Raw genomic sequence first — 72089 nt, forward strand, 5'->3', positions numbered from 1 at the left:
GAGTCTTTAACTGGCATCCTGTTCAGTTTCTGTGTTTGAAACTGAGTGCCTATGCAGTCAGGATTCATGGACTCGGGGAATTAACTCACAGCCCTTTGTGAATTTGAGTATTAAACAATATATTTGCTTTTTTTTGGTCAAAGCAAAATTTCTTTCATTCCATAATGCTGGCTGTAGAAATTTGTGAGCAGATAATCAGGTCTCTTTAACAAGTGAAGGTGAATATCTGAAAATCTAGGCTCAAAATTAATAATTTCAACATCATATTCTTATTTTTTTTTCATATTAATGTTTTGCAAATACAATGACAAGGTCCAGACATGTGAGTTATACTTTTAACAGCCAAGAATATCAGCATATAACTGAGGTCCTTGTACTTAGCTAGGACTTCTTAATACTGTCCATCTCCAATACACTAATCTCATATAGGATGGATTATATCTTTTACTCAGTAGTCCTCAAAATTTTCAGAAATTGAGGAAAATTCTTCACCTTTACAAATTTTACCCTGGGGTTATTTATGGTTTTGTTTTGGGGTTTTTTTTTGTTTTTTTGGGGGTAAAACTTGTAACTAGTCTRAGAGTTTAAAATGAAATTGCTCTTTAACATATCAATTTACAACTGAACTTTACTGCTTGGACCATTTGGAAAATTTGCATCAAACATCCGTCAATGTTATTTGCACTCACTGGTAAAACCAGAAGTTAGAAAGGAAAGAGTGTATCCATGTAAAATTAATTAAGTTCAGCCCTGTCCTCATTACATTGATGGAGTGTAGTGCAGCTACCAGAAACAAAAACAAATTTATTTTTATTAATTTATTAATATATAATAAATTTAATTTTAATTAATTAAATTATAATAATTTATTAATATAATTTGGTTTATGAAAACAACATATCTCACCCAGCTCATAGCATTTCAGGAATATATAGCTTTCATTCTAAAGTTCATCTTGCACTTACAACATTACAAAATGGAGTTTCTTCTTTCTCTTGGCTTTTTTTGAGCCCATGACACAAATAGCTGATTTACAACAAACACTGCATTCATTTCTTTGGCAGAAGTTTTGCTTAATCAATTCAATTTTTAAATTTATATATGTTTTAAAATAAGTATTAAAACTATCAGAATACCATCTACTGTCACCTTTAATCCTGTAGGAAAATTTACTTTCATGCCTCACAGGGAGAACTGGGCAGAAAATATAATTTTTCCAATTCAGTAAAGCATTTGGACTTTCAGGAAAATTCCTAGTCATAAGGGTACTGGGCACAGTGACTCCAAACTCTGAATAACTAAATGGTAAGGGCACATGAAGTATGAAGGTATTAAATCTCTCTTTGAAGGGATTTAATCCAGGTCTCCTATATCCCAACTGAATAACCAGGTCATTTATTATTCTGGGGTCTCACTTGTTTTCTTTGCCTTGCCAGAAATTCTATCCAAGACCCAGGAAACCTTTCCAAAAACATTTCATTGAACCCAACGCATAGAAGCAAAAAGGTTTCATTTGAACAAAGTGGCATTTTCTGAGAACAAAATCATCTAATTGAAACATTCCTAATTGGCTGTTGCTCAACAGCTCTGAGACTTATTTTGATTATTTTGTGTGTAGCTTTTTATTAGCTTAACACACACACACACACACAACAAAAAAAGTAAAAAAGAAAAAGACAGAGTGAAGGAAAAATCCATAGGGAAGTCAGTGGTACCAGCAGTACACTTCGCTCTTGAGCACAGATTGCTGAAATGAATGTTGCCTCTGGTTTACAATGTATGCCTTAGTGTTTTTATCATTTTAAAAACATTAAATTTGATATTCTGAGTTGTATGCTGATCACGATATGCACATAAATTCAGGTTAATGTTAGGTTTCTAACTAGGTCTTCTGAAGAATGAGAATAAAAAGCATAGCCTAATCCTTAAAACAGAGATTGAGGAAAGATTTAATTGTGATCCTTGGTCTGCCAAGAATTTATTGTGATGCCCTGGATAAATTACTTGTATCTCACCTTCCCCATCTCAGGGAATAAGATGATAATACTAAACACAGAAAGGTATTGAGGTGTTTCATTCACTGATAAGTCTCAGAGCATTAAAATATTCACCTGGACAGCTCTGCAGAAGTATAGTGTGTTATTCTAAAATAATTATACCAATTATCAAATAATGTTAATATGACATTTCTTCTGGCTTTTAAAGGATCTTTAAGGAACAAAGTGTGAATGCAGGCACCACTGACCTCCAAAATCTCATGGATGTGAAACTAAGACTTAGCCCTTAGATTTAGATGGAAGCCAAATTAATTATGGAAGTTATTGTATCATACAAAAAATGCCATCTTGTCCCTTATCACATAGAGACATTAAAGTCATAATTAGTGTGTTATATAACTAGTTACATAGTGCTGAAGAGCATGGCGAGAAAGACGCTTTTCAAATCAAGTGATCATTATCATTTACATTAGTGTACTTCCAATAATCATGGTATATACTCATAGATAGTGATGAAAAAGAATACAGAGTCATTGCTACTCCCCCCCCACTGTGAGTTTCATGAAAATCCATCAGAAACTTTCACAACCGTAGTGACAAGAACATTGCATTTATATCACTACGAGAAAATAAGATATAAAACTTGAAACTGATAAATGTAACCTACTATATTTTACAGTGTAATTCTAGCGTTCAGCAGCCCTTCAGTTTCTCTGTTAACACTTGCAGATTATGCCAGGACCAAACTGTGTGCATGTCTAATTTGTTGCACATTTGTGGGATGTGTAAAAGCCAGGGAGCTTTTTATAAGAAATGCCACCATTACTTCTAGAGCAAGCATAATACGTTTGACAGTTTACAATGTTTTTTGGTAAAGATGCAGCAAGTGAAAAAAAAAAAGAATTAAAGCATACTTGACTACTATCGCTCCAACATGGAAAAGAAATTTCCTTTCCTTCTCCTGATTTTACACAGTAGTTAATATTGTCTTACCTCTCACCAAAGCGTTCTGGAAACTAGAGTATCTGAAATTACATTGAATTATTTAATTGTGTGGACAGCAAGTAGTTAGTATCACTTCTAGACTGATCACATTTCTAGATAGACGTTATTGTTCTATCTATGGCATCAACAGAAACAATTACCAGGCCAATAAAGCAAGAGGTAGTGTTACATGGGATGGCAATCATGAATAGTACAGTGACCTGGTTATGATACAAATTAACTTTCTTTCTTGCTTCTCTTCTCTTTAATAATGCAGGCCCACCTTTCTCTGCATTTGCTTGTGTATGATTTTGTGGTCTTCATATTCCTAATGAAGTAGAATTGTTAATATGCTCTTTCTGACACTCTTAACCAGCTCTGTTAAAAGCAGCTTGCAAACATTTACTCAAATATACCTCTTTCTTAAGGAAAGTGCTCTAGGCAAATTTACTTTAAACTTGAAAAAGAGTTTACTTCTTTATTTTTCTACTGACCACCCTGGTGGCTTTAATAACATGCATATTTACATAACGGGCAAATGCACTTAACTGAACTGCTTATTTTTTCTAATGGGAAAGTACTGGAATTCAAAAGAGTTCATAAAAATATATTCCACATTGACAGCCAATGCTGTTAAGACAAGCAAAATTGCAGAAAACAATCATAATGGCAAAAAAGAGAACAAGGGGAGAAGAAAGGGAGGAAGGAAAGGGAAAAAAGAGGGAGAAGGAAGGGAAGAAGAGGTGAAGGGAGTATTCCTTTGAGTAGAAAGTTCTTTCTTCTCGTATTGTAACTGTCATCTTAGAAACGTTATGGAACTTTGCAGTAAAGACACACTTTAGGCTTATGTGTTGCAAACAATATCATATTATATAAGAGTTATTACATTCATTAACATAGAGCATGTTTCATTCAAATACTTTTATTTGTACTTCTCTTTGACATTAAACTTCTTTTTAGTTTCCATCTGTCTTGTATATAAGTATATTTCTTGTCATATTTAAAGTCTTGGTGGAATTTGCTCCCATCTTCACTTTGATTCTGCTCTGAGCAGAGTTTACACAGTTCCATTCTGTAAAAACTTCTTAGTTCCCTTTTTCTTCTAATCTTCAGAAGGTCTAGCCTGGTTAGTTAATTCTAACCCATATTAACCTATTCTCTGTAATCCTTATTTTCCTCAGTTTATTACCAGTTTCTAAACCTCATGTTCACATTGAAAGCTTCATACTGTCTTACTGCTGTAATTCATGAGAGAATAATCCTAAAGGTCCTACCAAGATCAGACTTCATTCTTCTCCATACTCATTCACAGACCTGAATGATCATAAATTAAATAGACCAGGCAGACAAAGAGAGTGCTGTAATCTTCATTTCATAGAGAGGGAGCTTATGAAACCAATGATTAGATCTAGGTAGTCTGGATAAATGTAACTGCTAAAAGAAAAAGAGGGTCATGGAGCAAGTGTAATCACAGGACTGAATAACCACACTGTTTAACGGTAGCCTCCCCCCTCCTTGGATCTTTTTTGAACTGTTCCAGCTAACTCTCCCCAAAACAACTGTACTTTAACTCTAGGCAGTTTGACTGGACACAACCTGTCGGTGTTACCTACCCTTCAGGCTACACATAACCCCTTTTTACTCATCAGTATCACCATAGTGTCTCTTCCCACCAAGTGCCTTAAACCCCAAATTTGGACACAGTAGACTTGCAGTTTCTATAACCAAATAAATTTTTTTTTCATAAACAATCATAAAGAAATCTGTCAGAGATGGGAACAGATCCAGATCTAAATTACTGGGTAACCACAACTCCTGCTTACTTCCTGAGCTGGTATTTATTATAATTCATAGCCCACGCTTCCTAGTTCTCCACTGTCTTCCTTTTTTTCAGAACTTCTGTCATTTTTAAATGACATATCTTGGCATTGTACTTCCTCATCTGCTTTTCTGATAGGCATTTTTATGTCCTCCATTAACACTGTGTTAGATACCTCACAATATAAGTAATTTTCTCCATGCAAAAGAAAGGTGCTATTTATCCTTGACTTAGAGATGGGCACCTGGGGGTGAGAGAAGCTGAGATACAGATACTATATTCACAAAAGGGGAAAGTCACTTCTTGAAATTCTCTCCTCCATGTTGGGTACCTAAGTAGTTTATACAGTGCGTAAGGAGGTCTTAAAAAGAAATATTGAGAAGCCTATGTGATAACCCACATTAAAAAGAAGAAAAGAAACAAGAACAAGGAAGAATACAGTTTCTGCGGCCTCTAATCAATCTTCTCCCAGTTATTAATCATGCATGGCTCGGGTTCACAGAAGAAACAAGTTCTGAGCAATATAATCCCAGAGGTGCTCTGTCCCAGTTGTGGGTGTAGTAGTAGGGAAGCACCACTTTGCCAAGAACTCAGTGGGACAGAATCACTCTTGGCCCCATCAATTCAGGTGGATGTGCATTTATACATGTGGAAACAGGTAAGAAACAGAGACATCATCAACACATGCTAATGAGCAAACAAGGAAAACATCCAACAACTCCACCAAAGAGAAGGTCCTCACCAATCAGCTTGAGGAAGCCTAAACTTTTATTGAAATCACTTGTATTTGTTTCGTTTCTTCTATCCAGCATTTATATTATAAACACTACAGTTCATTCTGCTCTTCACATAATCAGTAGCAGTTTGGAGACCAAAGGGCATGTGAGCTTTCACATGGGTAGAATGTTTGCAAATATATTTCATGATCACAGACAGCAATCTGCTTGTTCAGGGAGAGGGCGTTAGCTTTGCTCCCAGCCAGCTTCTCATATTGTTCTGAGAGCAGGAGTCACATAGAAAGATCAAAGAATATTTAAATGTGGTTAATAAAAAATGCCTATTTAGACGGCTTGCATTATTTATCTCATCCTTTATTCAGTCTGACAAAGCTCCTGGGTCAGAACAAAGTGTTTTTATTTTCATCTTCGCAGAAAAGTGAGACTAAATTCTTTCTTACCCATTGTCAACAAATGCTGCCATTTATCCCAGCTAATGTGGGGGGGGGGGGCGGGAGGGGAGCAAAGTGATAATTAGTTACTTGAAGATAAGAAACAATAAAGGATTCTTCCTCATTTTCACTTCTCAATGTCTGTTGTTTCAGTTTTGATCTAGATTTTTTACACTCCTTCCCTTCTTTATTCAGAATGTGAACAATGTAGACATGACAATGGATATGGCAAGAGGCAAAAATAAATACCAGGCAGTTACATTAATAGTACCAGAAAGAATTTACAAGAAGACAGGATACATGAAAAATACTGTCAACCTGAATAAAAATGTCTATAAATACAGCTCTGTACAGCTCTGACATTTTATTCCAGTGTATGACTCAATATAACCCGGCAACAATGAATGCTCTTCCTTTTCAAAAATGATCAAAACAATTAGAGCTGAATTCTGATATACGTATTCTGACTTAGTAAAAGTCTACTTTGAAAAGAAATCCATTGACTTAGAACAACTTGTGGAGCTACTAACTTCAAAATAAACAAAAACATCAAAATCTGCCAGTTAATTACAAAGAAACCTCAGTCTTATTCCTTTATTTTTTCTCTGTTTTTAAAACCTGATTTCTATCTACTCCAGAATAGAAAAGTTAGTATGTTGATATGTCACTGCATATCAACTAGAATAGCTACAACTTTTTTGGAAAAAGATACAGTTTCTATTGGGTATCTCAGAAACGAAAATGTTCCATTTACAACAGTAAGAAAAGACTGTCCAGACCTTGCATAGCAACATTTTTTAAGGTGTGGTTTTGTAGAAGGAAAAGACCTTTATTGTACACATTCTCCTTAAAATCTGGATGTTTTTAAAGTAACATTTCCAAGAGATTCTAAACTTGATTGAGTATGACAGAGCAGGTGGAGCACAGGGTGAGTCACAGCAGAACAGATGAATGGTCTATCAAAACCAGGATACTTTCTCCAACAACTTTTTACACCAGATATTTCAGAGGATTAAAAAATAAATAACTCACTAGCCAAATGTGAGAAATTAGAGCCGGAGACATGAAGCAGAGAGTGCTCTTTCTGGAGCTAGGTTGAGTTGTGTTAAATTTGGAACATGATGGATTGACCTTTGCCAAGATCATCCCAAGTAAGTTATTCACAGATGCTATTCTTCAGAGGACCGCTTAGTCCTTTCCTAATTTATCTGCTTTGAAAGACCTTGGAAACCATTAGTTCAAGTGGTAAAACTAAAGTAAATTCTCTTAGCCATCTACTCTTTCATAAAGGGTAATTCCTTCCACTATAATTTTTCTATTTTGAGCTCCAGGCACAGAGTCAACAACACTGAATTAATTCCACAGTTCAGTTAGTAAATTCACTGAAAAAAACAGATATTTACCAAAAATAAAATCAGGAAAAAAAAAAAGGAATTACACATGCTTGTAAAAAAAGAAAAAAACAGCAGGAAATCAATATTTAGAGATTTATGTATATGCACGTAACAGAATTAGAAATATATTTACATATATTTGTCCATCTATTTATTTGTAAACCACAGAGCAACAATACTAACAGATTTCTCATATTTTATAGTAAAATGACCTATATTTCAGCTTATTATTTCAGTGCTGTGTTTAATGTCCCGAAATACAGGGATGCAGTATTTGGAACAATAGATAACCATCAGATAAATAGAAGGCTGTAAGGAACAGAACTGTTCTGCCTACTCAGCAGATTTCATAAACTAGAAGTCAACAGCTTGAATCATTTCTGAGCTGAGACTGAAATATAGCTGAGCATCTAATGGAAGGCCATTTATTCCTATTTATAATATACTGAAAATGTTTAGCGGATACTGCAAGGATTTTCCAAAATGAAACATCCTCATATCCCACCTTTGCCAAGCAGAATAGTACAGCATAGACAAGCAATTTCACTGACAACTTCTCCTGTGTAATTCCTTTAATGTGCAGGAATACTGGCACGGTGAGTGAGTAAATGCATATGATGGTTTCTATGCTTACTCAGTACTTGGTCTCTTTGCAGATATCAACAGAGGGTAAGGCAGGGATAGCTGTAGTGGAAGCTAGATTGAAGTTGTCACACTTGAGGAAAGCACTGAATGGTAATCACTTTGGAACATTATTCTGTATGGGTTCCAGTCAAAATGCCCAGTTAAGCCACTTTCACACTGTGGTGATTAGAATCCGAACGCTCATCTTTGGTGAACTACTGCCTGTAGCTGAGCAACAGCCAAAGACATTGGCTTCTGCAAAATATAGCTAATGTCACTGAAAACGTTTTTTATTCATTTTGGTTATGGAATATTCTCTTTCTTCAAGCTGTATTTCAAGCTTTTTTTCTTACTGTCTTACTGTTTTCAGCTTCACAGGCCAGATTCGGAATTCAACAGCTAAGTCAGACTTTTGCTTATATAGCAGAAATCATATCAAGGTCCAAGGCTTCTGTGATATCTTTACTACATCCAGAAAAGGAGTTTGCTGAAGTTAAGTTAAAAAGGTTTGAAGTACAAGTATTTCAGGTATATGGTATACCTACTCCACCTGCTAGGTAGAAGAGACACAATTTGACCAAGAGTCTTGAAGAATCTGCAGTTTTCAAAATGTGCAGAACTGATCTGTCTCAGCTGCCCCTGAAGTTAGAGAAGCTAGCCATGCTTCAGAAAATTGCTTTGGATTTTAGATCTGAGAGAAAACAGATCAAGTACTAGCTTTCTGATATTTTGTACAAATAAATGTCATTCTGACTAACTGATCAGCTTGCTCCTCCAGCTTAAGGAATGTTGCTGTACTGATGAAGTGCCAAAAGAAATAATCAGGGAGAAAGGAAAGCTTGATCCTAACCCACATCCCCTCAAGGATGGCAGAAGCTGCCTCTATTTGTAATGTTTCAATATGATTAATAATATGAATAAAAAGTAGGTCATACAGTCTTTTGAGACAAGTTTTTCGGAACATTTCCACAGACATCTGAACTTTTGGAAAGTTATTCAGAATAACTCCCAAACAGTGAAATGTTTTAATTTGCTTCTCAAAATTAAAGGGAATCATAGTTTTGTCTCTTCATCTATCTTTCCGTTAATGCTTCCTTTTACTAGCATTTTCCACCTGCTGTGCTTACTTTAAAAGGGTGTTTGTTGACTGTTTCTGAAACAAAATGTGCTTATTATCAAGAGATACATGAAAATTAGTAGTGTTTCTTCTTCTAGAAGATTAGGATTACAGAATAATCTATTTCTACAAACAAAAAAAAAGACTTGTCTTATTAGGCTTATTATTAGGCTTATTTTATAAGCCTATTACGCATAGCATGTATGGTATTGAATGATATATTCTTTAAAACAGTGGGAGGACTAAATATAGAGGTGAGAAGCTTAGTGAAATGGTATCTGCATGAAAAAGTGTTAAATAAATATCCTGCTTTTTAAAAATTCTGATGCATAGCAAATTAATGATGTTTACTCTTCACATTTCAAAAGAAATGGGCATTAATTATCCATGCATGGTTTAGTGATTTGCAGTTCACAAGGCAATACTTATAAATAATCATCAGAAAATGCTTGGGGAGATTCATTCATTTGACAGAAGCAGCAAAAACTCTGTTCTCAGCTGATATGTGAGGCAAGAAGCACATTTGGGGAAAAAAGATGTCAAAGGCTGGAAAGAAGGAAGAAATGAACAGTAAAAATGATTCATGAGTTGGAGAACTATCCTATGCAGCAAAAGACAGAACTCTGTTTAGCTGATCAAAAAAAAAAAAAAAAAAAGAGTGAGACATGTCTTGATTATACTGAGTAGAATATCTCTAGAGAGAGAGAATAGTTTTCTGAAGGGCTCTTTAATCTGGTAGAAAAATATCATAAAAAGATCCAAGAGTTAGGTGTTGAAGCTGTGCATACAGAAAAGAGATTAGGTCAAGTTCTTTAATAATAAGATTGATTAACAGTTGGAAGAAAGTAAAATAGTGGATTTGTCATCTCTTGATGACACTGAACCACGACTAAGTGCATTTCTGGAGGATACATTTTAGTTAAACTTCGCTAAGAAGGATCTAACTGAAGTGCAAAGTCCTGTGGTATACAGGGGTCAGACTGGGTAATCTTATGATCATCTCTGATCTTAACCTTTACATTAACCTTTATGCGTCTTCTAAATAAATTGCTCAGTCAGTTCTGTGAGTATCTTGAGTGTGATAGGCACTTCATCAGAAGTATCTCTTTACTCTGCAGAAAGCTATGCTTATTTAAAAATCTTTCTGTTTTACTGTTGTCTTTCATAATCATAAGTATTACATCTCCAGGCCTTTCTGTTATACCAGATATTACATTTTCAACTATGTCAACAGAAATRTCTGACTGCTTATCACCACAAGCAGTAATATCTAAGTGAATATTCAACTGAATGTTTCCAATTAATAATTCTACACAGTTACAGTCAGGCTAAGATTTAGTTTGCCAGACTTCACCTATATCAAAGATTATAACATGGACAGAAGTTCAGAATGCAAATTAAGTTGTTTCTGAAAGACTAAGCAATATAAACTTAATACATAAACACAAAGACGTGAAAATCAGAGAGTCTGAAGGAATAATGAAAAGACATTCATCTCACTTAAATTTAACTGTGTAAAGGCTAGGAAATTTTTATATTCTAGTTAGGTTCTTTAAGTACTGCAAGCAGGCAATTCCAGAAAACTTCATTTCCTCTTTGCCAATACCTGCCTTTGGATGGGATGACTCAGCCTCTGGAGTGACCTGCTTCCCCTTATTGACTCTTGAGCCATTTGATCAGACTAGATATGCTGCTTTTAGGCTGCTCAAGTCAGGTGAGATGAGTGCCATCCTCAGCACTCTCTCTTACTCACTTCTTCCCCAGTATTCTACGTTGTTTTGACAGTGCACATTTTCCTTCTCGCTTAGAAATCCACACATCATCAGCTGCAAGGACAGAAACCTTGAAGGCTGCCTAATTGCTTTTCTCTCCTCTTAGGGAGTGGAGAAGCCCCGACTTCAGCACACCCTTTCTCTCAGGCCACCCATCTACTTCTCTGCTGAGCTGCTGTGGACTAGTGGCATCTTTGGACAAGACTGCAAGTGTTTGATATGTTCCTGTGAGTTCCCAGCTGCAAGAAAATGAGAGCATTGTGCAACTCTTTCTTATATAAAAGTTGGCTAAACACCCTTTTTTTCCTGCCTGATTCTTGTACTACACTCCATTTACGGATTTGTGGTTGAATTGTTATCTGACACCGCTTATGTTGAACTATCGTCTTCTCTGTGACCAAACACATCTCAATAGCATATCCACTGCAATCAGTGAGGGTGGTTGTGTTAGTGAAGTGAGGGAGACCAGACTTGCAGCTGGCAGTGTGACCATGTGTATCCGACAGAAATATTTCTGAAGTGCTGCAGCACTGAGTGTAGCTGTTTATTGAAAAGGCTGCTACTCCATCTGGGATATAAATGTCTGTATCGAGAGAAGGACAAAACAGCCTCTTTGAAAAGATTACTTAAAGCACTTTTCATAGGAAAATGTTATCTCCTAACCTGGTACTAAAATAATAATAAAATATTTTGTACTCTTAAAAAATTGGTTTTAAGTTGAGGTAGGATTCACCTACACTAACAAAGATACATGAAAGGTAGGTATTAAAATCTCACCTGGAAAATCCATTTTTCCTTTACAGTCAGTGGAGAGGTATGTTCAGAAAATGATTTGTTTCATCTTTAAATATTTTATATTGGCCAAATTGTATGTTAACCCTGGGTTTACACCCTACCCTGACGCTCATTCAGATCTCTCACCCTAAACTACAACTGATTTGTAATACAAATCTTGAAACTCTTGCATGCCTCATAAGTTCTGGGCTTGATTAGGTGATCTTCTTTGCCTCTATTTTACAGCTTAAAAATAGAAGCGGTATATTTAAGAGACTATTAGGAATTTTATTCTAATCATTTTTAACTGATATTCTATTTTTTTGCCTGCCTCTCCTTTCCACATCAACCATCAGGGAAAAGGGGGAATGGGGAAGGGGGAGAAGAAAGCTGTACATCTCTTTTTCCCTCTGATCATCTTTCTTCTCCACATTCTTTACTCCCTGTAGGGGAGTATGAGAGAGGAGTTTACTCCCTACAGGGAGTAAAGAATAGGCTTTTATCAGGGATAAAAGAAAGAGGGTGCAAGAAAACTTTTTGTTTGTTTGTTTCTCCCCATCTTTCTGCCTAGGAAAATTCTATCTGTGCTTGGCAGAGCAGGCCAAGAGGGTCGGTAGGACCATGCTCACGCCTGCAAAGACTTACCCTGCATTGGCCTGTATTCTGTGAGCTTTGGAATCTGAAAGTAAACTCCCTCCAACAGTACACACTTGCTACATTTAAATGACTTCCCTTGGAGAAGCCAAGAGAAGCTATACGAAGTTTGTTTTAGCAGATAGCTTTATCATTGTTCTTAATACTGATGGAAGTCTCAATAATAGGGGATATTCGAACTTATGCAAGTGAAGAGAATGGTGGGGAACTGGGTATGTCCAGAAAAGATGGCAAGAAAAATAAAGAATAAAAATAATAGTAAGTGAAAATAATCTTACTTGTGTAATACAAAAGCACAAGCAAATATGGTACTATCTTGCTTCATGTGGGGAATACATAAAAAGGAACAATGAATTTATATTTTATGTCAATATCACATTTATCATGAAAAAAACACATAACCATGGCAAATCTTTCCCCTCCTTATTTCTTCCCCTTTGAAGGATATAGAGGCATGGATTTCCTAAGATGTGAAAAAACTCCTCTCTCATAAGCCCCAGCTAACAGCAGGTCTTCTTTTGATCACAGATGTGTCTGTCCTTCTTTAAATAACTTTAATTTCTAAAAGGTGCAGTCTGTTTGTTCATGCAGGTTTGTATGTTGTCTAACAGAACAGGTAGCCACACCAAATATTCTGGTTCATCTTTTGATCCGTAACTGCCTGCAGTGACTAGCTCCCGGTGCTTAATGCAAAATCTTCTTTTTTTCCTGTGAGGAGTAAAGATCAGCTTTTCAGGTAATCCACAGGACACCCTAGTGATTGACAGCATCCATGTGAGGATACTGTGGGTAGCTGCAACCAAGCTTGCTGCACTGCAGTTTATTAGACAAGTCCGTACCTTACGCAGGACTGACACACAAAGAACTGAAGGATCATTTGGACAGGCAGTATTCATGCCAGCAATTACAAGAATGTTTTGACTCACATAAAGCAGCAGTTGAAGCTGGGATAGCTAAAGCACTTATCAGCCTAGCCTGTCCATGCTGACCCTCTCCAGGCCGCTTACAAGCTTTCTGTGGGAGACAGCCGAACCAGGTATGTAACAGCTCCTGAACTGCTGCAGTTTACAGCTTAGTCTATTAAAGCAAACAAGAGCCAATTTCAGCTTCTTCTAATACACTTGGCTAGGAAGCAGTGGCCATTCAGAAGCTACCTGTTAACCCGTCTGTGTTTCTGAGAAAGAAGCTCAGGGGAGAGGACAGGCGGGAGGTGGCAGCTGCTTCAGCCATGCACATCTAACCTCCAGTGTAAAATGATTCAATATAATTAGGGATTCATCTCCCCCAACTTAGACATCAAAAAATTTAGATTTTTAGGTGTGAGCAATTCTTATGAGAGAGAAATAGGCATTTTCAAAGAGTGATTGAAATCATCCTGTGTTGCCAAAGTCATTAATGGCTGGAGTTACAGAGCAATTCAGAGCACCCAAGTTAAATGAAACTCCCTACTTAAACTCCACTGAGGTTCATTTATACATAAGATTCTCTCACATGCAGGAGGAGGAAGAAAACAGAGAGATCTGTATTGTCTCCACAAGCATCCTTTCCCAGGAACACTTAATAAGAATGTCCAGAAACTACCAGGGTTTTTTTCAGAAGTGTGCATGTAACAGGAAGAGTTAGTATGAAGGTATCAAAGGAATATTGTTACATAACTTAATTTTTTATTATATTTTGTTAAAACTTATATTTTAAACTTGAAAAAAAAATTTCAGTGTCAGAGATCATTTTATTCTTGTTCAAGTATTTCCCAGGTGTGTGCTACATTTAATAGAATATGTTTAAGAAGAAACCTTCCTAAAATAGTGCAACATTGCATTTTTCGAATCACTGAAGTGCAAAAATAAAATAAGTATTTTTATTCATGAGAAGTATATTTATTTTTTGAGTGTTTTTTTCTTAAAATAATCTAAATTGTTTCATCTGATACAGATTTGGAACACTTCAATATTATTTTAGGTTGACTTAGTGTTATAAGGGCAATTCTTGATATTAAAAAAAAATTAATCCTTATTTTCTCGTTTTGTCTGATGACCAAGTAGAGCCACTTAAAAAGTCTAGACCTTAGGTATTAAGAATGAGGGTAGTATACCCTTGATTTACCCTTCTGTGATTTACCCTTCAGACTCGTAATAGTCACATTCAGTAGGACTTAAATAGATTTGCCAATTATTCCTTTTATCAATATTCTGTAGTAGGATACAAAATACCTTCAGTTTATTCTCTCTTTCTTGTTTTATTATTTGAGGTTAAGTGCCTAGTTTTCATGAGAAAGCAGCATGTTTGTTCTGCTTGTCAAACTCTTAAAAAAAAAAAAGTTGCAGATCAGCACACAACTACATGTTTGAAAGAAAATTCCACTATTTCAAGAGTAACTTTGATGGAAGATGAGCGTATAAAAATTACTTCATGGAAAAGTCATTGCTAAAGCTAAGATGAGGCATTTTTGAGTATTTCATTGTCAGTTACTGTGCTGATTCCAGCACAGGTCACTGATGACCAAATCTCCATCCTATATGTGAAATGTGTAATAATAGTTCATTTTTACCTTTCATCATGAAGAATATCAATAAATAACAATATATTACCTATATGGAAATACTCCCCTATTTTCCTAAAATACAGGCTCATCCAAGGTAAAACTTTGCAACTGTTTTATGGATTACAACAATAATACAGAACAAAAAGCCAAAATTGGCTTATATAAACTAAAAAGACTTTGAGCAGAGGGTTAGTAATTATCCTGATTAGATTTTACCAGTGTAACCTGCTGAATAATCTTCAACTACTGCAAATGCTCATGACCCCTCTTTTATGTACATCTCTTGTCATCAAGATTAAGAGAGGTATCTAAGCAGATGTGCAGAGATTTAGAGGAAATTTACTCCTTTCGTTGTCTACATTATCACAGCTGTTACTTTACTAAAAAGATTGTAAATGAGAAATGTTTGAGTTCCTTTACCTCCCTGAAGGTGAACAGCCAGATTCACTTCAGCCCTCCCGTGTTGTTCCAGTGCTGGCAGATGTAAACATAATTTAACAGGACAGTAACACCAGCTTTGTACAGTATCACCATAACTTCAAGTAAACAAGAGGAAAAGCTGTTTAATGGCCATTGTGTTGGCCTGGGAATTAGCAGGTATGTACTGTACCTCACAGATTTTCCATGTGACCTCTAAACAAGTCATTCATTTTTCTGCTCTTCAGACTGCTGTCTATAAAGTGGGATGAATAGTTTTTTGATACCTTAGAGGAATATTGAGAACATAAGTACATTTTCTATACAGGTAAAAGTTGGATGCTTTCGATCAGGTACAGCATCTCACCAATTAAGTTAGATGGCTCCTGAGCTGGAGCTGTCTCATGCCTGGGCAGCTCAAAGTGTTGGCAAAGCCAGTATGCAACTGCCTATATCCGCTTACAGAGACACCTTTAAGTAGATAGGATATCCTTAGCCTATGTCAAATATTCCCAAAGTCACAYACAGTCAACCAACTTCTGTTTTCCTGGTGCAGCTTATCTGCCAGAGATCTAGAAGGCAAAGGAAAGTATCATGAGAAGTCACCATCTTCCAACACGTAACACAAACTTAAATTTCCTTAGATATAGGTATAGCAGCTGCAAGTAACCTTGGTAAGAGTTTAACCTATGCTTTGCTACGTCTGACCTTGCCTCTTCAGTTTCAGAAGTAGTGGTTCAGTAATCACTCTGAAGGAAAAATGTTGTCTGCATAATCTCCTACAGAATCCACTCATCACATGGGGTTCTCAGACCCTTATCCTCTGAAAGCCACAGCTGATGTCATCATGAGACAATATGAAGGCTTAACCAATGGTGGCCTTATCTAACTGGTTATAACAGCTGAGAACAACCACCCTTCAGGGCAGATCCAAAATAGGGAATTTGGTTCTCTCTGTCTCTCATTTTGTTTGTTTGAAAAGCAGTGCAGCCATAAAAGGAAGGATTTCCAGAATTGCTGTCCCTACCTCAGCATCTTGGGGCTTTAAGGGAAGAGATTCCATTCTTCAGGGATGTCACTGGACAGCTTTCCTGAGCACAAAAGCCACATCTTCTAAGAATAAAAATCTCTATATTAAAAGACACAATTTAAATTGACCCTTTGTTATGGGCTGATTTCACACAAGCTTTGCAAAGGAAAGCTCCGGGAATATGTTTTAATAAATTCAACATTACACAACATTAGCATCTGTTTTTAGCAATTACACAAAAGCAATTTACTTATGTGTTATTTCAGAATCATAAAAAGGTGATATTGAGGGGAGGGCAGGATTATGAAAATCTAGGACCATGTATGTCATGGATGCCTCAGGCTTACTAGGGCAGTAATCCCTTGAAAAAAAAATATCATGCAATAAAAGTGAAAGATAAGTCAGAGGAGATTTGAAATAAAGAAACAAAAACAGTCATAATGGACAAATAGGATTGGCACAAGAGTGTACTAGAATACCTCAGAATGAAGAAGACAATCCTTAAAGGCAGCAGGAAGCAAATTACACCATCTGTTCGAAAAAACTGAGCCTTATCAAAGTACTTTAGGGCTGCACATAAACAGTGTCTCAAGTGCCTTTTGCAGGGTCTCTATTACTGGCCAAAAATACTTCAGAAGGACAATGCACAGAGACCTATAATCTCTAATCAAAAGCAATTATTATAAATGCATCTGAAAATATAGCTGAGCTGTCAAAATTTCACCACATATGTTCTGCAGTATCTCAGAGGTGTAATTCTGATATCACAATCTACTAAATTTCAGACATGGAAATCCAAGTAAATTTAAGGTATCTGAGTATTTTTCAAATTACATACAAAAGAACACAGTAATGTCAAGACAGATTCTGTAGTATCTTTGCTAGAGTTTTTGCAAGAAATATAGCTATTAACAATATGAGAGATTTCATACGAAGTAAAAGCTAAGTACTACTATTAAGTAACCAACAGAAAACCTCTAGTTAACTAAAATGTTAATACTCAACCTGGCAGCTTTAATATGCCTTCAGTAAATCATTCATTTGATAACCAGTATCAGCAACTGGGCAGTGAACTAATGAAATGAAATGTTAGACTAAAAAGTTATCCTGATAAAATACAGCCTAAGGAGTTTTGTGGTGTATGTGTGATTTTAAGAAGGATTTATTTCAAGATTCAGACCAACAGTCGAATTATCTGTATATCAATATCTAATCTGTGTACAGAGTATAGATGAAAAGCAGCCTAAAATTTGGGTAGTCTGTCTAGATAAAGATATACTGAGGAGAAACAAATATGGAAGAGGATCTTTTCACCAGTTCCCATAAGAAAATATCTGATGARAAGCTGAGTAGAAAAAAGTGTTCTGAATTTTTTCTCATAAAAGCTTAAAAGAAGGAATATGACTAAAGGAGCTTTCCATTCAGGCAGAAATGCAACTACTTTATCCTTGGCCTGTATCACAACAAGGTCAAATTCTGCAAACAGTGCTTGGCAGACAGTGTATAGGAAAAAATAAATAAATAAACACACTAAGACAATCAATACAACTATATTAAGATATTGGAATCACAGCATCCTCCCTCTGCATGGACATTTGGTCTTCATCCTTCGAATTGCTAAACATCCTAACCTTCAAGAGCAAACGTATAACATTGTAGCCCTGTAGTACAGCATCATAAGGCTGGTAACAGGCCACATGCTTTGTACTGAGTTTGCAAGGCCTCAGGCCTGAGGCTTGTCAGGCTTGCTCTGTCTGAACTTGTCTTGACCTGCCTGCAGCTTGTTTTTTCTTGGTTTAGTTGTGACAGCAATTTCTCTATTTGACCAGGTGTCTATGCCTGATTTGTTTCACTTGTAATTATCTTTTTATGGTACAACCATAGTTTTGTGTAGTTARAAGTAACAAGCAGTTATTCTGTGTAGAATGAGATATTTATGACTCTAACACAATGACGTAGCATAGAGAAACCCAGGCCTGGTGTGACAGCAGAGGCCTTGAGAAGTGGGAACACAGGATGCAACGTAGAGGAGTGCAGGCGTGGGATGATAAGAGACGGGGCGCAGGCTGGCRCTGGCGACCCCACGGCTATAAACAGCTCTCCCATAGTCAGTTAAAGAAATGCAGGCCTGGAGCTGAGCAAAACTGGTTTTAGGGATAACAAAGAGAACAGAGAAGTAGGATCTAATATACCTAAAACATAAATAGTAACATATATAGAAAATTCATATGTAATGTGGAGCTGCAGACTAATGAAGAACAATGGTGTAAAAGCACATTAAAAAAAAAAAAAAGTAAAAAGGACCACCAGTGGGTCTTAGGAGTGAGGAAGGAGAAACCATCAACATAGACACCGTATTCCTCCCGGTGAAGGACTCAGAAGCTGACAACTCACCTTAGCAACCACCGCCATCACCAGGATGAAACCACTGACCTCCGGACCCCGAGGAACAGTGGAAGGGTGAGCATAAAGCCAGAAAAAGGAGTAAAAAATGTGTGAGTGAAATAATATTAACTATTACTACTATTTAAATCTTTTCTGCATAATATTCTTTCTTTTGCTCTAATAATTATATCAGGACTTAAAATGATTCTTGAATTAGACCGTTACAATTTCAATTATACCAATAAATTCTTGGCTTTATATATAAAGTGTGTTTCTTTTTTGCCCATAAACACAATTTTGAGTGTAACATATGACAGCTTACAGAATGCAGACGTTGTTAAGAAATTAATGTTTGAGTGCTGAGTGCCACTTCATCCACTTTATTAAGGAAACTGTGAACTATATATGCATAAAATCAGGAAGAAAAAAAAAGCAAAACAGTAACTGCCACTGCATTAACATCAATTTTGAATTTCTGAAAGGGGACCAGAGATTTCTTTCTCTATTTTATGTTGGAAATTTCTATAGGAAATTCTCACCATTTAAAATTACGGTCTTATTTCTTTCGCTGTCCCAAACTCAGACTAGTCTTTCTAACTATGGAATCTCCTCTTGTAAAGAAGCAGTTTGGCAGCAGTACTTCAGCTTATCATGGAGTTCTATGAACTTGCAAGTGTGTAAGTGACTGGAATTTAGAGAAAAACTTCCCTTGGTGGTACACAAATTGCAATGTGCACCTGCACTCATGCCATTAAAGACAATGAGATTCCCATCCTTCCTTCATTTTGTTGAGGCTTCGATACTAATAACCTATGAATGCTGCACACCTCCAATAACAAAAAATTCTGATCACTTCTTTCTGTCTAAATTGGATAGTTACAGCTCTGAAATCATACAGTACTTTGCACAAAATTACATTTTTGAGAAAGAGGGAGATGATGACATAGCAATTTTTTAAAAATGTATAAACACTTTAACCTCAAATGACCTCTGATATTTATAATAATATTTTTCTAGATTATATTCACAGTAATTTAAAGCAATTTTAAAGAAGTTTCAAAGTGGTGTTAATTTTATTAGTGGTAAAATTTTATTAGTAGTAAAATATTACAGGATAGACAAACTAATAGTTTGTTTGAATTGAGGTCACACATCTCTTCAGAAAGGCAATATTAGTGCAATTATACCATTGCCCAATAATAAGACGTTAGCATGAAAATTTTGGTTTCTATACTTCCTTTAAGTTGTTCCTATGTTTCTTCCTATATCAGAAGAAACAACATCACCATCTGAAAAAGGTAAATGATGTTTCCCTGTCCCAGGAGAAAAATATGTTTTAGAGAAATATATGTGAAGTCTACCAATAAGATTCAATAATAATAAGGCTATAAATATGAGAATAACTTGTTCTAAGGATTTCTTTAATTATTTGTAATTCAATAAAAAGTCTGAGATCTTTGATATTTCACCTTGTCATTTTGATTGATTTTTGCCAAATGTGTTAAGTATTAGAGTATTTTGTAGTGTGTTTGGACTCCTAGATTTCAAGGATTTTTTTCACTCAAAGACTTTGTATTTTCCTTCTACTTTACCTCTCACGATAGAGAGGTGTTGGAAGCACAGCAACATACCTGCTTGAATATTTGTTTGGGTTCCAATAAAAAATATCATAAAGTCWTTTGTACTTCTACTGGATTACAATAACTGCATGCAATTTCACATCATTTTTTGTCTGTGATTTGTTTATGGAGACTCTTTCAGTTCAGCTGCAACATCTGGTTTTCAGTCAAGTCCTTTATCCAGTTTTCCAGCTGAGTTGATTAAAGCACTAAAGAGGTCAAATTATTTCAGTGGTCTTCTGCATTCATGCAGTCCCCATGGCAAGCCCTTTCCCTTGTCTACCAGCCACCAAAAGGGAGTTTGCTATTGGCTGTCTCTCATAATAACATGCCAGACTGGTATCCACACGTCACTAAAAAGAAAAATATGTTGCTAGTTTAACAAAAACATATATTTATTTCTCCTCAAAATGTGTTTTTTCTGATCAAAACATATAACCCTTATAAAAATCTATAGGCTTACATGGAAAACTAAGTCCAAGATGTTACTATTCTCTTGCACATAAACTGACTGCTGGCAGCTAAGCTCTCTGATTATGCAAAGATGGAATTACAGTATGAATTACTGATGGGCTCGTAGGCYTGGATTTCCTACTTCAAAAATACTGAATTCTTTCTTTTATGTTCTGTGAAAAATGACCTACCTGGCTGTTCGGCCAGGCAGTGGAGCAAGCACAGAAGCTGATAGGAGTGTTGATGCTGGTGAAGCCTGGTTGTACAAAAAAATCTACCCTGAGTGCTAGCAGCATGTAATTAATGTTATATCTTCCATTTCAACTTTATATTTTTCTTTCATTTGTCACAGACATTGAATGTTCATATGGTAGGGCCCTATTTTTAAAAATTAGGTTTTCTTACGTTAAGAGAGAAAAACAGGATCATACTTTGGTGAGGAGTCTGCCAATTTTGCACAAAATACACATACAAAAATATTGGCTGAAGGGCATAATTACAGCCATCTTCAGTGACATGCAATGAAATTGAGGGTGTCCTTTCTCAGCCTCATAAACTCAGGTATTAGTAAACTATATGTAAGGCTATATAAGATCTACATAAAAAAATATTCCTTAGAATTGAAGAAATGCGTAGACATGTCAGATTTTCAAGGTCTCATATGCCTCAAGGATGACTGCCGGGTATTAAATAAGGACTCAGATCCCATTCAATATGTTAAAGAATTGGGCAGGTACTCACAAGCACCCAAACGCCACTTCTGCTAATGACATAGTAGTGTTGCTTTTGCAGTAGTTTGTCATTTCTTTTTTTCAGGAGCAGCGTTCATTTTCCCCTTTCTGTTCCATATCAACCTACTTACTCAAATAAAACTAAAAATAAACCTCCAAAGTTTCCCAGCAATTTCAGCTTGCCTTACATTCACCAAGTACTTGCTGCCACTGAAATAATTACTGCAGTTGAACAAGAAAGAATTTTCAGATGGCATCAAAGAAAAAAATACAGAAAATTATTCCAAAAACAAGTTGTAAATTCAAGATTTGATAGGTAGGCTGTGACAGATTTAAGTTTACTCATTTGATCTGATTTTTTCTTATTTGTCATCCACTTCAGGAGCAAGGATCTGGAGAAGGAAAGGAGAGCCCCAGGGAGATGGTAATTTTGTTGAAGGTTGTATAAAAATGTATATGTAAGAGTTCTCAAAGCTGCAGTTGCATAAGATAGATCTACCTTTTCCTACTTTTGAGAGCTGTCTTTGCAAAGCAGTATAGCTTTCTTTTGGTGTAATATTTTTGTACAGAATTTTTGCAAGTGAGAAAAATTATCCCTACATCCAGGTTGTCTTCTGCTCATCTGTTATCCTCCCCACTATTGTTTGCAGAAGATAGGAAATCTTAGCCTTCAGCACTAACTGCTTCCTCTTGAGCATTATCTCTATCTCAGACTATTTCTATTAACTTTGAAGAGGAGAAGGCTGTTGTTGCAGAGAGGATTTCTTGAGATAAATATCTGTCTTATAATGATGATCTCTGCTGTACCTCTGTGGATCTGCAAATATGGCAATGCCATTACTATAACAGGACGCAAACTGTACTAATTCCATAAGGCCTTGTGACTGGGGTTTATCAGACTTGCTTAGTCAGCGTTTATTTTGGGCTTTTCTGGCACTTTGTTTTAGCTTGCTTAGCTCGAACAGCCATTCTGTAGTGACCAGGTGGCTATTACCTGTTTTGGTTTAGTTTTGCTTAACTTTGTACAATTGTTGAAACATTTAGTTTTACAAGAATTTTGATATATTTTTATAAGTAATAAGTAATGATAAAAGGTAGGCATCCTGTGTAGAATGAACTATATATTAGACTAGAATAATGATGGAACGAAAAAGAGTACAAACACTGGATGACAGCAGAGACCTTGGAAGCATGAGCACAGGATGATACCAAAGGCCCCAGGGCAAAAAGAAAAAAAAAAAGAGTTAACAATGGTCAGTTAGTGATCATATGGTTCAAAACCATGTTGTGGTCAATTCAATCAAATCCATAAGTCATCACCACTGATACTGAGCTGTGTTTTGTTTTTCAGCTGATCCAGATTTCTGAAGCAAGTACTGAGATCTGTATCCTGTCTTTTGTCGAATGCTGTCTGAGGTCAGAATGCTTGACAAAGTGTATGGAAATCATGATTGCACATTATATCTGGCAGACTAAAGTGCACAGCTAACTTTTTTATTCCCCTTGAAAAATATCAACCCAAATCACCAATTCATAGCTAAATTCAGAAACATGCTATATGGTTTCAGTTTGCAATGTGAAAATTTCACATAATTGTCATAAACATTAGCCACAATTTACTGACATTAAACAGAAGCATAGAGATATCAATGCTCATCCAGCAAGTCTGTCAAAAGAGCCCAGGAATTCTGATATTTACTCTTTGCTCAGGAATAAGAAAATATAAACTGTATATAGCCTACTTCATATTAATTTTCTTTTTTTTTTGAAAGATTATTAATAATTCATTGTATCACATGTTTTTACCATCTTCAGTATATAGTTTTTGCTGCTCATTAAATCAGAACAATGTGACAGGCATAAATACAAATTATAATAAGGTGAGATATTACCACCCCTAGAATTCATTTGGGGATCATGTGCAAGATCCAAAAATGAATCGCAGGTTGAGTACTAAGACTAGGTTTAAATAGGGGAAGTATATTAGAATAATTTGAATTGATTATATAGTACTACGCAAATGGCATTACATATCAATCTCATGCAATTGAATTGTGCAGATGTGCTGAAATTAAACCTAATGTTCAGCTAACTGTGTACTTGACATCTTGCCTTTCTCAAACAGGAGCTATATTCTAAACACACATGAAAAGAATTAATGGTGAAGAGGAGGCTGCAAATGCAAATACTACCTCTGACATCGATAGCACCCTTTTAATGACATATTTTCCTCCCTCAGGAATTCCTTACTGGGGGAAGGACGCAAAGCTGACTCAGACATTACTTTAGTTAGACAAGAAATTATGTTAAGCAAGCAAAGGTGTTTTGGGAATCTAGCAGCAACTATAACCACTGGCAAGATTGAGGATGAAGATGTCTATTTACTTGGGGTTTTCATTGTTTTTTCACAGGCTCTCTCTTTGGTTTCCACTGGATTCATCTTGATTCCTTGATTTAGAGAGCAGGATTCAGAAAAATCTGTTATTTCCACCTGTCAAAAAATCTAACATCCTTTCTAGGGAGATACAAGAGTAGCTGTTTTGTTTTGTGGTTTCATGTCTGTGTTGGGTTACTGAAAACCCTTTTATCCAATACTGGAAGCTATATCTGGAAAGGCTTATTTTGTTATAACTCTGCTTACCACCAGTCCTATTGTCTAACATTTGCAGCAAGAGTGTTTGTGTGCTTGACAATACATTCAGTCTCCTGTTTCATTCACTTTAGCACTTTCTCCAGAAAACTACTAAAATCCTTCTGCATGGAATATGAGCAGAATGTAGTTTGTGAGATTCTGGACGGGAAAGGACTACTTTATGTAGATATCTTTYCTTAGCAAGCAAGCCCGGTCCATCTGCACGGAAACAAACAAACAAACAAACAAAAAAGTACAGATTGGCTCATCATGAACATTTGACTGAATTTCAAGGGTTTTTTTTCTGTGTTTATTCTCTTAAAAAATATTTATCCATGGTTACCAATTTTGCTKGTGGGACTTGAGATATAAGGTAGCAAATACAGAAGGATGAAGATCTGCTCACAGCAGATGGCATCACTTGTATCCGCCAATTCCATGGAAGCCCATGTATATATAAACTGTGTAAGAATTGCTTCTAGCTGGAAAACTACAACATTCTTTTATATAAAAGCTTATATAATAGTTCTTTTGTTTTTTCATAACTCTACCTGGAGATCCTAATCCTACATGCTCACTGAAGTGAAACTGACATGAATACAATTTTTCCTGAATAAGGAATACRGCATTGGGAGAGAAGATAGTATTTATAAGCGATAGAACGCCTTCATTGTAAGGAACTGTGAATCACATAATAGATTTGCTGAACAGCACACATATTGCCTACAACCAGAGAGCTGATTATTTCTGATTATAAATCAGATAATATTCAGCTGAGGATAATTTCAGATTTTAGAGATCAAAAAGTCATTAGTCTTAAAGATAGGGATTAGAATGTGATAAATTAAGTATCCAAGTCAAGCAGTGACTGGATTTATGTCCCAGTCATATGATCTGAGTGACTGGCAGCATTCTGCTTTTACAGTTTCTCAGCCTGGCCTAGAAATGTATTGTGTTCTTCTTTCTGCCCTCCTGCTGTGAATAGATAGAAAGGAAAAATGTCACTGTTTATGCTTCAAATCATATGCATATTTATACGAAAAATATAGTAAATACCTGTATTCCAGGTTGTGTTTGTTGAATGGCAATAGATTTACAAGCAATTTGAAGAGAAAAGATACACTTAGTGGGAGTAAGAGAACTTTTCTCTGACATTTTTATTTTATCTGCATTTAAATCTACTCAGCATCCCTTAGAGCAGAACAGACTGGCAATATACAGCAACCACACGGTGATGGAAGTAGTTTAAATGTTTTAAAAGCTGGCTGCCTATCTACAAATGAGCTACTGGCCATTACCTAGACATTCTCATTAATGCTTTTTTCTGCTTTCCTTTTGCTGAACTTTGCCCTCCCAAGGCTATCCGTGATTCAGTCCCTATTGCTATTACCACCCACAGGGAGTAAAAAAGGCTTTAAAAGACAGACAGAAATGAGAAAGAGAGAAAAATTTCTGATTAGGTACTTCTACTCGCTCCATCAGAAGTTATCCTTTATTATATTTGATCACTTCTGAAGCCGTATCAGAATATGCTTTCATAGAAAGATAGCTACTTCAACATGATTACAGAAGTCTAAATATCAGTCTTTTACCCACCCATATTTTCCTGACTGGTTTCCTACTATCATGTCTATACTACAGTATTATGCTGACAGAAAGCTTTGAACAAGCACCTAGTTCTTTATACTGGCATCTTTGCATCATCCTGTTTTAGGTACTACCCAGCACCTGGAATCATCTGTTCACTTTCCTTCTCATGATCATGTCACAGAACCACAAAATAGCGAGGCTCCACCTTTTTGCTGAATCCAGCCATCCGTTTCCTACCACCCCCTCCACTTTCTAAGACTTTCGCTTTTATATTCTAGAGTTCCCACTAGTCATATCACTTTCTAAAATGTTACATCGATGCTTTTATCATGCATAGAAACAAAACAGGAAATGATCTATGGCTGTAGGGCTGACCCTGTCAATAGTTGATTATTTATTACTTTATTTTTTTTTATTTTTTTTCAAAAAATGCATATAAGTAGTCCACAAAAATCTGTCTGCAAATATATGCTTACTCTACTACAGAACACATATACAGAGCTTATCCATCTACTTCATATGCCATATGCCAGTTTCTTTACTTAGTGTGTGCTGGGAAATAGATCTATTAAGTCCTTCGTACACTTTTATCAGATAACTGTGAGAGCATAATGCAGTATGTGCAAAGAAATTACCCTACTTTGACACCGGCTACACTTCCTTTGTGTCTACACAGTGAAAATGAAGGCACCAAAAAAGCAGCAGGCCTACATCTAACAGATATGAGCTTAGATCGGCAAAAGTGTGTTCATCTTAAATAAAGGGCTGCAGGCTGTTATGGAAAACCAGGCTCGCCGGCCTCCATAACAGGGTCCGACCCTAGGTTCCTGCTGAGGCAGAAGTTCAAAGTCAGATTGGAGAGAAATAAAATTTAATGATACACGTGCGGTAATTACAGCTCGAGCTGGGTGCCTCAGAAGAGGGACCTCGAACAAAGAAATCCCTGGGCAATTATACCCTTACAATCTAAATTCCCCACCCCTTAAGCAATAGTTTGGACCAATAGTAATAGTTAGGTCTGGGGTCTTCCCCTTCTTCCTTGGGCCCCTTCATTGTCTCTAGGCAGGCTGCTGCTTTTCTTATCTTCAAGGTTGGCTACTCCTGCTGTCTGTGTAACTTCTTTATCCCTCCAGCTTGAACTGGCTCTGGGGCCCCCTTTTACTTATCTAAGTAAAAGTTCACAGCCTGAGGCCTAAGGCTTCAGCAAATTTAGCTACTAGTGCTAAGCAAGTTATGCTAAGCAATTAATTCTAGACAGCTTCAGTCCGAAATTCTCTAACACAGGCCACCTCACCATCTATTTTTCTCTCCCCACATCGATACATATCTTCATGCTTGCATGTCTACCATTATGATAAAATCTCAGTAAGCAAAAACTATGGGTTTACTCATGTTGTCTATTTTAACCATTTAACCAAATCATTGCGATGCACTTTATCTAACTTTAGACAGTCTACACTGCGTTGGCGTTGTGTCTTTCTACTGTACCTGTTTACTTCTGAGCTAGTCATCCTACACTCTCTTCAAAGTCAGTGATAGAAATAGGATAAAATAAATTTTATTCTAGAAGCTACTTTTTTCTCCACTGGCTACAAAGAGATCCTAGGGTGACTAGCTCATATTTGGTTATCTGCATTCAATGAGATGAATCCCTTTCTAGGTGCCTAAATTAGCAGCCCCGTATCCATTGGCCAACTATTGAGAGAGCTATGGTGAGAGCTTGGTGCCATACAGGACAAATAAGAACCAAAGCCTGAAACAGTATGGCTTTTCTGAACTCTTTCTTCCTCCATTAGCTTTACAAAAAGCCTCACAAACTGAAGTCCATATCTTAGGCATCTAAAGTCAGATGGTAAAGGCAAACAGCGTGAGTGACTTCCTCCCAGTAAATCACCATAGAGGGGAACAGCTAATTTAATCTGGCATTGTTTTAGATCAACTTTTATGAATATTTTAGGCCCATACAAACTTAAACTCTTACAAGTTCAAGGAATCATTGAAATGTTAGTTGGAAGGGGCCTCTGGAGTCCATCCTCCTGCCTGAAGAGCGACTATCACCAACATTATTAGATCAGGACAGCCTTGGTTTGTTTATACAAGTCCTAAATACCTTCAAAGATGGAGATTCCTCTGTCTCTGTGGAAAATCCATTCCTGTGCTGCACTGTCTTCCTAGTGAACACATTTTTTCCTCTGTTGTCCTAAAATTGGTTTTCATTATTTGAAACTCAGATGTCCAGGGTGAAAATTGCTTGTCTAAATAGTGAAAAATTCATGAATTCAGCCAAGACAATAAGATAGGAACAACTAAATTGGATTTTTAGAATACATACACTTTAATGAACCAAGGTAATTATAATCATGTAGATAAGAAATATGTTTATTTACAGGATATATGCTTTGGAAAGCATTAAGATATACTGACCATTCTAACACTAGTGCAGGATATTGTTCCATGTTTTGAGCATTTTACCATTTGTTCTTAAGAGACTAATTCCTCAGTTTAGTAAGTCTCAACAATGTTTTTTTTTTTTCCTGATATTCCAATATTTTTTTTCTGCTACTTAATTACATCTTACTGCTAAGCCCCTGCAGTTCCCATTTATTGTATCTTTTGTTTCTCTATCACAGTCTTATAGTCATTTTGGATGCTGCAGCTGCTCAGGTGCCACAATAAGTGTGGTATAAAACCTGAATAGACTAGATTTTTAGTCAGTTTTCAAACAGTTTCACAAAAGAGACTAGTTTAAGAACACAGCCTGCCTTCTTTCTCTGTTTTTTTTTTGCTTTTTTTTTCTTTTTTCCCCCCTGCTAAAGAGCATTTGGAGTTTGGAAGGACTCATAAGCAAATGGTTAAACAGTTGGGCATTTCAGCCCTAATTTATGAAACTGAAACAATTTTTTCCTAGATTCACAAAAAGATAAAACACCTCTAAGCATGCCATGCCAGAAGGTAATATGCACAACARTTTTACAGGCATGTGGACTAAGGATAGGTCAGAAGCAGCAGCTGCTCCCTTTGCTAGCCAAGCCATTTTAACAGTGTTTGCACATCAGTTCATTTTTTCTTAGCATGATCCAAACACAGAGACAGAGAACAATGAGTGTTTTGGCCAGCAAAAAGCTTGGGTTTAGATCTAACTACCCTCTTCTGCCAAAATAAAGTGTTTATGCCAAGCTCTGTTCCTGACTTTTCTTCTCAAGAGCAGTTTAGAGATTCCAGTTCAAAACAAAGGTGCCTACAAGCGTTATATCCAAATTAAGACATCTATAGATTATTAAGTACCATAATCTTTCAAGGACTACTCAAGTGTTTTGTAGGTTTCTTTGACTTAACACCTGCAAAGCCTAATCTTGATTAAAAGGCTGTGTTTTGTAGAGACCAGCCTAGTGGAAATGAAATGCTGTGTTTCATGAAACTATTTATGTCCCTTTTGTTTAATAAGCCGAACAAGTCTGTAAGCATTATAGGCCCAAACACCCCTTCTCTGTAGTCGACAATAAATAGAACCATCATGGATGTTTATCGGAATAAGACACTCACTGAGGAAAGCTGCTGTAACTAAACGGTTCTTCTGAAAAGGGAGAAGAAGGGATGAGTTGAAGAAGCCCCTTCTTTAAGCCAGCTGGAAATACTCACAAAAAAAGACACCACTTCCATCTTTCATCACAATCAGTTTGGATGCCAAGAAAGATATAACTGTCAGAGAAAATGGAAAAAAGAAAGATGATAGAGGAAATGCACAATATTAGGGTCAAACCCCAGAGCACATGCACAGTTGTGTGAAAGGACTTCAAGGAAGCTGACTGTTGGAGTTCTGCTCCCTTCTCTGTCTTTGCCCTGCCCCTCTAACATTTAAAAGAAACCTGAATACACAAGACAAATTAAATTAATTTAGTCATATTTATCACCTTTACAGTGTTGTTGTGAAAATTGATTCTTTATTGTTTATAATATGCATTGAAGATAAAAAGCTGCAAGTAAGGTGTTAGCTATTATTTTAGACACAATAGCCACTGTGGTTAGAACTGTGAGCTGTTCTTGTTCTGAATTCTTGCTTTCAGCAATTGCAGCTTTCTGAAACTTTTATATATTTTGGAGAGATGCTACATATGGTCCAACTCTGAGCAAAAATAATTTGTCTATTTTTTCTCACTCTCATAAATTTTAAGACCAAAAAAGACCACTGTGATAAATCTAGCCCGACCTCCAGTATAATACATGACATAACAATTAAAACAATAGTTCGTGCTTTCAGTACAACTTGCAATTTGAACTGCATCCTTTCTTTAGCAAAAGACGCTCCATCTTGATTTAAGCTTTTCAGGAAGAAAATTTTAATTACATTTTAATAGGAGCCAGATAACAAAATATACTTGAACCCTTTAGAAAGCAAAACAAAACAAAACAGAATTTATCAATTCTGCCACAAAAAGAATTACAAACTGGAGGCTGAATTTTGGAAATAGTAGATCTTTCATTGTATCCCTTAGGAAATGCTAGGAACCTTATTTTGATTTCATGGGAGTATGCAGTTTTTAAATGCATGCAATACACTCATTCTAGCTTATATTCTCCCCCAGAACATAAATTAAAGCACTGCTGCTGCAGGGAACTTATTTGCAGAGTAATGTGTGCATAGACCTAGAGAACATAAAGAATTCAAGAGAAAGCCGTTTCCCACCAAAGTTTGACAAATATAAAATTTAAGTTAGCTTTCTGTGTAAGCATCAAAATGTAGAGAGGATTCTTATCTCAGCTACTGAAAATCAAGTAGAAATTCCCAGCTGAAGATGCCTTTTGAATGGAGACTCCCCAGAGTACATATTCCCAGTGTTAGAAGCCCTCCTAGAGACCCAGCTTATTATGCATTAATGCCTATATGCCTGCACTAAAGGCATGTTGAGAAGAATTAAGAACTTTAGCAAACTGGACACACACAAGTCCCTGGGCCCTGATGCAATACACCCATGAGTGCTGAGGGCAGCTGGCTGATGTCATTACAAGGCCACTCTCAATCGTCTTTGAAAGGTCATGGAGATCAGGAGAGGTGCCTGAGGACTGGAAGAAAGCAAATGTCACTCCAGTCTTCAAAAAGGGCAAGAAGGAGGACCCAGGGAACTGCAGGCCAGTCAGCCTCACCTCTATCCCTGGAAGGCCCTAAAAAATAGCTGAAAGGCAGAGCTCAGAGGGTTGTGATCAGTGGTGCAAAGTCTAGCTGGAGGCCAGTAACTAGTGGTGCACCCCAGGGTTCAATTCTGGGTCCAGTCTTGTCCAACTTCTTCACCAGTGACCTGGATGACGACACAGAGTGTACCCTCAGCAAGTTTGCTGGTGATACAAAATTGGAAGGAGTGTGATACATTCAGGGGACCTTGGCAGGCTGGATGAATGGGCAGAGAGGAACCTCAGAAAGTTCAATAAAGGGAAATGCAGAGTCCTGCACCTAGGGAAGAATAACCCCATGCACCAGTATACTCTGGGGACCAGCTTGCTGGAAAGCAGCTCTGTGAAGAAGGACCTGGGATCCTGGTGGACAACACATTGACCATGACCAGCAATGTACCCTGTGGCAAAGAAGGCCAATAGTATCCTGGGGTGCATTAGGAAGAGCATTGCCAACAGGTCGAGGGAGGTAACCCCCCTCTTTACTCAGCCCTGGTGAGGCCACATTTGGAGTGCTGTGTCCAGTTGTCCTCAGGCTCCTCAGAAAAAGAGGGATATGGAGCTACTGAAGAGAGTCCAGTGGAGGGCTGCTAAGATGATTAAGGGGCTGGAGCATTTCTCATATAAAAGAAGGCTGGGAGATCTGCGTTTGTTTAGCCTGGAGAAGAGAAGGCTCGGAGGATCTTGTCAATGAGTGTAAATATCCGAAGGGACAGTTAAAGAAGGCAGAGACAGACTCTTTTCCGTGGTGCTTGAGCAGGACTAGATGATCTCTAAAGATCACTTCCAGCCTCAACCATTCTGTGATTCTGTGATTCTGAGATTCTGTGGTGAGTATCATGTGAGTGAAAACATGAGAAAAAGCTTTCTTCTCCATAACAAAAGTATGAAGGATCTGGCAATTAATTTTTTAGTTGATGGACAAGCTCCTAAATGACACCTAATAACATTGGCACTGTGCAGACATATGGTGGTAAATTAGGCTAGTTAACTGGTTCATCCTCTCAAATAGAGCCAAATAAATCTATACTTCTACAAAGCAAACATATAGTACAGTTGCTGATTAAAAACCCGTTCCACAAAGCATTTCAGCAAGTGATTAGTACCTGCTTAATTTCTAGTGAAGTTAAAAAAAAATGTTTATACATGTTTTCAGGCTTTTTGGAACAGAGATGATCTGCCAGTTCAGGGATAACACTGTTAAAATATGTAGCTTAGACAAAAAAGAACATGCCATAGAAAAAGGTCTGATTTACGAGACATATTAGACCATTCTTATGCTTACATTCGTAAACATAGAAGGATGAAGAAAAACAAAAAAAAAAAGATGGATGCTACTCTTGTGTATCCAAGATACCAAAACCAGAAAAATATAGAAACTATTCTAACATAGTCTTTTGTTTGAGTTATAATGTGTACATTTTTAAGTCTGCAAACACTTAATATGCGCTAGGGTTATACACACAACCTTGAATTTGTAGCTTTTCTGTCTATGCAGTGCTCAGACAGACAGACTTAACATTCTCTTGCTGCTTTCTTGTTCAGGATTTGTTATTCATCCATCCCATGGGAACCATTTACTAAGTTGAACAAGCAACATCAAAAYACTTTTAAAATGGGTAAACTATTACTGGTGATCTAATCACTAGAGATAATTCCTAAGAAATAATTATAAAGAATCACAATATTCTAGAGCATAACTCCACATACTACAGATGGTTTGAAAAAGTTATCAAAATACAATAAAGTAAGATGCCTGGTTTTCTTCTGATCCACATGCATACCTCTTATATGAAACAAATATTAATGGAAGTTTGGAGATGACACAAATGTGACTTCAAAGAAAGAAAGTCATCCTTTCCTGAACAATTGTTAGGTGTAGTGTTGTTTTTCTGCTTTTTTATTTAGCTTGTTTTGTGGCATGAATTCTGAATATGAATGAGGATGGTAGTCTGCATACATTTTCCCACACCAGGCAGTGTTATTTAGGACTCTTATAAGAGCTATTATCAATAAAAGGAAAAGGAAACTACTTTTCTTAATGTGCAGAGCGTGAAGTCATTTAACATGAAACAGATGAGACAGAGAAAGGTTTTTTTTAAACTATTTTTGCCTCAAGCTTCTCTGTGGGGAGAGGATACAGAGTTAAAGAGATCTGTGGCTTTATTTATAACCCTATTTAAATCACAAAAAAAACTTTCCATTTTTTTCATAAGCTATCTCATAAAAATACTGCTTCAGAAATCTGTTTTTAGTTTGGTTTGGATTAAGAGGTTTGCATCTCATTGAAATTGGTGTAACATGATATATTGGAAACCTACATCTTAATAAAGATATTATTTCTGATATTTTTTCATGAGGGGGAATATGAGGATAGAATATATACTTTTTGCAAAATAAATAGTCTGATATTAAGGTTAAGTCAAACATATATACCTCAGTTCCATGAAACAAATAAAATATTTATCCCAGTAAGTAAAAGATGAGGGAATCTGTTCTACAGAAAGAGTAAGGGAAGTGAGCGAAAGGAAAGGAAGAGTAGATAAAGGAAGTGTTACGACAGAGATGAGTACCACAAGGAATGGGTGATCTGTTGGATATACAGACAGCAACAGATACAATAATAAAAATGTATATTAGGAAAATAAAAGGCAATATAGAACCTATTTATTTTGTGATCCAGTCATCATCATATAAAAGTTTTTTATCTGGTTTCCTCTGCTGTCTTCAGAAGCGTTTCTCATAGCAGCTTTAGGGAACTGGGCTTTGCCCTAAATGGATCAGAGCTGTTAATAAGGCATCTCTCATTTCCCTAAGGAATGAATAAGAGAAAGTATGCAATGGGGAGGGGCCCGTAAAACAGAGACAAGATTAAAGGAGGTATATATAAAAAAGCAAAGCACAGAAACTAGAAAAAAAAATCCTAGAGATCCCCGAGGGGATTAATTTTCACTGTGGCTCTGTTCAGGAACAAAATATTTTTAGCCTTTCCCCACCAATTCTCGAGATAAAAATTCTGRTATGAGTCTCAACCCTATCTCTTGCCTAAATTTCCCATCTAGCTTTCAAGTTGCATTTCAAAGACTCCTACAGATTTGTAGTGAAAACACAATACTCTTTGGCCTGTGAACTCTAAATCTACTAATTGATTAACTACTCTTGATTAGAAGCTAGCTACAGCTCTAGCTACTCTTGATTAGAAACTAGAGGACAGATCGTTCTGTCATCCTCTTTCTATGTGGCATACATCAAAAAGCTCATTGTCATAATTTATCCTCTTTAAGGCATGGTCTTATATTTTTCTCCTATCAGCCTTCCAGTGTCAAGCACAGACTTCATGCCCAGGAGGAAGATTTAAATGTAATACTGACCAGACTGACTACAGGTGACAAATAAGCTACATATGTTCATCTGGAATTCCATGAGAATGTTGAAACTAATAAGAAAAAGAGAAATAGGAAGCAAGTTCATGAACTGAGCACTGGTAGTCCACTTGCCATATTTATTTAGACCACTCCAAATAGCACAGTCTAGGACAAAGCTTGAACGTAGGTCTGCAATATCATTTTGGGCGCCACTCCCAAGAAACCAAATTGATATGCAAGTGTTGACTACTTCCACTCTGAACAGTCCTGTACTGCTTGAGGCTTTGCACCCTCAAAATTCACCACTCTCTCTTATACAACATCTAGGCTTCAGAACAGTTCCATGCTATAAAAGCACTTTTCTGGTTGGGTTATTTCAGACGCTTTGAGCTGAAAAGGCACACAAAATGATAACTATATTATAGGGCCAATGAGCTATGACATGGGGCCCAGATGACTGAGCGCTTTGCAGCTGGTATGCTCTAGAGGAAGTCAGCCCTAGGCACTAGAGAGATGAGACAGCCTTCACCAGGTGCCCTTAGAGAGGAAGGGACATAATCAACACCTGGTTCTCTTTAATTATCAGTATAGCCATAGTGAAGTGCATCTATGGCTTACGAAATCTGCAAAATGAGCCAGCCAGTGGATTTCTAAGAACTAATGAAAAACTGACAAGTAATTCAAAACTCTAGGGGTGAAGACAATGAACAACCTGGGAAGATGAAGAACAGAAGGTAAAATTGCAGTTGCTATGTCTGTTCTGGTAAGTTGAAAGTTCCTGGAACAGTTCTTTGGCACAGAGGCCAGATGTGTGAAATGGACTGCATCCTATTAAACACTTGACATGATGGTAGCACCAAAACTCCCTGCTTAGAAGGCCCTGTGGCCCATGACAACTCTTAAAAGGTGCTGAGGAAGTGTTTGCAAAAGCACTAGTTAACACAGAATCATTCTAGCTGTTTCCAGTGTAGGTGATTGAGATCTAGTTCCTGGCAGTATCAAGGACCACCTCCTCCAAGCTCAAGAGTGGTTCATTCCAGTGATCAGGAAATAAATCAAGAGTGGCTGGAGGCCTGGAGGAACAAGGAGCTCCTGACAAAACTCAAACATAAAAAGCAAGCATACAAGAAGGGGRAAAAGGGTCAGGTCACCCAAGAGGAATATAAAGACGCTGTCTTAGGCTGCGGAGACAAGATTGGGAGAGCCAAAAGCCACCTGGACTGGAGTCTGGCGAGAGACATGAAGGGCAACAAGAAGGGCCTCTACAGGCATATCAGCAGCAAAAGGAAGACAAGGGAAAACATGAGCCTGCTCCTGAATGGGAATGGGGACCTAGTGACAGGGGGCATGGAAAAGGCCAAAATACTCTACACCTGCTTGGCCTTGATCTTTTCTGGTAAGACCAGCCTTCAGGAATCCCAGATCCCTGAGACCAGTGGGAAATTCTGGAGCAAGGAGAACTTACCCTCGATGGGGAAGGATCAGGTAAGGGTACCTTTAAACAAACTGGACGTACACAGGTCCATGGCCCCTGGTGGGATACACCCATGAGCGCTGAGACGAGCCAGTTGATTTCACTGCAAGGCCATCCTTGACTATCTTTGAAAGGTCGTGGCAATCAGGGGAGGTTCCTGAGGCCTGGAAGAAAGTATAAGTCACTCCTACCTTCATGAAAGACAGGAAGGAGGGTCCAGGGAGCTACAGGCCAGTTGACCTTACCTAGATCTCTGGGAAAGTGATAGAGCAAATATTCTTGGAAGTCATTTTCAAACATATTAAGGACAAGAAGGTGATTGGAAGTAGTTAGCATGATTTTACAAAGGGAAAATCATGCATTACCAACCTGATAGCCTGTTACAATGAGATGACTGGCTTGGTGAATGAGGGGAGAACAGTGGATATCATCTACCTTCACCATCTACTTTCACTGAGTATGGCTTTTGAGGCTGTCTCTCATAACATCCTCCATTTGTCAATGGATAAAGTACGGACTAGATAAGTGGTTAGTGAGGTGGACTGAAAACTGGCTGAAGTGTCAGGCTCAGAGGGTTGTGCTCAGTGGCACAAAGTCCAGTTGGAGGCCAGTCACTAGAGGTGTACCCCAGGGGTCGATACCAGGGCCAATACTAACATCTTCATTAATGATCTGGATGATGGGACAAAGTGTAGCCTCAGCAAGTTTGCTGATGATACAAAATTAGTAGGAATGGCTGAAGTATTAGATAGTTGTGCTGCCATTGAGAGGGACCTTGACAGGCTGGAGAAATGGGCAACGAGGAGCCTCAGGAAGTTCAACAAAGGGAAATGCAGAATCCTGCACCTATGGAGGAATAATCCCATGCACCAGAGCGGGCTGTGGGCTGGCTGGCTGGAGCGCAGCTCTTCAGAGAAGGACTGGGGGTTCTGGTGGACAGCAAGCTGAACACAGGCCAGCAACACAATCTGCCCTTGCAGCAAAAAAGGCTGGCAGCATCCTTCCCATGTACTCAAACCTGGCTATCCATAGTAGCAGATGCCACTATAAGATGCTGTTCTAATTTTTCAAATAATTAAACAATAAGACTTAAAAAAAAATGAAATTAAGTGTGGAAATTACTCACTATTGAAAATTAATTACTTCATTTTGTCTTGTTATGAATTAAGGTGATAACTGATGACGACTCTACTCAGTGAAAATAATAGTTTCAGTGTGTGCATTTTATGATTTTTTATTTTAAAAAATGCCTTTATCTAGCAAATAAGAAAGAAAACATGAAATTGACAGCCAACCATCTCGTCACAGTATTCCTTTTATTTCACAACATTTCTATTTTTTAAATTGACTTCAGGTTTTGCATAAAAAATAGAGAAGATATTTTTCAAAATATGATCTGACTCATTCTGAAAGCTATTCCTGTTCCTTTTCTAGTTCACACAAATGATACCAAGCATGTTTTTTGGTGCAATAACTTTCAGGCCCAGGAAATAGAATAATAAGAAAAGAGAAGAAGAAAGAAGATGCTTCTTATATATTGAGGGCTGAACTGGATATTTAAATTAGTTGAGAAATGGTCTAAAAATTAAATGAAAATTTTACTTCAGTTTTCAATAAGGACAACAATATTGAATGTAGTATCAAATAAATGATGAGAGTTAAAGAATGAAAGGAACCATATTTGAAATGAAAGTAAAATCAAGCAACTTAATGCAGTAGGTGTTGGAATAATCTCTCTCTCCTGAAAGAATTTGCTAAAGAAATTGCAGGTGTAATGACACTTTTTTGATAAATGCATCAAGTTAGAGGTGGTGCAAGTAATCAAAGAGTAGCATGCACATTTAATGAAAAGAAATGATCTGAACAAGAACAAAACTGGCCTCAAAGTTATGCAAAGCTGTAGAAGGGATTTGGAAGAAAAGAATAATTAGAAACATGAAGGTAAAAGGTAAATGGAGTAAAATGTAATAGGGATATATCATGCTAGATGAGCTATATACCTTTCTTTGATGCCTATTTTTCAGAGACGGGAAATGTAGTAGGTAAAACCTGTCTGGACTTCAGTGAAGCAGATGACATGTTGCCACAGGAGAAATTACTAGTTAGAAGACAGCAATTCATATATAGAATAGGAAGGTGGAAAAGTAAAGTTACTGTCACAGACACTCATGGAGCACTTTTCAGAATAAATTTATTTAGTCATTTAATTTTTCATTAATGATATTTGCTCAAGAAATCAAAGTAGTGAACATCACTAGCAACACAAAGTTGGGAAACTTTGACAAATAGAGGTAGAGGAGAATATGGTGCAGGAAGAATTAAATATCCTTAACAATAGGGAAAGGAAGGAAGGCTATGGCAGGGTAAGGTAGGGGACAGTAGGACAGGACAAGACAGGATAGGATAGGATAGATTAGGATGGGAAGGGACGGGACAGGACAGGATAAAACAAAACAAAATTTAAGTAATACACTTAAGACTAATGTTATGATCATTTGTGAAGTGCTGAGAACACCTAATTTGAGTATGAAAGGGAGGAGAAATAGTGGACTGGATGGAAAAATCAGACATGAAAGAGGCGAATATGATCTACAAAGTATTCCACTGTAGACAGATATGGTATAAGGCACTGATGAAACTATATGTACAATACTGTATACAGTTTTGGTCACTCATGTTTAAGAAAGATGAACTCAGATTTCAAAGAATGTTTATCAATAAGACTTTGGGAATGTTAAATCCATCTTATTAGCCTATGAGTAACAGACAAAAGAGCATGGCTTGCTTAGTCCAGCAAAATGAAGAGCAGAATGGAGTATGATTGCTGTCTAAAACAGATTGAGGTAAAAGAAAAGAACTAAGCTCTTACAAGATGTACAGAATRCCAAGAATATATTTATTTTACTGCTGAAAGAATTACGAGAATTTTTCACTCTGAGGGTGAAATGCAAAACCAATCTTCAAATTGAGAGCAGTGTCTCAGCTGTTTTTAAGCAAATTTATAAACTTTGTACAAGGGATTGGATTATGTGGTTGCCTGTGATAAGAATAAGCTGGACTTGAAAACCCTGAATGTCTCTTCCAACTCTGCATTCCTGAGAGGTAAGAGACTATGAAACTTTTGAGCTCAGTGTCTTAAGGCATCATATACATGATTAAATAATCTGCAGCCCCCTTGCAGCCTCAAATCTTCAGAGAACAGAAGTAAGATTAAAATTTTCTAAGTATCAGGGACAGAACAAGGAGCTCTCTGCACCTGTTTTATAGACATAGGGATTCACAGACTTTAAGGCCATAATGACTCTTATTTATCACAGGCCACTCTGCTATCTCTGGGAAAAGCACTTTAAAGCTGAGATCCTAAGACGACATTGGCTGAATTGGCATAGTCAAAAAACAGGAGGAAATAAGATGGTATCTCCTTGGAGACATTAAAAAACCAACTGAACACAGTCCTGGACAACCTGTTTTACCTGACCCTGCTTGAGCAGGAGGGTTTGGACCAGATGATCTCCAGAGGTCACTTCCAATAGCACCTGTTCTGTGTTTCCATGTGATCCATCCTGCTCTTCTTTAGCTTTCCTTGACAAATCAGAAAAGCTTTTTGCATGGTAAAAAGATGACTCTCACTTGCTACAGACTGGCAGATTATGTGCATTTAATATTTTTATTTCTACTTTAAGGTTTGAGAAACTTTTGATGCAGTGGCTCACAATCCATAACAATTTCTAGAAACAGAAACTGTGTAACAGAAATCTCCACTGTTGCTTGTAATAGATTAATATCAGTAAGTGAACACTATTGCAGAATGAATGGTATAATTTAAGGGAAAGACAAAAATTTGTCAACTATAACTTGTCAGATACACTTGGACATACTGGTCTAGCAGTTGTTCAGATTGAGGATCTCTTGAAACCCTTGGAAACTAGGCCAGGAGCAGGAGAAGCCAATGAACCYGCAAGTCTTGCCTCTGATTTATTACTTACACAGAGCCTTTGGTGTATCCCTCTTATCTACTCGTTACATCTATCTCATCTTGTACTGTACTTCACACTTTTACAGAAGTCCCTTGAAGATAAAGGTTACTTTGCTAAGTGTTTAACTAAGTGTTTAAATGAACAACAATGATGCAAAGATTTGAGTAGTTAGAGAATCATTTACAACCATTTTACATCTATTATATTCATTAACAGACTCAGGAGTCAAACAAAACTTGACATTAATTCACAAATATTTTTTTCCTGGAAAAGTAAATGGGGAAGATTGAATCAAAAGTAAAATATTTTGACTTCTCATTTCTGAACAAATTTTCAAGATTTTTCTTCTTAGAATAAAATATATTGTAAAAATGAAACACTAATTTCATTCCAGTGTGATTTAATCACTTAGTTTTATCCAGGTTATTTTCTACAGTTAATTTCTGTTAAAAAAATACAAAAAATGTTGCTTTAGGTAACTTGTTTGCAACTTCTTCAGTTCAAAAAACACAAATTTTTGCACATCACTCATACAATTGCTAAAAAAACTAGCGACAACATGTCTAGAATTTGATAGAGAAAATGTGGCCTTCATCTCCCCTAAATTTAGCTATTCAGTTGTCATGTAAAGCTGAATCACTTGCTTAGGGTCTGTCAATATTCAGTGGAAAGAGACAGGATGACTGATCCCATCCAAAAATAGTCATCTAAGATAGGTGTGATAAATCACTCTGGACAAGTCTATTTCTCTCCTTTGACTACAGAGGGACTCTAGACCTCTAGCCTAAATCAGATAACTAATTTTTAGATTCCTGTGACTCAATTCACTTTCCCACACATAGGCATCTAGTGTCTTGTGGCAGTGAAGAAATCCATACAGGGATGCCAGACACCGGAGAGAAATGTATGAGATCTGTGGCCTTCTGGAGCAGAAGCTGGAACCTGGGTGAGAGGCCCTGCAGCTGCTCAAGCAGTGGTTGAGGCAGGTGCAAGGGTGTGAACTGAGACCTTGGGTGAGTTAAATCCCATCTGGAGACGCACAGTTCTGGGAAAGCTATAGATGGTGATATTTTCATCACTTAGGAGAGAGAGGGTTAGTTACGAAAGCTCAGTTAAAGGTTAACTTATGTTAACATGGGCACAAGGCAAGGGACCTCTCTGAAAAGGGAAGGTTATGCAAGTGAAAAGACAGTGAAAGATAAATAAGTTTATTCCTTCAATAGCTTTTACTAAGCTAAACACTTCACATATTTCTTGCAGTTTAGGCAAAAATTAATAATCTCTGTATCCCACCTGATTAAAAAGGTGAGATTAAAAGTGTTGTCTGTCTCTCTTAGAAACTTGCCTTCTGAAGCAAATCAGCGTTGCTGTGATTGATATTATTTCACTTACTCAGATATCAGATTAGATAGAGGCTGCTCATTCTCTGATTACTAGAAAAATCACCTCTAGCTAGATGGCAGGCTACATACCTCAGTGACATTTACAGGTCATTTACAAATTTTGGTTGTTCAAAAAAATGAAGCAATTTTCAAAAGGAGGCATATGGGGGAAAAAAACCCAAAAAAACTTTGAGCTGTGGGGTATCCTCTATATGAGGTAAGAGTTCAAACTACTAGAACTTGGATAAATCTTTGGCCAGCGCCACGGGTTCAGTGCGGGGGATCTTTAGGTCTACTGCTCAAAGACTCTGCATTTTTCAAGAAGGTTGGAGCCATAGGTTATAGCCTCTGCTGGCTGAGTACATGAAGCAGCAGCTTTGGACAATTCCACCACTACATTAGTGAGGAACAAGGTCTGCAGCTTTTATCAAGTTTTACTACTGAATAAGGACCCCTGTTAGCTTTTGGAAAGAGGAAGCATTTCTGCTTTGCAGAAAGGATTCTGAGATATTGATCCCCCAAAGTTATAGATGTCTCCTTGGAGTCTGTTATTTCCTCATTCTACATGGTTCCACAATGACCATGGTGATTCTACCAATGGGATTAATCTGAACAAATTTTAGAAGGCTATATCTGTATTAGTAGCTTTTTACAGGAAGTGGAAGGTAGCTAATGGTTTTAGGGTTTGATTCATCTTCTGTAACTGTAGATGTCTAAAGCATGTTAATGAATCATGACACATAATTGCCTACTTTGTAGACTTATAGGAAATTTTTCAATTGCCTAAACATAGAATCATAGACTAATTTGTATTGGAAAGGACCTGCAGAGGTCATCTGGTTTATTCAGGTTGCTCAGGACCCTGTCCAGTCAAGTTTTGAATATATCCGTAGACAGAGATTCCACAACCCCTCTGGGCACCCTATCCCAGTGTTTGATTATTTATCCTCATGGTGAACATGTTTTCCTTAAAAGAATCAGAATTTCCTCTTTGCAGCATGTGTTCATTGCCTTTCATCTAATACTGTGCACCTCCAAAAAAAGTCTGGCTCCATAGTTTCCACATCTTCCCTTAAGGTAGTTGAAGATCAGTGTTTTCTTCTTAAAGCAGAACATACTCTATACTGCATGTGCCAGGCCCAATCCTCTTGTTGACCTTCCATTAGGCTCACTCCAATACATCAATGTTTTTGCTTTAGGATATCCAAAACATCTACACAGGAACAACAGATCTGCCACAGCATCCGTAGGGGCAGGCCTGCACCTAAGTGAGAAATCCTGGGAAGTAAAAAATAACACAAGGCATTCCATATTTAGGAAAGTGTTTTACACCAGAAAGGTCAGGTGTAATGAATTTCCCTGTTGGAATCTCATTTATCATCAGGCTGGTTTGTTCAATCATTCCCTGGGCTTCTAATTCTTTTTTTTTTTTTTTTTTCCCACCCAGCTTACACTTTAGGTTCCATTTTGTAAGCTTTAAGTATTGCAGTGTCTAACTTTTCAAGATCTGAGTTCCTTTTATAATCTAGTCTATACTATGGTTCACAAGCCTTCAGTATGAAAGTCAAGAACAAAATGTTCAAATGAGTTACATTTCATTTTTACACATTTTAAAGYGTTCTTCACTCAACATATTCTAATAACCTTTGATCCAGGTATCTGAATTCTCTAACACAAGAAAGATGTAACTAGGAACAAAGTCAGAGCTTTTTCCTCTGCAGAGGGTTACTGACCTTTTCTTTAAGCTAAGTCAGAGCACAAAACAGATGACTGCTCAGTAAGGTCCCCTAACTTCTTATAACATGAATTACTTCAGTAATGATACAGACTGCTTTTAGTTAAAATAACAGTGTGTGTGTGTGGGGGGGGGGGGATGAAAACAACAGAATAACCAAGTGAGAAACAGAATTAAATGGAGTGTATGACTGAAATGCATCTCCAAGTAAAACTTCTGCTCTTTTACTCATTTTTTAGGAAGCTTCTGGCCAAGTCCCACAGTTTTCATTCAGGTAATAGAGCCACTGAGTTCAAATTCAAAGAACTACTTATATCTCTTTTCAGTCTCCAAATTTTCCCCTTGCCTGTTCACTGTGTTGGCACAAGTAGTGCCTTTTCCTACCAAATAAATTCTTTGGATAGAACATCTTGTAGTAATGCAGCATATCCTTCATTAATAAATGAGATTCCACAGATGCTGAATAGGTTATAAATTAAGCATTTTATAATTAATATAATCATAAATCAAAAACGTGTATCAGCAATTCCTCTTGTATCTTGTAATCAGCCTGACTGATAGACTTTTCCCCAAACTTTCAGGTCATGCTATACGGTTTTCTCTCTGGCAATTTACAGCAATTCCATAGCTGTAATTATTTTCCTTAATAGATGTGCTTTAAGATGTTATTTCAGATTCTTGAAGCAGCTAACAAGATGTTTTGAAAAACAGTACTGAAATAACTACTATTGTATTAGATACCTATGAGTTGAAGGTGACTGAGTCCAAATTAGTTCACTGTAATAAAACAGCATCTGAAAGGAATCTAATCTGGTTTCCAGGGTACCTACAAATGTAACAAATTGTAAGACAGAAATATTTTAGTAATGCACAAGTCTCTGTGCAAGAATGTTCTGGGAGCTGAAGATGAGATAGTGTATAACTGCTTCTTTCTTCTTATCTCATCTTTAAAATTTCAGTGATTTTTGAATGTTCCTTTTCTGCTGCAGAAATTGACCTAGGGCTAAAGGTAAAAGGCAATTAAATTAGGAAACTAAATGAATCTAGTGTGTTGGTTAAATTTCTTTGCTTGTTCTCAATTATTTAATCAAAATGTACTGTAAGCAGAATTATGTACATGAGAACAGTATTATCTGACATAAAGTAAAAAAATGACAGGATTTGCAAACTTTGTAAATTAAATCGTGTGATTCATGCCTTTTCTAAGGATCTGAATGACTTTCAAATGATGCAACCACTTTATGCTCTCTAATCCTTCTTATGAAATAAATGGGAAAAATATGCTGATGTCACTCTTTTTCTAATAATACTTTCACACAAGTGTCTTTGAAATACATGAACCAATCACTTTACTTCTTGAATTGTATTGCATTCTTCTGAACAGTTTTCCTTTTTTTTTTTTCCTTTTTCTTTTTCACTCAAGCAGAAACTTGTAAAACTCTTTAAAATGACCTCCCTTCTTGTGTGTGGCACTAGAGTTTGGAGACTTGGAACAATCCCCAGTTATTTCCACTAAAAGGTTTCCTGACGTAAAAAATAAATTTTATTAATTGGGTATTTATTTGATAAGAATGCTCTTACAGGAACTGGAAAGAGGCACTGAAGTTAATCCATGCATGATTTTATTAATTGAAATGTAATTTATTTAGAGCAGATGAATATATTTACATTAGTCAGCTTTTGCTCCAGCATTTTAGAAACAAACCTTAATAGAAAAAGGATGCACAAATGGGTTTGAAATATTTAATTGGATTTATGTACTCACAGACTTTTTTCAAAAGTAAAGGAGACAGAGAGGTTGTCTGGACATGTGTGTAAAATACTCTCCTTTAACTTTAGTCTATAATTCCAGGGACATGAGACCGCCAGTCAGTTTCTAATGCACTGGTGTTCAAGCCACACAACCACATCAGTCAGATCAACTCAGAACTGAGCTATTTTAGTAAGGATACGCTTCTACTTTTTCACCTATCTTCAAAATGCCCTTCCAGCTAACAGGATAAAACACAGGCAGGATGCTCTGAGGTGAAAAAATACCAGAGGCAGACATACTTGCACTATGAATCCAAGAAAAGCAAATGATTAATAGCTACAGGGTGCAAGCATTTTGTTTTCAACAAACATCATATATTTTCTATTATACAAATATTCAGTGGGAGTAGTGGGAGGAGAAGACTGAAACAAAAGAAAGCATATATTATGAAGAAAAGGGAAATAGATCGTACATAGCGACAGATGCTATGCAAGATCAGTGTCATACAGTGAGAACTGACTTATTTCTTTCCTGTTCCTTTCTTCTCCAGATCTTCTATCCCAAACCCCTCCCTACAAATCTCAATATAAGCTGAGAATAGGATTCTTGCAACGTTTTAGCATCAAACTCCAAACAACTTTGGCAGAGCCAGGATTTCATGGAGGATTTATATGGACACAAAGACATTCAATGAACGTAAGACAGTAATTCATTGATTTGGGTTTTATTAACCACATTTCGTGCTCCTGACAAAATGTTATGCTTGATGTTTGTTTTATAGTGTATTTCTGAGTGCAGATGTGAACAGCACTGCAAGAGCAAACACCAGGCTGCTTTATTGTATTGACTAAAGARCGAATAGGATATAATTGCTGAAATTCAGAAATAAAGGTAGTCACATGAAAAATGATTGTTAAGCAGCAGAATTAACCTATAGTGCAAGAAAATGAAGTAAATAATATTCCCTTTTACATAAATACATGCCTGTGTTGTATTTTGGGTCTGAGTGTCTGTGTATGGTAAGATTCAATATACTTCAACATACTAACTCAGTTATGGACATGTTGGTTTTATTTTTCTTCTTTTCACCATGCAATATGATGCTGACAAAAACAAAATCATTTTTCCTGTTTACCCACTTTTAGCTGAGAAATAGGCTCATTTAAGAAGGCAATTTTCTGTGACTGATATGCATCATTGACTTACTGTAACCTTAGGCCTGCTTCTTCCTTCAGGTTCACCCTCTGTAAAATGAGTACATAGGGATGGAGTAAGAAGCATTTAGGAGACTAAAGCTGCAGAAAGATATCTGCAGAGAACTAATGATTTTAACTTCTTTAGACATATATGAAAATCCCAGTGATCATTGCTCTGCAGCTTTAAATAGGGATATAAAGATACAAACATGAATTTTTTTCCCTGTTTTCTTATTTCAGTTAAAATCACAGTGTTAACAAGTACTTTGTTGTTTTTAAGTCACAAGATGTCAGGCATTCCTATTTTCCCAAGGAACATCAGCCAAGTTTGTGTTTCACCTTGTGCTGGGGATACTATTTCATTAAAGCTTTAAAGCTAAAGTAGTTTAGACATGGATTCTATAATGAAACAAAGTGAATAGGTTTGAGGATAAAACTATTTGCTTATGCTAGCAAAGCCCTTTGTTCAGTGTTAGAAGAAAGCAAATTTGCTATCTGTTTTTAATTAGTTTCTCACATTTTACAGAAGTATTTTCCTAGGTTCATTTTAAATGCTTTTTTGTTGTTGTTGTTTTCCTCTTTTCCATTGTTAAATAACCCTAACAATAACAGATGAAACAATTAACTACAGTGAGGTCAGTTTAGGGGTTAACTATAAAACAAGMGACTAGGCATCCTATATGCCTTCTTTGTTGTAAAGGAAAGAGAAAAACATAAGAGGTAGCAGTTCAGAACACTTCTGTTTCTAGCCTGAACTGCCCCTTAGAGGACGTTTCTTCCTCTCCATTTTTACCTTTCACATTTTTATATAATTTCTGGTAATTAACAAGCAGACACTTCCACAGGTATTTGCCAGAGAGCTTTTAATTCCCAGAAATGGTGATAAAAAAAGGATTCCAGAAGACCTTGAAACAAATATACATATTTATATACATAAATATTTATATATATTTCTCAAGATTTCATATGCACCAAAAGCATTGTCACGTACAACTCTAAAAATGTAAGGAAATACATATTTAGTGMCAGTAATTCCCAGAAAAGAATGCAAGAAACATTTATTACATCCTTCTCATACTGATAAGTGTGAGAAGTTAGCAACAGAGTTTTGGGGAATAATTATATGCCTTCTTTAACACACAATGCTACAATAGGACCTTAACATCATGCTAGAATTAGTGTGGTTTCAGGAATCAAGGGAGAACAGCTGGTCTATGCAGCTCTCTTGGATGTAGTTATGAGATGCATTTCATCTAACTTCTGAAGATTCTGTTCACGGCTGAGGCTGGTCACCATATATAGCAAAGGAAGGGAAATAGGGACCTTTCAGAAGACAATAAATTGCGTCCTACCTCCCCAGTTCTCTTTCTTCTGCTAGGCACCAAACTAGATCTAAAAAACATTGGTATTCCTTTGCTCACTTTTGAAAATTGTACCTTTCCAGCTTTTAGTCACAGTCCAACTGCATATTTTCTTCTTGAATGAGTTACTTAAACTGCCACGCTTGGTTTCTAAGCTAGAAAAATGAAACTTTTACTGAAGGTCCAATCTCAGCCATTGCAGTAGGTAACCCACATTAACCTTCACTCGAGATCTGCTCAATTTGCACAGTCCGAAGGAAAAAAAATGTCAAGATGTCTGCAGCGGATAGCTCTGGACACAGCTGAGAACATCCTCTTCATATTTGTGTTTTATTCATCCTTTTGTGCAGAAGAAAGTAAATAAGCATGTAGCATTTACTAAAATTATCACTCTTGACAAGAAAGCGGTTGTAGAGTGAAGAGAAATGATATCACTCACTGTGAGTGAATCTGGAGAGAGATATGGAAGGAAAGGTGCACAAAGTTTTCTTCCTCTAAAAAGAAAAGAAAAAAACAAAACAAACAAACTTTGAACGCATATCAAGTATCAAGAGGAAAGTAAGTCACAAAGGACAGTAGGTAACCGGTAAAAAAAGAAAGAAAGAAAAAGCAACAACAACAAAAAACTTTTGCAATATGTTTTGAAAAGAAGAAACTGTTTAAAAGCTGTTGCACATTCAGGAACCAATATGGAGTTTAGTACAATGGTAAAACCAGGATCAAAGTTATGAACAGTATACTTCAGAATGACAGGGTCTTTTCATCGCTACAGAAGGTAATTTCTGTTCTCACCGTATTGCTGTGTCTTACCTATTCATGTATTGGCAAATATTTAACCAAGGGAAAATTACCRCAGAAGAGTTCTTCTCACATCTCCTGTGAAAGCGGGGTCCTCTGCCTTCAGCCCTGTGGTGTGCTCTTCCCAGATGTCATCTCTGAGTTCAAGTGCCACAGAGACCAGAARCCATCTGACTCAAGAGCATTGCCAAAACTGTATGTTAGACTATTGCAGCAGTCACCTGTGAAACAGAGTTGGGGAGACGTCAGAAAATAAAGAACTGTTCATAAAAGAGAATCCTTATTTCAGTGAGATAAATCTAGAAGTCTTAAATAACACTGAGAATTATCAAAAAATAAAATTCTCCTATAAATGTGTTATTGAACACGTTGGCTAAATCCTATGATACAGCCACTGTAAAAAAAAGAAAAGAAAAAAGAAAAAAAGAAAATCAAATCTGTCCTCCTTCAGGCTCAGGTGAGAAACAGTGAAAATACGTTTAATCAGTGTAATTGATTATAAATTAAAGGAAAGGCTGCCAAAATATAGCAAGCAACTGCAGTGAATCTGTGAGATGGAAATGAAATGATGCCTACAGGTTGCTGTATGCTTCATAAAAGTTATTTATAACACCTATCTTTCATTAAAGCCAAACAACAACTGGAAAAAGATAGCCTGAGCTACCCTTATAATAAATTCAGAAAAAACTTGGCTGTGTCAAGAAACAGGTTCATTGAGCAGGTTCAGTGCATTTTTGGAGGATGTGGGGATGTAGTATTTTAATTATTTTTGTGCTGTATGCCATGAGAGCATTAGGAAATAAGCCACATATTTGCTATAGTTCAGTCATGTTGACAGTTACTAGGCTGCAAACCATTACTGAATATTGTTAATAATATAAGGCTTTATCTTTCAAAATGAGGTGGCGGAGGCAAGTAATTTAGTGAAACTTGCCAATACACTGCAACCTTGATTAACTAAACTTCAGCTGCTTAAGGTTCCTTCTTACACAAAAATGACAGTATCCCCAGCATCCATAAATTACAATGAACATTCCTGCAAACTAGCCAAAAGCTTAGTTATCTAAACCTCCTTGTTGTCCCCCAGGATTTTTAGGCGAACAAGGTCACATTGCAGTCTGATGCTATAGTTTCATATTTTTCTTGACTAATTAGAAAGGAAAAGGAAAGCAGAGAATGAAAAGGAAAATAGAACAGGGATACAGAAAAGCGCTTCCTTGAATATGATAATAATCTACTTTTAACATGCAGTTAAAATTACTAATAAAGCTTGCCATTCCTTGTGACATAATTATTAGAACTTATTCAGTCAAGATGAATATGAAGCTATAAATTCTTGTTTTATGCTTTTATTTTTTTTCCTCCATCCTAGGATACAGAAGAGAAAGAGAACCTGGGGAATGGGGATTGGGGCTTATTTAAGGAGGTGCTTCTGCAATGTGCACTAACAGAAGCAGATAAGGAGCCTGCTGTAGCCTTTGGGCTGCCAGCTTTTAGAGTAGAGCTACAGCATCCCAGCACCAAGACTGCATGTCAAGCGAGCGCTGTTCCTCTCTGGGGCAATAACACAATCTGTTGCTGCAAAGCTAGAGGAGCAGTGGTCTCAGCCTGTCTAGCAGCAGTTTCTTTCCACAGGCTATGGCCTTATCTTCTACCCTTACCTTTTAGAGTATTTGCTCCCTGAGAGATGAAGCAAAAAGCAGTCTCTCTGCTCCTCTTACTCACAGGAATAATTTTCTCAGAGACCTTTGTGCATGATATTTCTTGAAGGCTGCTTCATTGTTATCTGGCCTGGCAAAAATATCTTGCTTCTTCTCGCTGTAAAAATAAAATCAGGATTATCCCTGATTATTTTGGCACTAAAATATATCCCAGTTAATGTGAATACACTGAGACAGGGAGGGACACTTTACTAGGACTTCTCACAAGACACCAATTTAATCTAACAGTAATGACTATTGCTTAATTGAGATAAGATTAGCATAAATTCCATCCAATAGGGATGCAGTCAGCTGGTGCCAAAGGTTTGCATGGTGCTCAATTAGGTGCTTAATCAATGCAAATTTCCTAGTTTATTTCAATTAATAAAGAGTAAGTATATTAATAGTAAAGTAATAAACAGCAACATATAGCATTTATGTTCTGTTTTCAAAGTACTGAATGAAYATTGCATTATTTTTAAAGTAGAAGTTACCGCTCAGGTATAATAAGAAGAAAAGAAAAATACAGGTTAAATAGAGATGAGAAGCTGTTAATATACACTGTAGCGATGACAGTGGATACACATTAYGAGCTCTTTGTTTATCGGTCGTGAGTGTTGAAGCCCTCCGTACAGCACGAGCTCTGCAGCGGAGCGGAGCAGGTCTGCGAGCAGCGTGGAGCAGCATGGGACCGCAACACGCCCAGTGAAGGTCAGCAGGAAGAGGAGGAGGAGGTTGCCAGGTGAGTATTTTTGTAGATTCCATTGTCTTATACAATTGCCTTATTATACAAGAGGTACTTAGAGTCAGCTGTGCCCCAGATTTGGGGGAAGAAAGCCAAGACTGTATCCATAATGCCTCCTTCTCTTGGATCCRGTCACAGACCCAGCCTCGAGCTCCTTAGAAAGCATGCAAAACATAATTTTGCTACCCCAGAAAGGTCAGTTCAGGCCCCTTCTGCCACCTGAGGTGGAGATGTAAGGGGAAAGGGCAGAGATGAGACTGCAGGATGCTTGGGAAAATCAGGCTTGCTTCTTCTGACACTGCAGCTGCAGCCAGCCTGACCTTATAAGACTTCAGCACAAGAAAAGCAGTCGACACAAGCTCAGCTCTTAGGCTGCTACAGTATTCTGCTTTTCCAGGCAACAATTTTATTCTGCCTATGCCTAAAGCCAACTTAGGCTAGGCAGGTCACAGAGACAGAGGTGTTGAGAAATGGGTTTTACTCCTCCTCAGCATCTATTCAGGCTGTCCTGAGGCTGTCTTCAAAAAGAGTGTGTACAATTTCTCTGTGTAATAGTTTTGTTCAGTCTTCAATAAATGACAGTTGCACTATACATTGCATCTCTCATAATGCAGTTATATGACATGACCTAATCAGTGATTTCTGTGAAAAATACCTTTGATACTAAGCATTTACCCCAAATATCGAGTCATTATAATACTATCATAATGAGCATTTGCAAAGTATTCAAAAATAACATTGCAGCTAGAGCACTTTTGTTCAGTTTCCTCTCAGACTACCATCAACACTGCTGCAGGTATCAATTCGTCCTAATCTACAGCCCTTTATACCAGGTTCTTTGTTGAAGACTTAGCTCCATCAAAGGCTAACATATTTCCAGATGATATTCCTCTTCTCCTCTCTCATTTCCCTTTAAGAGATCTCTTGTCATCAAATTGTTTAAGGACCTACATCTTATATCAAATTCATCCTGTCACAGGATCAGCTCATCCTTCAGGACTTGAAAAAAATCAAAGCTAGTCCCTAATTAGTGGAATGTAAGGAGAGAAATTCAGATTTTTGAAGATTCACCAAAAATGACACTATAATATTCTGTATGCATTGATTTTCCTGGGTTTTGTTTTAGTTTTAGATTTAAACAGTGAACTTCACTGCAGCTAGTACCTAATGAATCAATGTCATCTATAATGACATACGTAGGCAAACAGGAATATAGCCAAGCAAGCTCTTTTATTCTTACTCTTTCTTGTAAATGCCTCTGCGTAATTCTTTTACAGCAGGTAGTAAGATCTATCTTTTATTTCACAGATTACTAGCTCTTCTGTGTAAATTGTGGTTATTTTAGCAAGATTAATTGAATGTAAGGAAATGTAAGCACTACTTTCTGGAAAAACTCTTATTAACCTTTATGGCTATGCAAAACACCTTTTTAGCTATGCAAAAATCAGCTCATGTTAATGGTTTTATTATTCATCTCTGACAAATCAAATACCTTCTGTGATGGAAAAACAATGCCTTTGAAGACTTGGAAATACTTAAATGATTTCAGTTTTCATTATCATAGTGAATTTTTCCACAGATTTAATTCATTACTATTTTAAATGAATTTTACTAAATTTTTAGATTAGAAAGTTAGTGGTTTGCATACCAGTCTTAAAGTGTGTTCTACAGCCTTTTTCCAGAGGGAGAAAAAAAAAAAAAAGTTCTTTGTCTCTTAAAGAAAGCTAGAATTGAGACTATAAAGAGATTTTAATCCTATAGTAAAGGTTACATTTCATATCCAAATTTTATTCAAATCTCTTCAATGTAGGTTGCTGTACAATGCTCACCACCATAGTTTCTGAGAAGCATGTTAAGTATGTTGACAAACATCTCCAGTGTAGTTGTTCTCTGATACTACTCCCATAAGAAGTATATGCAGAGAAACACTTGTTTTGGAGTTTTTAATTTTTGTAAACACCCATCCCTTGCTAGTTTTTGATTATAGACAGTGAGGCTAGACAGGTGTACATAGTATTTAATGTGAGAGGTATGCCACAGTGGCCCACAGCTTCTGGATCTATTCCTACTATCATCCTGAGTTGGACCCTGAAAGTGCTTTGTAAACTGAACAGACAAGCTGTATACTTTCTTACAGAAAATTTCTTTGTGCTAGAAAGGTGCAGCTGTAACGACAGTCTTTCACACACAGCAGCTGTTGATCTTTTAGTACCTGTGTTCACCCCTTCAGGCTCCCATAAGCCTCCTAATAAGGAAGGAGACTTGAACTTAACGATGATACTATACAGGGAGACAGAGCAGAGATCAGAAGACATGCCTGATACAATAGGCATTGCTGCTGAGGATCTATGATACTGCACCCACTGGGGTTTCCTAAATGTTAGCAGTTTCATCACAAGATACACTGTACTGCTGCAGTCCAACTGGGAAGTGACAAAAGCATAAATAACTGAGACTGGGCCATTGCTCACTATGATAGGACAGATTCTCCTAGTTAACTAGAGACGTTAGGAAGCATTACTCATAGATACTGTTATATGACAGGCTGGTGTCAGTGAAGAATCCAGTTTTTCTTCTCTATTAGAAAAGTAAATTGTCTAGCTGAGAATGTGTGTCTTCAACCAAAGGATACTGCACCAGACATGAAAACTCAGTGTTTTCTTTTCCCCACTGTTAGTGTCACATGAAGGGAGGGAAAGGGGTAATCAACATTTGCCTACCAGAGCCCTCCTCAAAAGGACTTTCACTGGATCAGTTTTGCAAAGTTGATCAAAATAAACAATTTATTAAAGCAACAGATCAACAGGTTCAGGATTGCCAGTGATAAATGCACTTACTGCAACAAATTCTACTTTTTCTGAACTCAAACTGATAATTAAGCGCTTTCACCAATGGTATTTTTCCYGGGGTAAYGTCCGACGTTGTCGGAGGAGCAAACCTTACCAAAAAGGCGTCCCTGTTTTGGGGAGGAGAGAGGTCCAGGCCCRCCGACCCGTCCGTAGGTTGGTGTTCTCGTCCTCCAGATGGAGGATCGTTTATGCKCTGAATTTATACTCTTGGCGAGGTGGGGCTGAGTCAAACCCTGTGGGATGTTTGGTCCTTGTCGAGCTCAGCAGAGGCTGTCAATGGCTGCTGGCCTTTTTTCTTTTGCCCCTATCAACAACACCAGGCTGCGAGACTGCCGCCTCGCCCCAGGTGTCGTTCTGGGCGGAGCAATGTCGAGTGGTGGGACCTCCGCTTTGCCCTGGGCGCTGCCTCACCCCTCACCAGCATGGGCATCAGGCCRCAAATCACCCTTTGTATCCGCTGTTTACCCCACGGCAGGGAGGACCACAGGTAATCACAGACCTTTATCCCACACCCCACTAATAAAACATTTGTCTTGCTCAGGTTTTGAATATATTTTTTTATATCCTTGAACTGCCTACCACCTGGCCATAGTGTTATAATCTTGTGTAGCACAGGGTAAGGAGAGGTTATGTAGTATCTGAGTCCAGACAAACTCAAATGGTGTGTGTTGCTCTACCTTGTCACTTCACAGCCTGACTGCATTTGCAACTACTGCTTCTGAAGGAGGTGTGAACACACAAGATGGTAAATACTACCAGGGCCCAGAAAGTTAGTGGAGATGTTGAATATGACTAGAAAGAGAATTAAGCTTGGTGGGATACTAAAAGAAGGGTTCAAGTGGCTTAGAGTACATTTCCTGTCCCTTCTCCCTTTTAGGGGAGATTTGCACCATTTTAGGTCATTACTCTGTCATCTGTCTCACGTATACCAGGATTATATCATAAGCAGCAGTATTAACTGTTAAAGCCAGAAGGATGAGAGCCTTCTCCTGGCTCTACCCATTTATGGACATTAGCCAGCAGTGTCACTGCAGAGGTCTCTATCCTACAAAGAACCCCTATTATGCTGCATCTAGTACATTTGTTTCAGTTAGAAGAGGCTGGAGTTGTCCACTGATTATATGCTCTCTGAGCTTGTTTGGCAAGGTTAGTGTCAGCTTAGTAATAATATATTTTTTATTTTTGTTTAGTTTTGGTAAGATTATTGTATGGTTCTAACATGGGTCGTGTCCCTGTCAGTCTAATATTAAAGTTTAAAGTGTAGCATGTAGTGTAATACAAAGACTTTTGTGTCACCTGTTGCAGCTGATCACAAAACTTTAAAATTAAACCTTCTGTTTGGCTATATTTTTTCATCTCTGGATGTGCCTGATGTCTGACTAACATCTTCTCATTCTCATCCTTCTCATTCTCTCCCCCCCCCCCAATAAAAGTAACATAAGACTTTCCTAGCACGGCTTCTTGATATTGCTTCCATTTGTACCTAATCAGCTGGTTTTACTGAATAAATTTGAACAAACTGAGAGTGTATACTTAAGCAGCCTCCACAGAATTTCTAGTTTACATATGGCAATGACAAACTAAGGGCTTATCTTTGTCCTCTAATATGGACAGGATAAGGTTAGTTAAATGTTTGAGTTGCGCTTCCAATACTTCAAACCCTTTTTTTTTTTTTAACATGAGACAAAGTAGTTCATATTTTGTCTTTACTCTTGGTATCTGAACATGTTGAACCAATTATGGGTCCAAGTTACCTCCATACCAGGAAGGAAATAATCTTATATAGGGTGTTATTGGCTTCCAGAGTGAACTTTGGCAGAATTATACAGAGGCAAATAACTATTCCTAGTGCCTTTGCCAATCCAGGCTGTTAGGTATGCACACCATTCAGAATTCATCTGTCTTATGAAAACCCTTTTGATAATCACAGTCCTCTCTACAGAAGGGTGCACAGCTGCCTCTGCTCCCAGGCTCCACTTCTGACTTGTATGCACAAATAAGTTGCTTGCTGATGTCTCTCCTGTAAGCAAACCGAGCAAGACCCATCAGCAAGAAGGTTGTTCTAAGCTTCCACCTCTTCCTTTGTCAGGAGTCTGCATGAAGTAGTCAATGGGACCAGAGTGTCTTGTTGGGACTTGTCTTCCACAGCACAAGCAATGTGAACTTTTCAGGAAGGAACATTGCCTTCCATTTTCTCGTGCCTATAATGTACGGAGGCATGGTTTAGGGCAGTTTCTCCTCTGTGGACCTCCAGGTTTGGACAAGGAACAGCAGCAAACACTACTGTAGCCACACTCATAATCCATCATACCTGATGAAATAAGAACAGCTTTCTTGATAGCAACAGATGAACACAGTATGTGTTATATATTCATACTCATAAACTTTTTATATTCTATGTATGGATTCTGAAATCTAGATCCTTCTGTTATAACAAAATTATTAAACATGTCACATATGTAAACAACAAACTGAGAAGCATAGATGGGACATGGTTTACCTAGGCTTTTTACACTGACTTCAGATGACTGGATCAGGCCCATGGGATATTACATTACTGCTCTACAGAAATAACTAACTGCAACATGGAATACTACATGGTTATGTTTCATAGAATCATAGAGTCACAGAAATTGGAAGGAACATCTGGAAGCCCAACTTCCTGCTCAGATCAGGACTATTGTCAACACTAGGTTGGGATTTGCATAGGTGAGTGTTGAAAACTTCCAAGGATGTAGATACCACACCCCCTTCCAGTGTTGCACAACCCTCAGGAACATCAGGGAAAAATGTTCTCTTGTAATATTTAACCTGAACTACCGACCCACAATATTTGGTTCTTGGCATTCATTATATCATCTAGCACTACCAAGAAGAGTTTGGTTCTGTGATCTTGTAACTGTCCTTCAAGTTTCAGACAACTAATAGAGGTATGATATATCCCTAGCCATATCTCTTGTAACATAGACTAGTAGKACACAGTGTGTCTCATTTGAAATGAGTGCACTGTTGGCTCATGTTCAACCTTGCATCCACCATAGCCCCCAATTCTTTTCTGCAGGGTTGCTGCTAAGCTGATCCCTCCTCAACTTGCACTAAAGCATAAGGTTTTTCCACCATAGAGGCAGAACTCTGACCTTCTCCTTGAGAACTTCATGAGGTTTCTGTTGGCCCAATCTTCAAGTTTATCAACGTCACTTATGTTGTTATTCCCATTGCTGATGAAGATGATGAACAGTATAGGTCTTGGTATTGACCCCTAAAGTACTCTACTTGTTATCAGCTGCCAGCTGGATGTTAAGTCATTGATCACTACCCTTTTAGCTCAGTGGTCTAGCCAAATTTCAAACTTTCTAAGAGTCCATTTTCCAGCCTCTGTTTCCTTAGCTTCCAAATGAGAATGCTATGGGAGAGAGTGTTAAGAAGTCATATTAATATTTCACAAAGTATCGTGTAATCAACCTCTCCAGCTGCATCCTACACTGCTCTATAGCTGAGACCAGAGCTGAGGACCAATTTTTGGATTCTGGAGAGACCAGCACATGCTGGGAAGACTATATGTGTATCTTTACACTTAAAAAAACAGTATCGGGGCAAAAGAATTAGGCACCCCTGACTTCTCCTCAAGGACCTAGACACCATCTTCTGAAATCACTAGAAAACTAGTCTTCACCACAGAGAGAGCTGATATGTAGGCAGCGTAGCTATTCAGGGATCTAAGGCTCTAATTCTTCAAGACAACAAGACAGTAACATTTTCAGAAGGTGCCTTCTTTTACATCTTTTATTTTTGAGTGGTAACACATCATATCAAATGCTTCATTACGTTCAATTAGATAGTCTACAATGACTGAATACATTCTCTTTATTTATTTTAAAATTCTGCCCAGACAAGAAGAAAACTTCTTTTTAACACCAAAGTTCCCATCCTCCAGGCAGAGCCCTAGTGGTTCTTACACATCCTGTGTCTGCAAATGTATCTGCATGCACCCTCTAACATGTCCTACTCTGACGAGCCTACATGAAAGACCTACAATATTGCTTTCTTCCCTCACTTTCAGGAAAAGCTAGAGAAACTTCTCCCCTGGGAAACTGAGTCCACTTAGCTCTCCCCTCAATCCATCAGTAAGCTGTGAACTAGTTGCAGACCATCAGAGGCACTGTGAAGTCACTTTTCACGGATGCAGGTGTGTTTTGCTAACCCTCCAAAGCACAATCACTTTTAATTAAGGTAACACCTGTGTTGCAGAGATATTTCAGAAAGCTTGACCCCAATCCAAGGAAACTCTGCCGACATTTGTTCATAGCTGCAGCTTCAGGGCAAGTGAACTCTCAACAGGTCCCAGAAAACAATGGAGAGTATACCAGTCCAGACCATGCTGGACTACACAGCTCCAAGCATCCTTGGATGACTTCCATTCTCAGTGAAGCTGCAGACTAAATGGATGTGCATCTCAGTATGGAGACACACAGTGCTCTGCCCTGCTGGCCAAAATCAGTGTTCTGACACCTCTCCACAGCTTAAAGATACATTTCCTAGTTTCATATGTGGACGCTTACACTGGATTCATTCCCTTGAAAATTCTAATCATGTTCCAGTATGACTGCTTTGAGAAGAGCTTTGGACAGGAAAACAGCTACTAGCACAGAAATTATTCCAAGTGTAGGAGAAAAAAGAAGATTCTGAATCATCTTAAAACCCAGTAGCAAACTGTAGGCTAGATTCAGCAGAAGGCAACCTGAAGCTGAAGGACAGGCTAGTAAGTTTGGCAAGACTTTTAAGTCATCTTTCTGAAGATTAACTAGCTGTAACTATGTAGCTCCATGTTTGTTCTTTAGTTGCTCAGTGTACAGTTAAGAAATGCGTGCTGGAGTTTTAGTGTAGGATTTTCTTTCGCTCTTCTGTTTTGTGATTCAGCATGAGAGTTTCATCTAAGCTTCTTCTATCTATAGTCAATGGATAGAGAAGGCACCTACAGGAGATGATCCATCCAATCCTGAGAGAGATGTCTCAGGGATTAATTGCTAGTGTCTGGGGCTGCCTGTCTCTTCTATTGCCTGGATGGAGATGACTGCCTTAGATGCAACATCTAAAATGAATCCAATTCCCAATACAGGAAGGTTAATTAGGAAAAGCTACTGAATATGTCAAATTATAAGGAAAATGAATGAATGAAGAATATAGTCTCATAACGTTTTTATAGTTTTTTTTATATATCTTTATTATATAATAAAACCCCACAGCACGATATTTGTAAAATATTGAAATCCCTGTGATGTCGCAACTTAGTATGTTTTTGTTGTGTCCTAGGGAAAAGGTTAGGTTTCATGTTTTTTTGTGAACTATGTTGCAAACTTCTGTTGCATTTTATTGATTGAATCATTGTATTTGCTGATCTTATTAATATATCTAGCTTATTATATCAAAATAAATTTTTGTCTTCCTGGTTTCAGATTTTATGGCTATTTCTTTGATCTCTTGACTGAAATGATTACAACTGTAAAATTTATAACTTGAGTGATTTCTGTATATGGAGATTTATGTAGCATAGAAACTAAAGGTTGTTTGGGGACTTTCATTCCTCTGTTTATCCTACTTGCCTGTGCTCTGAGGGAAGACTAATGAAATACAAATGTACAGTTCTTCAGTGCTAGTATCTTGCAGATGGCATTAAATCACTTAAAAAAAAATAGAATCAAGTTATAATTAAAAATTATAGCAAATAAAAGTGTCAGCCTCTGATGAAAGCACTTTCCGTATATATACTGGGAGTGTACAAAATCCTCTTATTCATGTTGGTAGGTGAGCCATTATGGTTCAGTTCATTTAAAATAAGCATCCAAAAATTGATGCAGCAACCACTCAAAGAAATTGTATGACCTGTTTTATATTCAAAAAGTTCAAGGAAATTATAACAGTCCCTTTAGAACTTAAATGTAAAATGAAAATTCCCAACATGTACTCAGTTTGAAATCTCCAACAGCCATTCTCCACAGATTTCATACATTTCCTGATTTATCTATTTTATTTCTTGTTAGAACATTTTTAAAGTGTTCTTTAAGCCTTCGATCYGCAGCTTATGTTTTATTATATTTCTATTGCCAGAGGCAGCAAAGAAAAGAGAGACTTGATACCGGACCAGAACTTTATTTGAGGTAGATTGGTGTAGCCCTATTGACTTTATTGCATGTAATACATACAACAGCAGAAAGACTTAAATAAATTTCCACCAATTTTTGCCAGGTGTAGCTCTGGCTTTCTCTTTTTACTCAGTCTGCCTGTCTTCCCCTATCCAAGTCATTGACATATGTGTTATAAATATAATAACATGATATTATGATTGGATTTCTTGCTATTTTGGATATCATCAGATAGATTCTGTAGCCAGCATAGCTGCAGACTAAACAGAACACAAACGCTGGCAGTTTAAAATGGCATATTATAGTATTAGGCCTCTAGCTGTTCAGTGAGAAACCCTTAAAAGATAAAATTTCACTCTCTGCTTTCCTTGATTTATTTTATAAATTATATAGCACTCTTCTAATATCTGTCTGTAAAATATTAGAAGCCATCTCAGTTCAGCATTATGTTGATGATGTACAAGTTCAGGCTATGCAACTATACAGAGCAGCATGTCRCAGTGTTGCTCTTAGACTCGCCTTCCAAACTCTGTTTTTCAGTGGCTACTTTAGAAAAGAAAAATTATCACAGAATTAACAAATGACTATGAATATAAACATTAGTTCTATCATAAGCTTTGGTAATCACCTATTTTGTTTTATAATATTAGTGTCAGACTGTGCATGGGGTGAGTATGCAAACACCTAGACATATATATGTATATATGTTTCTTCAACATAACAATTTACCAGCAACAAAGTCAAAGACAGAAATCTCACCTTCTCCAATGAATTAGGTGAGAATGAAACATGTTTAAGGTCACAGTCTTGAAATTCTACTGCTATAAATATCTTCACTTGGGGACTTTGTTTATGATACTATCTTCAGGTCTTTTGTGCAATACACTATGATGAAGGTTTATATTGCACTAAAAATTAGAAGCCAAGCACAGGGGAAAAAAGGAAGGAAATCTTTAATAAATCTTTTTTTTTTTTTTTTTTACTTCAAGTGATATAGGCCACTAATGAGACTAACAAAAAAAGAAGATTGATCATAACATTTAAGGATTTAAATGAAGAATTTAAGATAACTTTAGCAGCAATCAGGAGTGCATTATGCTCTCAAATGACTTCATGTACAATCACCTAGATGTAGTATAGATTTCACCACTCCTCCCTAAAATATGACATTTCACTGAAAATATTTTATTATATCTTAATTACTACTTTTCTCAGATGCTGTCATTCTTATAGCGTACAGGATAAGTTTAGTCCTGAAACATAAATTATCAATGGTTGCTTACCTAGCACAGATGAAATCCATTTCTGCTCAAAAACAATTCACAGCAGTACAGAAAAGAAGAATTTTTAGATAAAATTAAGATCTGGTTCAGTCTTTTACATTTAGAACAAAACTATTTTACATTTAGAACAAAACTAGCAAACCTTGAATATGGTCATGAATTTCATCTAATTCTTATAATAAATAAAACTTTCATTTTTTGTTAACAAATATTAGATGGATAGACATATAGACAGACAGACATATATAAAAATACTCACAAACACAAGCATGAATGGCACAATATTTAATGGTATGTATGTGTGTGTTTGCATGTGTGTACATACAAGTATCCGCAGAAACTAGAAACAGTCTCACCAAAGCAGATAGTCTTTTTATCATGGGCAAAAGGGGAGCTTTTTGGAAGTGCTAACATCAAGATGGAATATTTTAAGACAGGAACTGTAGTCCTCTGAAGGTAAATCTCTAAATTAACGATGAGGGCAGCTGCCATCTGCTTCACAGTATGCAAACAGCATGCAGAATTTTGCATTCTGGCAAGGCACCAGTTCGAAAAGTTTGGGATCTCTGTTGCAAACAGCAGTGAACACCTGGGAAAAAGAATAGCTATTCATGTATTTTCTCCAAGGCGCCTTAGCATGAGTGTAGCTGACAAGGTTGATGGGCTGCCAGTTTAATAATATACATAAGTTGCATCCTAATCAAAGCCAAAATATCAGTCAGCCTGGCCTGCAAGCTACCATGGGACAATTAGTATTCAGCTGTCCTTCCACCCATGACATCAGCTTTTCAGACAACAAAGGTTAAACACAGAGTTATCTTGGTTCCAGATTTATGTAGCTCTATGCTCTGATTTGCCTAGTGATAGCTGCAATTAAATTACTGAAATTCCCATATCTTAGATGCTCTGCATAGCATGTTTAAAATATTGTCAAGCCTTTTCATTGTTAAATACTCAAAGTAGCATAGTTACTTTTCCAGTGTCTCAGGCCCTCGTATTTTGCTCATTCTGAACCCTGTGAAATGAGAAATTACCAAGGCTGGACATGTGACTGTCTCTGCAATAGAATCCATGAGATTTAATAAACCCATAGCTTCTATGGTCATAATATCTCATCTACTATACTGGAGAAGCTGTGAACCTAAAGCTATAAGTGACCTAAAATTTGCAAAAAAGACTGTTTCAAAACATAACGTAACTTCTCAAGAAACCACTTCAAAATGGCAGGCTATATGTTGCAAAACTGTATTTTTGTTTGATTTAAAAGTTAAAGTTCACTTCTACTAAGAACCTTTCTTTTTTTTTTTTTTTTTTGTCCCTGACCTAGGAATGTTGCAGTAGAGTTTTGTTTTTTGCTGTTCTCGTTAGAAGAACAGCTATCAAGCAAGAAGCTTGTAATATGTTATACTTAAGTCTATTGGTTTCCTGGCCACAATATCACAATAAAGTGGAGGAGAAGTGTCAATGTAGGGAATATGGAAAAAAAATGCCAGAATAATAAGTCACCATTGGACAGAATATTTAGTTTTATTAGATAAAGAAAATATGAATCAAAGCCAAAAATCTGCAGATGAAGAGACAATTTAGCAAACGCTCTCCTAAAATTTACACAAAAGGGGCCTCAGTTGCCATAGAAGAAACAACCTATTAATATCAGTCATCCTCAGTGACTTGCAGATATTAACATCAGATGCTACTAAATGGCGACAGTTCATATTAACTTGTTTAGAAAGGCTTATAACACAGGAAAAATACTTCTGACAGGATTTTTCTTTTAATCAACTAGTAGCAAAACCCATTATCTATAGTTAAGTTTAATACAACTTAAAGCCACAGCTTCTGATGTCATTAAAACCACAAAGAACTTGTGGTGGGCACAGTTATAGCCAAAGGTTGAACCCAATTGATTTAAAAATAAGATATCAAATATTTACTAAAAGAATGTTGCTGTATTTCCTCATGATTCTTATTCATGTGAGTGATCATGGTCAGAAAAAACTTCAGTGAAACTCTCCCTTAAATCATTGAAATAAATATTTGTATTTCTATTTACTTTCTCCGACTTTGGACCTGTCTGTAAACAAGCAATACATTTCAGCAGCCAGAGTGGATGTGGACATTTCTAAAGACCTTGTCAGGCCTTCCTCATCTTGAAATTGAGAATCTGGCCTTGTTGCCCTTGAAGTTAACAAGGCATACCAGATAGTTTTTTTAAAAACATAATTACTCCAAAAAAGGAGTGAATTTTCTTTTTAGTAGGCTAAATAAAGATAGCCACAAGAATTCCCCAAAATATTTTCCAAATCATATTACTGATTGTAACTGAGCAAGAGGAAAATATGTTTAAAAAATGCAACTCTGGCTTCTAATAAAAATGTACATTACCTATCTTTAATTTTGCCTCAATAGATTCCTTATCTATAATGGATGCTTTTAGGGAAAATTAGAGGTTATATTTTATGTTTAAAAGCATCATCCAGTCTCAAAATTTTGCTATTTCACTCACCTCTTAAGCACCATTAAAAACACACTTCAAAATATCCCCCCTTGATTTGAGAGAATGAAACCTCAAAATAGCACTGCTTAATTAGCACCTACAGTTGCTACTTTCTATTGTCGTTTATTGACTTAAATGGTTTCCTTGATGTTTTTTTTAGCACAAAAGCATTTAACATTTCAAGTTTGAAATTTACAAAATGCATAAAAATTCACAGAAGTTAAAAAAAAAAAAGACTTTTCAAGCAATGGAGAGGAATCTCTCTCATGCCTCCATCTTCTTGACATTTTACAATTTTCTTAGGTCTTCCAGAGTAACAGCATATGGAAAATGAGAACTGGCAGTCAAATTTGTTGGAAAAAAGTCACTAAACATTATTAAAGCCAGTCTAAAAAACTAGGTCTTCAATCAACAAATCATTGCAAATTATTGTGTAAAATAATATCTTTTCCATGCTTTAGAAGAGAAAGACTGGGTTGAACAGCAACTGKTAATCAGCAGTTTTTCAAAAATAAATGTATGACTTAAAGGGTCGTCAAATGCAAACTAGCACATTCACTGGGAAGGTTTCTATCTCAATTTATTCTGTAGTCATTGGGATCTCTCTTTCCTGCAGTAATTTTTTCATACATCCTTATTGGTTTTTTGCTCTTTGCCTTCACCCAGAGTTAACATTTATAGGAGTTTAATACAAAAGATGCTCTTTTCAGAGAACAATTTAATTCCTTTGTACAAAAATGTGAGTGATGATTGTAACAAAACTAACAGTGTACACAAGCAAAAAGATAAGATTAGGTATGTAGATAGATCTGAAAGTAAATGAGCTCTGTCAGCATATTTGCCGTTATATAGGATATGTACATTACTTGAATGCCCTAAGAATGTTTTAGCAAATAATCCTCAAGTAAGTGAAAATAAATCCCTTGCTTAAAATTAAGCCATTGTGTATTAATGAAATCCCAGTGAAAAAAGAGTCCACTTGCTGCCCAATTGAGTGTCTGCTCAATAGAAACTTCTAGAAATACTATTCAGTTCTGCTGTGTCAGGTACTGCTCTGTAAATATGGATAATATCTAAAAACTCTGTCTTATTAATCAAATAAAATTTCAGATTTAAAATGATAAGATATTTTTAGGAAACACAAACTTACATGGTGACTGAGATAGCTTTAATTCTACAGTTTTCTTGCACAACTTTGAGCTAGCTGTTCATGGGGCAAAAGAAGAAGGTTGACTGATGTTTGGGGAAGATGTTCAAATTAAACTCTCAGAGATCTGAAATGTGACTGGAAATGCAGGGCCTAATACATTCGATCAAATAAGTGATTGCATCACAGTCTGATGCTCATTCAAGTTTAGAAGAGTTTAACTATACTATAAACATTTGTAGCGATTAATAATCTCTGTTGTATCTGCTGTTTGATTCATATTGATTAATTCAAATGATCTAGAATACTTATTTTGAATCAACCAAGTGTACTTGCATCAGCAATCTGATGATATACATGATACATACACACTTTTAATAATATGAATAATAAACTGTTTGATGATACTATCCTAAATGTGATCACAAAAAATGTGTCTTTGGCACAGCACAGTTCCCTGTGTGAAGAGTTGTCTCATTTTCTTAAGACAACCATCACTGTGACTTTAGGAATATGCATTGAAAGTATAACTCATGCAAGATCTATACCTGTCTTTAAAATCATCTCATGAGTGAAGACAGATCCAACCATGTTTTTACATTTACACCAAAGGAGAAAAAAAACAAAAACAGCATCAATATTTCCTTTTACCAGCAGTACTCCAGGGACCACCCAAAGCATGATTACAAGCTACTTACTAGTTTCCTAGGCTTTCTGCAAAATTTGATTGAAGTGAAAGCAAGTGAGAACAGAAGAGTCACTCACCTACCTACCTACCTACTTCAGAGGATGGTAATATGACAGTACAGAAATAAGTCAAATATCCCAGTAGACTGTGAGTTTCCAAAATTGTCGTCACATCTTCATTCATTCCTGAAATACATACCAAGAAGGGAGAGTTACATTCTATCAACTTCACATGCAAGTTTTCGAGCACCTCTTTACCACCATAAATGAGAAAATCAAAACCCTGATCACACTAGCTAATAATATTTCGTTACTTACAAAATATTCCATCTTAAATATCTGAATTCTGCTTAGATCCCACTGAGCAGTAACAGTTGCAATAGTGGGAAAACTCCAAGAAACATACTATTGATCAGTATAGTAGAGTTTGACACTGACCATCCAAAATCTATATATGTATTTAATTTTGAGTAAATTTATACTGTCTATATTCCCCCTAGGATTAAGAGGCATATTCATGTATTTCAGTGAAGCCCATGTATAGATTCAGAATCTCAATGAATCCTGATGGAAACAATTCATCACCACAGGATGTATCTACACAATTAATTTGGCCTCTGTCCTGGGTCTTCATCGATTATAACTGCAGCTTAGATACCATCTTAACAGGTAGATATCTAAATTTAACTGTCTAAAATAGGAAACTGACTCCAGTCCTCTGGATTCACATTAGCTGCATAAACATAGCTGTCCTGCGCCACTAGGTCATCTCTGATGCCCCGGGTTGTCTGAAATATTCTCAGGGGTTTGGCAGATAGGACACAGGATCTGCAGAAAACCCATCCTCTTCTGGAATGACAGATGACATCCAGGTGGGAATGCCCTACAGTGTGGTGGCACCGGACACCTATGTTTACACAGCTCATAGCTGTCAAGGAGCTCAGAGCTCTGTCAAATGGAGCGTGTGTGCCAGCTGAGCCTCACCCACAGAAGAGCACCAGGAGGAAGCAGTGAGGGTTAGTAGTGGGAGACTTCCTGCTGTGGGAGACAGAGGCTTACATCTGCCAAGCTGACCTGCTCTCTAGGGCTGTTTGCTGTTTGCCAGGGGCTTGCATTCAGGACGTGGAGAGGCAGCCGAGGCTTGTCCACCCCTCAGGCTATTATTCCTTGCCGTTCTTCCAGGTGGGCACCAATGACACTATGGGAGACCTGGAAAGTATCAGGTGTGACTATGTGGTTCTCAGGGTGATGGTCAAGGACATGAAGGCCCAACTGGTGATCTCCTCGATCCTGCTGATGAGGGGGGAGGGGCTGAGGAGGACTGAATGGTTTCTGCAGGTCAGTAATTGGTTGTGCAGCTGTTGTCAACAATAAGGTTTTAGTTTCTATGACTATAGGACCCTCTTCAAGGACCAAAAACTGCTTGGTATGGATGGGATCCACCTGACAAAATGGGGCAAAAGTATCTTTGCCAACAGACTGGACCATCCTGGTAAGGATGGATTTTACTGGGAATGATAAGAAAGGGAGAGAATGATCAATGGTCAAGTAAGAAAGTGGTGGACAGGACTGGCAACCAAAGGGCTTGGGGTGCAGTAAACAGAAGTGGCCTCTTAGTGAACAAAACAGGGCTGAAGTGAAATAGAACCAAGTGTGTGCATGCAAATAAGGAAGTGCCTATGGGGCCACATTACAGTGAAAGCTCTCACGCCCTTTCTAGGAAGTCAGCAAGCCGGGGTGCCTCTCTGAAGTGCTTGTATACTTATGTACACAGCACAGGGAAGAAACAGGAGGAATTAGAAATCTATAAGCAGTTACAGGGTTACAATCTTACTGGGATCACGGAGACATGGTGGGATAGCTCACACAACTGGAATGTAACAATGGATGGATACAGGATTTTTAGGAAGGACAGGCTGGGAAGGTGAGGGGGAAGAGTTGCCCTTTATGTGAGAGAGCAGCGGGAATGCATGGAGATCTGTACTGGGGATGGGTGAGGGATTAGCTGAGAGCTTATGGGTCAGAATTAGTGGGCAGACCAACATGGGAGACATTATAATGGGTGTCTGCTATAGACCGCCTGATCGGGAAGAAGTAGTAGACAAGGACTTCAGACAATTAGAAGAAACTTCACATTTGCAGCCTCTGGTCCTCATGAGGGACTTCAACTACCCTAATATCTGCTGGAGGGAAAACACAGCAGGGCAGAAGCAATCCAGGAGGTTTCTGGGGTGCATTGATGACAACTTCCTAACACAGGCAATCAGAGATCTGACAAGGAGAGGTACTCTGCCGTATCTCATACTTACAAACAAGGAAGAACTGTTTGGAGATGTGACAGTCAGGGGCAGCCTTTGCTGCAGTGACCACGAGATGGTGGACTTCAGGATCCTGCAAGCAGGGTAAAAAGCTGGATCACAGACTAGGACTACAGGAGACAGACAGACTTTGGCCTGTTCAGAGACCTGCTTGGAAGGATCCTATGAGATACATCCTTGCAGGGAAGAGAGGTACAGAAGAGCTGGTTGATTTTCAATGATCACCTCCTCCAAGCTCAAGAATGATCCATCCCAGAAACAAAAAAAGCTTTCTGCAAGTATACAAGCAGCAAAAGGAAGGGTAGGAAAAATGCCGGTCCATTGCCAAACAGGACAGGGGCCCTGCTGACGAAGGACACAGAAAAGCCTGAGGTACTGAATTCCTTTTTCACCTCAGTCTTTACTGTTAAGACCGGCCTTCCAGAATCCCAAGCCCCTGAGACCAGAGGGGAAGCCTGGAACAACAAGGATTTACCCTTGGTGGAAGAGGATCAGATTAGGGAACACTCAAACAAACTGGACATGCACAAGTCCATGGACCCTGATCTGTGACAGCTGAGGGAGCTGGCTGATGTCTCTGCACAGTCACTCTCTGTTATCTGTGAAAGGTCATGGCAATTGAGAGAGGTTCCTGAGGACTGGAAGAAAGCAAATGTCACCTCTGTCTTTAAAAAGGGGAAGAAGGAGGATCTGAGGAACTACAGGCCAGTCAGACTCACCTTGATCCCTGGGAAGGTGATAGAGCAAATAATCCTGAATGCTATTTCCAGAGACGTGAAGGACAGGAAAGTGATTGGGAGTAGTCAACATGGATTCAGGAAGGGGAAATCAAGCTTAACCAACCTGATAGTCTATGATAAGATGACTGGCCCAGTGGATGAGGGCAGAGCAGTGGATGTTGTCTGCCTTGACTTCCTTAGGGCTTTTGACACCGTATCCCATAACATCCTCATAGACAAGCTGATGAAGTATGGGCTTGATAAGTGGTCAGTGAGGTGGATTGAGAGCTGGCTGAATGGCAGAGCTCAGAGGGCTGTGATCAGTGGCATAAAGTCCAGCTGGAAGCTGGTCACTAGTAGAGTCCCCCAGGGGTTGGTATTGCAGCCAATCTTGTTTAACCTTTTCACTAATGACCTGGATGAAGGGTCAAAACACACCCTCAGCAAGTTGGCACATGTCTGGGAGGAGTGGTTGATGCATCCAGCAGTTTTGCTACCATTCAGAGGGACCTCAACAGGCTGGATAAATGGGCAGAGAGGAATCTCAGGAACTTTAACAAAGGAAAATGCAGCGTCCTGTACCTGGGGAGGAATGAACCACGGCAGGCTGTGAGCTGACTGGCTGAAGAGCAGCTCTACAGAGAGGGACCTGGGGGTCCTGGTGCACAACAAGTTGAACATGGGCCAGCAATGTGTCCTGGTGGCCAAGAAGGCCAAAGGTAACCTGGGCTGCATTAGGAAGAGCATTGTCAGCAGGTCGAGGAAGAAGATCCTTCCCCTCTCCTCAGCCCTGGTGAGGCCACACCTGGAGTGCTGGATCCAGATGTGGGAGACATGCATCCAGTGGAGCACAAAGGGCCACAGAGATGATTAAGGGTTTGGAGCATCTGTCATAGTAGGAGAGGCTGAAAGACCTGTGACTGTTTAACCTGGAAAAGAGATGGCTCAGAGGGGATCTTATCAATGTTTACAAATATCTGAAGGTAGTGTGTAAAGAACATGGTGCCAGACTCTTTTCAGTGGTACCCAGTGACAGGATGAGAGGCAACAGGCACTAACTGAAACACAGGAAATTCCATCTGAACATAAGAAAACATTTCTTCACTGTGAGGGTGGAGGAACAAGTTGYCCAGGGAGGTTGTGGAGTCTCCATCCTTGAAGATATTCAAAACCTGACTGGACACGGTCCTGGGCAGCCTGCTGTAGCTCACCTTGCTTGATCAGGGGGGTTGGACCAGGTGATCTCCCTTCCAACCCCAACTATTCTGCGATTCTGTAACTGAATGCTTCTGTTTCTTTACGTCAGCTGCAGTCTCCCAGCTCTGTGATGTTGCTCACTTGCCTGCCAGCAACCTGAAAGCTTTTAGATGTTCCCTGCCTTATCATGTTCAATAGCTCTCCTAAGGATGGTGCAGTTTAACCCTTTTCTCAGGGGTTTTCCACCTCATTTGCTCTTTTCAGAGCAGCATGACACTAATTTTGAGCAAACAAATACTACACACAACATTCCTTAAACTATTCCTGAGCTAAATTTGCACAAATGGAATTGTCTTTTCACCTTCCTTTCCCAGTGCCAAACCCATTAGTATCAACAGGGCCAGTCTGCGTAATGAAAAGAAGGCGCTCTGTCCTTCTTCTACCAGTCTGGGTAAACCAGCTTGTAGATGGTGCAATACACACCAAACTAGAGTGATCTTATCATATTTATATATTCAGCCTACTAATGTTCTCCAATTTGTGGCCAGGTAACTGGAAGCACAGTCAGTTGCAACCCTATGGAGGGCCTGAGTGAAGTCCATGAAATTAAACTGCAAGTACATGACCCAAAGTAGTAGTGAGCACGAGAAAAAAACATAATGCACACTAGCACCATGTCTCCTCCGAATGTGATGTCTTATGCTGAAAAGAGGACCCTGTCAAAGGCCCCACGTTCCAGATTACCAAGGTATTATAAGCCTGGTCCGTACAGCTAATCATACTGTCCATGATTCTCCTATGGTGATGCAGGTCTTGAGTAGCTCTAACTATAAAGACACAATGGGTTTTAAATTAGTGAATGTCACTTGCACAAACATCTTCAAATTACTGTGGATTTTTTGATGAAAACATCAGTTTAATGCTTAGTAGTGGTGAAAAGACTTATATAATATGTGATATCAATGAAAAGGAAATAGAGAACAAACCAGAAAACAGAGTTACATCACTTTATTAATCCATGATGCACTTGTATTTAGGATTTTCATTACTGATGCTGCCCCATCTGAAACAAGGTAGAGTAGGGTAAGAAAAGGTATCAAGAAGTACTGTAAGGAAGATCAAAAGGATTTAACAGCTTCTGTACAAAGAAATATGGTAAGATTCAAATACCTTTCAGATATGCACATTCATTGATGTTATAGTAAAAGTGAAGAGGCAGCTGTTATTCAGTGGTTTTCATAATATGAAGAGCAGGGGTCGTGCTCCTGAAATTTCAGGCAGAAGCTTTAAAATAAACACGATGCAATGCTTTCCACATGATATATAATTAAATTGTGAAACTGTTGCTACAAAATGTGTGGATACCAAACATTTAAGTGAGATTTTAAAGTGATTAAAATAATACTGGAGAAAAAAATAGCTAAGAAGGTCCCTGAACAGCAGATTGCCAGAGGCTATATTCTTGCCTTATTCTTAAACTCTTTTCTCAAACATCAGTTCTTGGTTATTGTCAGATTCAGGCTTTAATGCCAGATGAACCTTTAATCTGACCTGATACAACCATTTTTATATCCTTACATAAACCTAGCAGAAGCTGGTGAAATGAAAAAAGTGGCAAAGCACCTAATAATAAATAAAAATCCTAAATTAATGTAATTTTAACTCATCATTATTTTTCTCAAAAAAAATCAAAACCTGTCTTCAAAAACCACTTAGTCATGTCCCTTAGATTCATTAAAACAAAAACTATAAGCCTGAATGAGAAAAAAAAGGAAGGTATTATGTGTGCATATATGTGTGTACATGTCTGTGTACACAAAAATATATAGGTACAAAGAAAAATTTTTATGTGACTTTCACATCTTTTATTTCAATTTTCAGTAATAGTTTTGGGGGAATGTATTTCAGAGGGTTTTAGTACATTATCTCTGGAAAATCCCATCTGCCATTCAGTTTTTCATTCAACATTTTACCAAGTAAATGACTAAATGTGGCAATAAAAAATGGGTTTGTTCCTTGATCAAAAGACATGTGCTTCTTGGCATTGTTCTATCATACAACCAAACTAGAAAGATCTGTGCTAATGAAAGACGAGTTCTTTCACATCAGAGCTTGCATGTACTTCACCAAAAATTACATCATTTCAGGAGCCATTATGTATCAGGATAGAGATAATATAGCCACAATGCTACCAAATAAATAAATAAATAAATAAATAAAATAAAATAGTCTTTAACCTTTACAGTAAGGAAGAACAATAGACATTTCAGCTACTTGGATAAAGCATTTAGTTGAGAGTTAGGATTCATCAACAAGACACTGCTGCCAGGATTATTTCTGCTTTTTAGCCAGTGATTATTTAGTGTAAAGTGAATTAGCAAGATTCAAAGCTCAGGATTACCCCTCCTGCGGCAAATGACATGCACTAAGCTGCTGCTTTTTTTGCTCTCTTTCCACCCTCTCAGATCTTTCACTCTTTATTCTGCAGTAGTCTGTCTTCAAAAAGAGGACAAGAGGAGCTTACAACTTGTCTCAACCGGAGGTGCATGCAGCTACGCTCACCAGTGGTGTCCCCTCTGCCTAAGTGGGCACTGACCCCAGGCTCCTTACATCCTGGATGTTCTCACAACCCTTATAGCAGGGCTATTGCATATGAGCAAGTCCATCTCCCTGAGGTGGCCACCATGTTCAAGCTCAATGGCTATGAAGACTTTCTGTGAGGGCTCCAGCTTTGTTGGTATGATTAAGGTATATTTAAAACACAGTTACGAGTTTGGACTCACACAGAGTTGAGGCTCCGCTTTGCTAGTTTCTGGATCCCAGAAAGGTTTAGGCAACAGCTAAGAAATTAGCTCTCAGACCAAGTCACCTCAGGGCATATTCATAACAGTGCTTAGC

This window comes from Apteryx rowi, unplaced genomic scaffold (assembly GCF_003343035.1).
Source record: "Apteryx rowi isolate R43461 unplaced genomic scaffold, aptRow1 scaffold_461, whole genome shotgun sequence".
In the NCBI taxonomy this organism is placed as follows: domain Eukaryota; kingdom Metazoa; phylum Chordata; class Aves; order Apterygiformes; family Apterygidae; genus Apteryx; species Apteryx rowi.